Here is a 61,075-nt window from a genome sequence, read left to right as displayed (position 1 = left end):
GGCGACACCCATGGGTGCAGCTGGAGTGAGTGCTTGGGAAAGTGAAGAACCACTCGGGGCATACTGAGTGGCTGTCTGGCGCTCTCTCTCTCTCTATCTCTCTCTCTCTCTCTCTCTCTCTCTCTCTCTCTCTCTCTCTCTCTCTCTCGCTTTCCAATCTCCAAAGCCCAGGGAGTGCTTGACTCTACCATGTATGTCTCTTACCCAAACTGGTAGCATTTTTATCAGTGAAAGGCATGGGGTGCAGAGTGAGGGGCACTGGGAGAGCTAGGAAGGAAGTCACCCATGGTGAGTTACCTGTTGGCTTCAACCAGACTGGTTCCAACCTGACAACATTGCTGTCAACCCCTGTGAAGTCACAGGATTGCTGTTTTTCAATCTGCCAGCTTTCCAGTTGTTCTTGAATGAGTTATAAAGACAGAAATGACTTTTGTAATGAGGACTATTTTTTTAAGAAAAAAAAAATCCCTATTAAAAATGTTCAGCGCTCTATGATCATACAAAAAGAACCAAGGAAACCCTTAAAACACTTACAAAATCTGCTGCCTGGGGAAAAGTGAAGGAGACATATGACGTCACTTCCTAAAAGGTGCCCACGGCTGGGCCATGTTGCCACTTGACTGACGAAGACGATTTTATCTACTCCTTTACTTGATCATTAAAAAAAACACAACCCCAAAGTTCAAGGAATGTGTCCGTGTCCCAGAGTTCTTCCTGGTAGCCACGGGGCCTGTTGCTTCTACTGACAGAAGAGGTGTGGTCACCTTCTTGTTTTCTTTCCTTCCTTGTTTCTGAAAATGTCTCATGGCAGATGGGCGTTGAGTGTGAAATAGCTCTTCACAAAGTTATTATTCTTATAGTTTACAATACTGCAGCTTGTGGGGACATGGCTTGTCCAGAGAGCTCAGGATGCATCAGATAACAGTCAGATTGAGGAGACTGGTGTGGGTGGGCAGGTAGACGTGCTGGACATGCTCCACACGTGATCTGCAGACCGGACAGGACTGCAAAAGAAGCCACCGCTAGTTAGGATATTTGTGGGACCTGGGCGTTCAGCCTTGGTGCCGGTGCCCCGACAGTCAGTTTTCTAGATAGGATGCCATTGTGATCCAGTTCTAAGCTTTCAGGTGCTCTGGAACAGGCATGAATATTTATACTTTATATGGATTAACGATGAGTGTTAGGAAAAGACATCCACTGAAGAAAACTGTATTTTCTGTCAAACTGTGCATGTGTGTGTGTGTGTGTGTGTGCGCATGCATGCATGTGTGTATGTGTGACCAGTGGTTATCCTCATGTGTCAGTTCTCAAAGACTTTATTTGACCTCTTTCTGGAGACAGGGTCTCTTACATGGAGAACACTAGTTAAGCTAGTCTAGCTGGTGAGCCCTGATGTTCCTGTCTCTACCTCCCTAACCAACACTAGGATTAAGAATCCCTGCATCTGTTCCCACCCCTGACCCCCCTCCCACACAGCTTTTTAACTAGACAGGTTCTAGGGACTGACCTCAGGTCTCTGTGCCCTGCGACGCAGAGTTTATTGGTCCAGCCATCTCCCTAACCCTTCTGTTAGTGTCAGCCTTCCTCCTGTCCTGGCTGGAGCCATGCATACAGGAAGAGGTCCTTGCACCTCTGGCCACCAGGTAGGAGATATGTCTGTAGAGAGACCTTGGCTCAACTATCTTGGGGGTCATTATCAGTGGGCAGATGCCCTTGTGGCCAGAGGCAACAAGCTTCTAGTGGCTTTTTGGTTAGCACACGCCCTTTATTGGCTATTAGCAAACAGGCAGCAGGGTCAGAATCCATGCACAGGAAAAGTTAAGCCCAGGACTCTGGAGGGGAACCCCTCATGGAAGCAGCACGGGCCGTGTTCCGAGAAGGCACAGGTGTCTTGAGCTCACTGCTCAATCCCAACGCTAGCTCTGTCACTGTAGCTTGTGAGGTCTAGGTGACATGGAAGCCTAGCTTTACATACACCCACTGTGACATTTAGCAGAAACATTTGAGAGGTGAAACCAAGTGAACATTTTATTGTACGAGGAAACGTAGGGTGCAAGAAGGAGAACTGCTATATGTGAGTTGCTTCCATTTTTCCTATGAAAAGTAGCTTGACTTGCTAATAAGTCACAGACAATAGAAGAGACCTCTGAAAGTACCAACAGTAATAAAAAGAAATTAAGGGGCTGGTGAGATTGCCCAATGGGTAAGGATGCTTGCCATCAAGGCTGGCAACCCAAGTTTGATTTTCAGCACCACATGGTAGAAGGAAAGAATTGACTCCTACAGATTGTCCTCTGACCTCCATGTGTGCACTATGGTGTATGTACACATACACACACACACACACACACACACACACACACACACACACACAAGCATAAATGCAAATGTAGAAAAAAAGAAGATAAATTAATCACAAATATGGTAAATAAGTCACCAATAACAATAATCCAAAAATTAATGCATGAATTTGTCAGTCTGTACCTCATATCCAAAACTAAATGGTGGCGGGAGTGTGCCAGTTCACTTGCCTCTAAAGGGCGCAGTGGTGCAAGCCACTGACCGCAGGGGCCTCTCCAAATGGAGATAGGTGCTTTCCACCTTTTAGACCCTGAATGGGACAGGAGGGTGAGTGACGCCTTACCTGCAGCTGGGCTGCACAGCTCTCGCAGCACACGGTGTGGCCACAGGGGCAAAAGGTGGAGTTGATCTCCTCCTCGCAGCACGCCATACACAGCATGGCTTCCTTCAGCTTGCGCAGCTTCTCTTGCAGCACCCGGGTCTGCTGGCAGCTGAGGCCCTCACAGCTGCCGCAGCTCATGCTGCTGTCGGAGGACTTCAGAGGTGAGCTGGGGGGGCTCTGGTCACTTCGAGAGACAAGGTCCAGAACGCCCGCGTTGTACAGAGCCCTCCTGGCGTGGTCATAGACCTCTTTGGATGTTCTCTTGATGTCGAAGACATATTTCTTACCAAGGTTAATGTTTTCGTTCAGAAATAGAGACGCCAAGTGGCCCTTCAGGTCGCGACTGTACTGCATCATGACGGCGCTGGTAACAGTGTCACACCTGAACAGAAGCCAAGTGTGAACATCAGACTCAGTATTGAAAAGCCTAAGGAGCTCCATAATTCAGACTAGCAGATGCTGCTATCAATAAGAACAGTATATCCACAGACATTGAGTACTCTATCTCTTGATTATCTACATCATCCATCTATCAATCTATCTTCTATTATATACTATCATCCATCTATTCGTCATCTATCTGTCTCTCTACCATCCATCTATCTCCGCACTTATTTGCTTTTTGAGATAACATACCCCAGGCTGGCCTGAAACGTACTGTCCTTCTGCTTGTCGGGATTACAGTTGTATACCACCATGCCTGGCATAAAAGACATTCAATAATATTGTTGTTTCATTGAGACAAGATCTCACTATGTGGGTCCTGAAACTCACCGTGTAGAACAGGATGGCTTTTAACCCATATGGGCCCACCTGCCTCTGTCCCTTGCATGCTGTGACTAAAGACATATGCCACCACACCCAGCTTCCCCCCCCCCCTTTGAGATAAGGTCTCATGTGACACAGGCTGGTCTTGAACTCTGCTGCCAAGGACACCTTGGAGCTTCGTGGTCCTCCTGCTTCTACCTCCTGGGTGCTGCTGGGACTACAGACATGCGCAAGATGCTCACGTCATATGGAGCAAATGCATGCTAGGCAGGCACTCCATGGATGGAGCTGCATCCCTCCCCGAGACAGCTAATATTCTTTTGTGCGTGTCTGAGAGTAACTTTCCACTGTATATGCTCAGCAGCTTGGGGGCTTTACCCCCGTGCTTCTCAGGGGTCTCCAAGTACTTTCAAGGGAGCAGATGTAAATATGGAGATGAGACATCCCCGTCCCCCTGCCTCCGGGGGGCTGTGAGCTGCCACCCAGCAGCTTGTGGAAGCAAAGGGACTTTTGTTCTTTGAAGTCTCGGCTTTTAGGTTAAGCATGTCTACACATTTTCTGTTCTGCTCTGCAGTCTGTTTTAACACGAAACATTTGAAGGCCTCCTACCAACTACATTTTTGGCTTTAATTTTTCTCAAAGTATGAGCCTAATCACAACTCAGCTTGAAAAAGTATCTCTGGAGTCTACAGTGTTATTTAAAACTCTCCACCGTGGCCAGGTGCAGTGTCCCATGCAGGCAATCCCAGCAGTCGGGAAGCCAAGACTAGAGGATTGTAGTTGAGCTTGAAGCCAGCCTGAGGTGTACAGCGAATCCCAGGGGAGCTTTGGACACACAGTGAGATTTGGTCTCACAAAACACCAAGTAAAATTAAATTCAGTTTAAAAAGTATCTGGAGTGTGTAAGGCGTAAGAGCTCAGAATGGAGTCTTTCTTAGCAGGGAGAGACGTGTGCCACAGCTCTGGGAAAGGATACAGCATTGGCAGAACAGGTCTGACCCTTGGGGTCATGCAGGGAGGTGGCTTGGAAGGAAATGCCGTAAGAGATTAGCAGGAGACTCTAAGGGAAGCGAGGCACGTGCAATCCTGTGCTGATCAGGGCTCCACGAGCTCCGCAAATGGAGTTATTCAGAGTAGCCATTCTCTCCTATTCTGTACAAGACTTGTGGGCTCAAGGCTAGGGGGAATCACAGAAACCTGCCAGCCAACCTAGCACGCTAAGCTGTGGCCTAAGCTTAGGAGACACACGGTGGTACGCGCCTGTAGAACGCATGCGTCTCGGTGATGGCTCGGTAGAGGCCACTGGCTGCTCTGGTGCTGATCATCTTAAACAGGAGCACGATGCTGTTGCCAGACTCCTTGGTGACGGTCAAGTAGACATTCTTTCCTGACTGGGTGGCCATCTGCACCACAGGATAAGCTATCCTGAAAGGCAGGAGGAGAAAAGTGAGCAGGTTCAGAAGGGACAGCTCAGCATGGTGCGGCTTAGTAGGCAGCCCATGACCCGCCAGGGGACCAGACACTCAGCCTGGGGACTTCTGTGATGACGCTAACTACTGATCCTGAGCAGGAAGAGCAGTTGTGGTGTGGGGACAGTGCTGGAGTAACCTCATGTATGCATGTGTGTATGTGTGTGTGCGTGTATGCAGAAGCAGACATGGGTATTTATAGCCCGAGTTCCTTATGAAAAACAATAATTCTGAATGCAATTGATGGATCAACTAAAAAATGAATCACTTTACTCATAGAGGTTGTCTGGTGAATTTCTGTCCATTTTCTATTTTCAGAAAAAGCAACAGGTGGCTATACATGCTTAGGATTGTATGAATGTACGTATGCACGTATGCATGCATATATGAACGTGATTGAAGACTTGGGTTACCTGTTAATAGGGCTAAAGTCGTCTTTACAGATTGAGATGCCTTCAGGTCCGACCCCAATGAGGAGTTTCTGTCCTTCGCTGTCCCTCACGGCGTGCCACTCTATGCCATAATTCTCCATCGCTGACACGATCTGCAGAACCTGGTACTCCGCAGAGGCCTGGCTGATGCCCTCCAGCTCCTTATGCTTCGCAACAATGCTGTGGGGCACCCAACGGCACGCGATCAGACAGATCAATGTATGCATTCCTTAAAGCTTTGGAGATGGTCATTTATAGACCACAAAAGCACCAAAACGACATTTTCCTATTTCATTTACTAATCAAATTTACTGTAAAATACTTCTGAGACACGGCTCGGGATCTCAGCTGTGGGGCCAGTGAGATTGCTCAACAGGTACGGGTCTTTGCTCCAAGCTTGAATTTGATCTCTGGGACACACAAGGTAGAAGGAAAGAGCTCACTCACACTAGCTGTCTTACACACACACACACACACACACACACACACACACACACACTTTTAAAAAGATCTCAACACATATCGAGAACCCATCATTTGGGAATACTGAAAGAATTATGGAAAATCTCTAAACATACACATAAGACAAACATGTAGGCTAGACCCCCTCATGTTTATCTCCATGGACTTCACAAGCTCCCTGACAGGCAAACACCACAGGGGACTGATTACATTATCTGCAACTGAAGAAAACACAGCTCTGCATTCTCTGCTGTGGCAAGGCTGTCTATCCTGTGGTCTTTGGTGACCTGGCCTCCCAGTGAGTGCATTCTGGATTAATGGACTGGCATCTGATGAACAGAAAATGGTGGGAGACCTGGCGTGAAACCCACTTCTGAGATCGAGTCTGATTTCTTTCCTGGCTCTTCTCTCTCGCTCTTGGATGGCACCCGCTGGGTGAACCAGCTACCACACCATGAAAGAGCCCTGAGGTCAGGTGGCACAAGAAGGAGGCTGGCCAAGAAGCTACAAGAGTCATGTGGGCCCGGAAGCCTCCCTCAGTTAGGCTTTTAGGTGAGACGGCTCTCCGGGGCTTGGTCTGCCCCCAAGCCACAGCTGTGTCCCTGTCTAGGCATCGTGAGATAATGTCTGCTGTTTGCGGTTAGCTTGGTACACAGGAATAGGTAACTAAGGCAGTCGCCTCCGTTAGGCCGCTTGCTCTAAGTCTTGCCTGGATGAAGCAAACTCCAATAAACATGCTAGACTTTTATTGGAGGAGATTTGCATATTTAAAAGGTCAGGCACTTTTGAGATCCTTGTTATTTATGGCATTTCATATAAGGGCATTCATCTGTGTGAGCAGTTTTGCGTTGGGAAGTTTCTCATCAAGTAAAAGGCACATGAACCTTCTGAAAATGACTGGATAAACCTGGCAATGGCAGCGCTCTGCCTTCCAAACTCCATTAGGACACCTTGGGCCGGTTTCCTGATTCTTATCAAGCTCTTATCAGCGCTGGGTGTGAACAAAACTTTCGAGCCTCCGGCAGCCTCACCTGTTCAAAGTGGAGCTGGAGAGCTCTTTCTCACACAGGTCCTCATAGCTGTATTGGGCGGTGTTCTGGTTGTAGTCTCCGAATTTGGTCTGGGCCAGGAGGGCGCTCAGTTCCACAGCCTGCTCCGGGGAACACTGGAGGTGGCCTGCCAAGAGGGACTCTTTAATGTGCAAGAAAAAGATATGCCTGCAAGAGAAGGAGGGAAAGACTGAGACTTGGGATAACAGTATCTGAGGCGGCCTGCTGGGCTGGGGTGTGGCTCGAGGATGGAGCAATCATACAGTACAGCGTGTGCAAGGCCCTGGGTTTTATCCCCAATGCTGCAGCAAACAACCAGGCGAGCTCAACCAGCTTTGCAATTTCACAATCGAGCACTTTCTATTTTTAAGCAATGAGTGGGGGTATACAGAGGGATAGCTCCGTGCAGCCAGGGCTGAAGACCTCGGTTCCACTCCCTGGGCCCTTACAGTGACCGCAAGGGGACTCCCCACGGGTTGTCTTCTAACTTCTAAGTGTGTAGCACGACATGCTCCCTCTTCAAATCAGTAAATAAAATATCATAAAAATTTAAGTAGTAGAAACAGCAAGTTAGCATTATAAAGTTTTAAAAGAAATTTAAAAAACCAAATTTTGGGGTTGTTTTTGTTTTTGTTTTGAGACAGGCTGGCCTCGAACTTGCAGTGCAGCTGAGGCTGGTATTCAACTCTAGATCCCCTTGCCTCTGCAGATTATACGCATACACAACTACTATTCTCAGCCGGAAAACCTGTCCTTGTAGTAGATTCTGATCTTCAGGGACAGTTAAAAAAAAAAAAGAATGTCTCCTGAGTTCTCCACTCCAATGTCCATCCACTGGAGACTTCACCAGCCAGATGTGGTCCAGCATGTTGAAGAGTGTGACAGAGATGACCTCAGGTGTCATCCTCAGAAATACCACCCACCTCCCGTGACAGGCTATCTCATGGCCTAGATGTACTCTGTTAGTTAGGCTAGTCTGGTTGGCAAATGTATGCTTTGCTTTTTGTTTTTTTTAATGGGTGGGGGGGATTGAACTCGGGTCCTTATGCTCACCAGACAAGCAGTTCTCGCTAAACCTTCTCTCTGGCCCACTTCTCAGAGCTCTCCCGACCTAGTCTATTCTTGCCATCTTGGCCACCTTGGTTCTACTTACAGCTTAGAAGTGGCGAGAGTTTTTGCGCCCCCAGGGCCCCTCTCCCCTCCAGAGTCTGCCAGCCCACCTTCCAAGCCGCTTGCTGTCAATGCTTCCTGTGAAAACACGCTATCTTTCTGCTCAAAGTCCTTTCCAGGGATGCCTGCCGGTGGGTGAAAGCCAGGCTTCCCCAGTGGCTGACTCTGGCCACACCTCCTGTGGCTGTGCTCTGGATGGGAACCATCCCTCTTCTGGGAAGATCCAGCCTTGCTGCAACCTGCCCTGAAGGCCTTCTCTCCTCTCCTGTCCTTCCACTTAGTCACCTTTTGATCTGCCTCACATACAGCCCATCTATTTCCTAGTTACCTTATATAACAAGTTACAACATCTAGTTTCTTTCCCTAGCTGCACCTGGGCTGGCTTAATTGCCTCTAACATCAGAGAACTCCATAAAGCCAAGTAAAGCACCGTGCATTTGTTGTTTATTTCATAGCCCACCCCCAGGTTTGCTCTGTTTAAGCCTACCCTTGGTACACGCAACATTCCATTCTATATTCACTACAAGGTATGCGTGCCACGGAAATTCCTGGGAAAACTCAGATATTGTTTTTATTGTCCAAAATCCTGAAGAGGTTATCGGAGTCGCCACAGAGGCTAGATGACAAACTGTCTCTTTGATGATTCCTGGCAGCCTCTCCCATGTGCTTAAAGGCACAATAATGAATTCCAGCCCTTGGTGAGGCTCTGAACCCCGAGTAAGCTTGGCTCCTCACTGTCCTGGTTGTCAACTCTGCTTTTGCTTTTGCTGCCCGCCTGAGTTTGTCACTCAAGGGGCTAGCATGAGAAAGGTAAAGAGAGAGAGAGGACTTAGGACAAGAGAGGTGTCGAACACAAAGGACTGTTGAGAGTCTCAAACTGCCAGTCTGACAAGAGCCATTTGTCTTTCTAAACTAAGAAATAGTCAGCTAAATCTCTTTGCATCTTCAGTAATGATAAAGGTTTCAAATGATGAAACACTCTTAAAGGTTTCAAGTTTTTCCGTACTCCAAGCCCCCCAAAAGAAACCACTGTAAGATGCACCAAAGCATTCAAAGAGAACAGACGCAGTTTTTATTAATGCAGACATCTGGTAGTCTTTAGGGTACCTTCTTCCATACTGCAACACTGAGAAAGGGGCCCTGCTGGGGCAAAGGAATTGCCACGGGGTGGGGGGGGGGAGAAAGCCCCTGCTTTTAAAATAGCTACATAGATAGCCCATGTGGTAGTCTACGCCCTTAACTCTGAAAGCAGAAGCAGGTAGAATTCTGAGTTCCAGGCTAGCCTCGTCTACATAGTGAGGCACTGTCTTTAAAAGGGGGGGGGGGGAAGAAGAGAAAGAAAAAGGAGGAGAAAGAAGAGGAGAAGGAGGAAGAGGAGGAAGATGCAGGTCTAAAATTCTCAAACATGCTGGTGCTGCTCACAGGGAAAATGGAATCTTAACAGACATCTGCCCATTCAACCAGGGATGTGTTTTCTGGGTTCTAAAGCCGGAATCTATGCTTATATTCAAGGAGGAACCTTGTGCCAAAAGATTTTAAGATTAGCACCACAAACTGAGCCTTCTCGATTTAAATGACTGTGAAACGTAAAGGTCTCTTTCGACTTATTTTCCTAGCATAAAGTTTGAAACTGCTTCCTGCTTTATTAAACAGTCAGAGAGCTGCCAAAGACGACTTTTCAAATTTATTCAATTTCTTTTTCCAAATTCTCTACGCCTACTTCTGGAGGGACAGCTGCCAAAAGCAAAGCAAAGAAATGGTAACCCAACATAGTAAATAGGTGGCTAAGAGCCTAGAGCAATGCCCACCCTTCCCAGGATTGGCTGAGAACTGAAACGAAGCGGGTGGGGCACACTGGTGGTCTCCAGCAAGTTAAGGCTGAACTGTGCTCAGTATCATCCAGTAGGCACAGGCACTTCTCCCCCCCCCTCCTCCTCCTCACTGAAGGCCTTTTTCTGCATGATGTAGTTTCCATGGCTTTATGGTCACCTTTCAAGAGAATAAAGAGTGATCTGTGCCCCACCCCACACTGGGGTTATGGGATGGACATGTCTGATAAATTGTTGGGGTTTTGTTCTTGTTTTGATGGAATGCAGAGTCTTTGGAGGAAAGGAACATATCTTATCAAAGACTCCAGCCACAGGTGGGTTTCTGGGTGACAAGGGTCCAGGCACCAGTGTAATGGAGCAGGGGTAGCCGATGTCACCAGCTCTGAGGAGCTATCAAGAAGAACTACCAGTGTGCTCTTTCCAAGAGGGAGGATGGCAGTGCTCAAAGACATGTTTCCAACAGGGAATTCAGGGAGGGCGCAGGATTTGTGAGTGGCTTTGAGTTTAGGACTCATTCTTATTAGCTTCCTCCCTTAACTTATAACTATCTTCCCTCCTGATTTCAGCCCCTTACTCTTTCTTTTCTTCTTGTCTTTTCTTTTCTTAATGAAAGTGGCCAAAGGTTACCAATAATGTCAAAACAAGCAGATGTAGTCAAAGAAGTCAGGCCTGTAGAGATTTTTTTTTTTCTTTTAAAAAAAGCACATCTCATAAGTGGATAATCTGTCTAGTTCCATATCATTTACAACACAAAAGAAAGGCTTTGAAAAAATACCTACTTTGTCTTAAGCAAATGTTTATGAACATAAGCCAATACTACATTTTTCTATGCATTCCTACGGTAACACTTAGAAATTATCTTTTAAAATTTTACCCAGTTTCTAAGAAAATGGGTCTTTTTCCAGTATATGGACTATACTGTGGGGCCCAGAGTGCGCCATTCTAGCTAAGTCAAGTGTTGGCATCATAGGATCAAATGAATTCACACATGCTATAAAAAGGATGAGGGGCTGGAGACATGCCTCAGTGCTTAAGAGCTCTTTCAGAGGACCCAGGTTCAATTCCCAGCAACCACATGGTGGCTAACAACCACCTATAGCAGACCTAGGGGATCTGACACCATCTTATAGCATCCATGGGCAATGGCACTCATGTGGTGCCCAGCTACATACACGTAGGCAAAGCACCCACACGCAAAGTAAAATGAAATTTAAAAGTAGGGTGAAATTTGAAACATCAAATTTTAATTTTGAACAAGAAGCAAAGTCTTTTAAAATTACGATTACTTCTTCACTTATGTATATCTGTGGGCGAGTGCCGCAGTGCACTTTTTGGAGGTCAAAGGGCAACCTATGGGAGGCAGTTTTCTCCTTCTACCATGCTGGCCTCAGAGACTGAACTCGGGCTAGGTTGGTAGCAAGCACCTTTACCTACTAAGCCCTTTGAATGGTCACAGACCACCCTACTCTTAATACGGTTTTGCTTCAAAATTCTCCATCAATTTCTCTTTTAAAAATCCATGCCCTTACAGGGGTTGGAGAGATGGCTCAGCAGTTAGGAGTTCTTGCTGCTCTTGCAGGGGACCGGGGATTAGATCTGTGGGCACTAAGCCTATAGTGTGTGTGTATATATATATATATATATATATATATATATATATATATATATACCTATAAACATACATGCAGGCAAACAATCATACACATAAGGTCAGAAACATTTAAAACATATATATATATATATANTATATATATATATATATACCTATAAACATACATGCAGGCAAACAATCATACACATAAGGTCAGAAACATTTAAAACATATATATATATATATATATATATATATATATATATATATATGCCACACCTTCTCATGGTGTTAAGGAATATCAAGAACCATTTATCTGGAAAGTCTGTGATTGGAAGACTCTGGTTTGAAGGCTAACAGTCCCACAAAAAAATCCTCTAGCATCCACAACAGAGCTTTCCAGAGGCCAAGTGGAAGCCCCTGTATAGATCGCTGGGATGCTTTAAATGAGAATGGCCCCCACAGGCTCCTAAGTGTGAAGGCTTGGTCCTCAGCTGGAGGAACTGTTTGAGAAAGATTAGGAGGAGATGCCTCACTGAGAATAGGATTTGAGGTTTCAAAAGCCTGTGCCATCCCCAGTTAGTGCGCACCCCCAGCCCTGCCTCTCTCTTGTCTCTCTCCCCTCTCTTTCTCTTTCTCTGTCTCTCTCTGTCTCTGTGTCTCTCTGTCTCTCACTCGCTCTCGATCTCACCTCTCTCCTCTTTCTCACTCTCTCTTCTCTCTCTGCCTCCTGCATCAGTATGTTAAGTTATTAGTTACTGCTCCAGCGCCATAGCTGTCTGCCTACTGCCATGCTCCCTGCTGTGAAGGTCATGGAATGTGGCACTGTGAGCACCCAAACTAAACATTTTCTTTACTAAGTCGCCTTGCTCATAGCAACAGAAAGGTAAGGAGAAAGGCCACTGTTGGCCACAGCCTCCCAGTTGTCTTGCCTGTTACACCATCTTGGAGAGCCTTTGGGAACAAATGTAAAATAACTAGATTGAGCCTCATGTTCAAAATGTAAGCAGTAAGTCTAGCACGACTTTAGAATGGCTAAGTAGCTATTTTCAAAACCATGGTTGCCAATAACTGAACCCTAATTCCCCCTGAAGCACATGGACGGGAAGTAGTGTCCGGGCGGCCACTCATCTCCGGCAGACCCCATGACAATCAAGCATCCCATCTCTGTCCAGTGAGTCACTTCACCGCATCGGTTTATTTTAAACCAAACTCTGCCTGCCAAGTTATATTTAAAAACGACCAAATGGAAACAGGAATTGCTACAAGAGGTTTTTTTTTGTCTTAAATCTCATAACATTCTTGTAAAACAAAATTAGTTCAGGATAGAGCACAGTCCTGCACATAAATGTTAAAACCATACTGGCTTGAGAATTAAACCTAAGAGTACCTTTATGGCTAGGGGTGGACAAGGCTTTTCAGAACATACTGAATAAACTCCAGACCAGGGGGAAGGGAGAATAAACTAGATCTCACCAAAATGAAAAATTCCTACTCACCAATAGGCATGAGCATAGCAGGCAGGGCACAGGGGAAACATATATTTATAAAACTCAGATTTCACAATGAACTGTATCTAGGATACATAAGGAATGCGGGCAGCTCAAGAGCAAAGGCAAGTGATCAAAATGGGGGACTCAGACATTTCACCAAAGGAGATGCAGGAAAGGCCAAGGAGGCCTATGAAAATCTGACAGACATCATTAATCATCAGAGAGATGCAAATTAAAACCACAACGCTCTACCACCATGTATCTATCCAGCAGAAGGCTGGCAGGGCCGTGAGACGCCCGGCTTTCTTACGTTCTTTGTGGGAGTGGGAGAAGGGAACAGTACAGATGCTGTGGGGGAAAGGCCTGGCAGGAACTTAAACAACTAAACAATCATGGGACCCAGCCATTGTATCCTTGGGTATTTGCTTAAGGAAAATGGAAACACATGTGTCTACGAGAATAAAAAACAAAGCTTGTATTACAATGTCCATAGCAGCTTTATTCATGGACAACCGGTGCTCACCAGCTCAACAAACAGTACGGACTACTACCCAGTAGTCGAGAGAAAGAAAGCAGGCTGTATTTAGCTTGGAGTACTCACCTAGACCGGTCTAGGCCACACTCAGACCCCAGCACATATCAAAGCAACGCGAACGGAGAGCAGAAGTAACAACTAACGAAAACCCCAACACATACAAACAAGAGCATGAAATCTGTGATCGATAAAAAAAGACAGACACGAAGCAGAACTTACTGGAAGACTCCCTGTGCATCAAGCTAAACAGGCACAGCAGAGCTAAAGTGGAAAGCCATAATGCTGACAGCAGTCAGTGGTTAGAGTGGGCAGTGTGTGCCGGCGGGCTGCAGAAAGATGAGGGACTTCCTAAGATGGTGGGTGCTGCCTACTGTCCCCAATAGCAGCCAAGGTGTTAAGCATGCACCCATCGAGTCTCATTAAGAGATATAATTAGGGTTTATACGTTTTACCACATGTAAATGTTAACTCAGAAGGAAAAAGAAGCATATGTAAGCAGTTTCTACTTAATGATAAGCACGCCGACGTATTTAGGAGGAAGGGGGTTTATACGTGACTGGTTAAAAAATGAATCAAAAAACCAGTTGATGGATGGTTGGAACAACCAATAAATGATATACCAAAGTAGGCATATTAAACTTAATAATAGGTTTGGTGGGCGCTATGGGGAAGTTCATGATAAAGCCCCTCAACTTTCCTCGAAGTTTGAAATGTCTCACAAGGCTGAGAAAATAAGCCCGGGGCTCAGGTTCGGACTGCCCGTGGAGAAAGACCACCGGGCCTACTTCATGGAGGGCTTACAACTGAAAACCCTGTCAGAGGCAGATGGCTGTCTGAGAGTTACTCAGTCAGGTGTCTACCTGGGCTTACAGGCATCCTCTTCAAGCCCCGAATACAACCACTCTTGAAGATGTTCCTCCTTGGGCCCTGCAGCTATTATGATATGAGGATCACCACAGGGAGGCTTCCAGCCCCAAGAGAGATGGCAGCCTGTGCCAGGAGAATACTGTAACTTGAAGGCACAAAAGGCTGGACTCCTAAAGAATGTTCTTACCCATGGCAACAGGCGTCTGTGTGAGCAAGCTGTCAATCTCTGGCCTCTGTGTGTGCACGTGTGTGGACACGTGCACCTGCACACTCACACACATGCACACATCACAAGCATCTAACAGACTTGCACACTCAAAATGAATATGTGAAGTACCATTTTTAAAGAGATGCTCTTCGTATGGGCCGAAGGTGCTCAGACTCTCAAAATAAAACACCATGCAGCAATGCGAACACTTAGATTCGGCAAAGAGAACAACTTTAGGTAAGATTCAGAAATCCAATTTATAAGTTCTTTGGGAATAGTATATATGTATGCTTTTACTTTGTTTGCTTGTTTTACTTTCCTGGGTCCTATTTTATATTTTGGCAAATGAAACCAGAGTGGAGGGGAGAGAGGAGGAGACAGGGGAGAGTGGGGGATGGGAGAGGGAGGCTGAATCTGCTGTACTCCACATACAGTGTAGAGGTGGAAATGGACCTCTGTAACAGACGCACACTGTCTACAATGCAATTTCATGCAGAATGCACTCATCCTTAATCACACCGAGGTAGATTACATAAGCCACCTTCACCCAAACTGATGCTAAGCAGGACTTTGAACATGACCTCTAGACCCTGTCTAGGACCAGTCTGACTGGTCCAGCGTTGGTTTGAAATGACCAAATCCCATTTGCCTTGAGTTTGTCTGTGATTTTGGTTTCGTGAGCTTTCTTTGATTTTGTTTTGAGATTGTATTTTATTTTATGTGCACATCTGGTGCCCTCAGAGGCAAAAAAAAAAAAAAAAAAAAAAAAAAGGGAGTCGGATCCCTGGAAATTGAGCTATAGGTGGTTGTGAGTTACCACCTGGTTGCTGGGAATCAAATCTGGGTTCTCTGCAAAAGCAATGGTGTTCTAAACCATTGACCCATCTCTAGAGCCAGACTTGTAAATTCTTAATTTACTGATTAACAAGGTATTTGCACAGTGCACGATTTTGCTAGATTCTGAAGATATGGTGCTGATCAATTCGGTTGGGATTTACCTTATTGGAGTGACTGGCAGTGAACCTAAGTAGCTATAATGTTAGAAGCATATTCGTGCTCTAAAAGAAAGCCAGGTGATGTCTGAGGAGAGTGCAGCCTCCTGGGCAGAGCTAGAGAAGGCATTCCAGAGAGAAAGGGGTTAGAATTAGAAAGCTGGGGTTAGGAATTGGGGAGCTTAGAGCCTTGCTGCCCCAACACACAGAAATCTTGAGGAGATGCTATGCCCCAGATAACGCCATTTCTCTGAACGTTCAGTTCAATACTCATGGAGTTTCATACTCATGGAGTTTCAAGTACTGGGGCTGCTTTCTGGGGGTTGGGGGTGGGAATCCAGGTTAACTTTAAGTAAACTGAACTGCCCCTAACAGACACCAGGGAGCTCTGGAAATGTGGCCAAGCCGGGAGAAGCACAAAGCCCCTGCCAGCAGGAGATGGTATATAGTCTCCACTGTGGGGGTGAAATGCACACTTCTCTAATCTCTGGTTTTGAAAACGTCAGCACAATTCATCATGGAGGACCAGAAAGCCCCCGAAAGACACAAGAGTCTCTACGAAGATGATTTACTATTTCAGTTACTTCCAGAACGTATTCATTTGTTTCGCTTTCCACTTCAATCCGCAGCATGGCAAACATCTGCTGAAAATACCTGCTGTCTCCATCTCTAATCTATGCCAGCAGGCTGAGCAGGACTTTCCTATCCCGGCCCTCCATTCAAGAGCAAATGGAATATCCAGGTAGGGGCTCCAAGTGGGAGATTAAGTCCCAAACCAGATTAGCCTGATCTACCAATCTATGATAACATTTGAACCAAGCCAGTGCACATCTTTCTGGATCCCAGGGCACCCCCTATGCTCCCCAGGCCTTCTTGCCTACACCCCTCTTGGCAGCCTGCCTGGTCTCATACTAACTAGTATATTAACCACCCCTGCACATTAAGCCTGCTTTGCTCTGAGCTCGCTGCTTAGTGGTCTGCAGAGGGCAACTGTACCAGCTATCTCCTTTTAATGAAATGCCTAGATACTCAGTTCACTAACTGCATCCTCCTGGCTTCAGTAAAGCCACCTCTTAAAACTGAATTGTCAAAGCTGTGTTCCCTCACTGCACAAACAGACGTAGTGTGGAACCACAGGATTTAACATAAATATTTTATTGCAAACAATGGAACATCAAAAAGTTTGTCAACAGGCTTGGCTGTGTGTGTGTGTGTGTGTGTGTGTGTGTGTGTGTGTGTGTGTATGTGTGTGTGTGTTTCTCTTTTCTTTTCTTCTTTGCTCATATAACATTAAAGGAAAGTAGTTTTGTTCTTTAGTACCACGCAGGCAAAACATCCACACTCTTAAAACAAATAATTAAAAATATATGAAATTGGACCTAGTACAACTTTTGATGTCCAATTAAAGGGTACAAACACAAAGTAGATATTACGTTATGATGACTATATTAAAGCAGACTGACTGGTCACCAACCTTAGGCATTTTCTTAAAAGTTTTATATTTTGGATAACTCCACAAAACTGCAAAACTTACCAACATAGTAAATGTAACTCGAAATCTTCTCCTGTCCCCTCTCCCCTATCTCCCTTGGTTCTTTATTCAGAAGAGGAGCTCTGGGCAAGTCAGGCATGCATCACTATGACCTCAACTCTCAGATTATGTTTTATTTTGACCCAGAATTTCAGTAAGTCCTTAGACTAGACTTGAACCCACACTATAACCCAAGGCCTCGGAGTCTTTGTTCCTCTCCCTCCCAAGCTGCTGGGGTTACAAACCTCCTGCCCAGCCCAGCTTTACACTCACCATCCTATGGGACCTCTGAAAACAAAGGAAAATCAACTGAAATGACGGAGCTGAGCCAGGAAGGCACATACTTCGAATGCCATCAGATATAACTCCCAAGAGTCACAGGCAACCGAGTCAGTAACAGAAAAACCAGTGTAGAAAATCTGATTCTAGTACTAATTCACAAATGTCACTTTCTTACAGGAATAAAATAGATTTGATTACAGGTATTGACCTAGTTACAGGAGGGCACATCGCAGTAGAAACCACCTCACAGTCAGTCATAAAGCATGAACGCATTCCCGATACAATTTATTTGCTATTATCCTTCCACTACTTAAATGAAATTATTTGCTTCCTCACCTTTTGGCTGATTTCAAAAATAAATTTGTGTGACTAGAATTGGGTTGCACCTGGAAGCCCTGAAATCACCGCAGCATCACAATGTGACTGCTACACACACACACACACACACACACACACACACACACACACTACATCATGTATTTTTCTCATTGACTGAACTGAGGAAGCTTTCACAAACCAGTTCGGTCGGTCTGTCCATCTGTCTATCTGTCTGTCTATGGGCCAGTTCAGTTGGTCAGATGTTTGCTGCTGAGCCTGACAGACATAGTTCAGTCTCCAGATCCAACACAGTAGAAGGAGAAAACAGGCTTCTGGAAGTTGTCCTCTTACCTCCACACGTACACAAGAACACAGAGACACAGGGACACAGAGTAAATGTTTTTTTAAAAAAGGGATAATAGAGCCTCTTGTGGCTAATAGAGACAGTTCAGCATCTGTAAGTATGCCATTACATGAATATTTGTAAGGTATTTTCAGAAACAGTAAAAATTTATTATGCCAGTTTCCTTCATAAACAAAATCTCTGTCAACCTTTAAAAGGCCACAGCGAGGCAAAGTGGACATTCCAAATCCAAATGGATGGTAGTTTTTAATGTTTCCATTGCTTGTTTAGTAAATAAACAAAAACTGGTATGTTAAAATCTCCCAGAAGAGCCTGTTCCCCATTAGGAGTCGAAATCTGCAGGATCACATTTTTCCCATGCGTGGCACATTTCCAAGCCACAGGAGTATGGAAAATATCAGCGCTGGGATCCAAAGTTTGCTGTGGTTTTCAAAGCAATCATTTTCCTTTTTTTGACACGCCACTGTAGTCTCTTGCATTTTGGTAATAAATATTAAACATCACCTTCCTATTTTGGTTCATCTTTGAGAAAAGTATTATATAGTCAGCTCAGAGGGAAATGTATGTGTGTGTGTGTGTGTGTGTGTGTGTGTGTGTGTGTGTGTATGTGTATTTTGTTTGTTTGAAAAGGAGACCACACCCACAGGCTTCGGTTGTCTACCATGGCTAGTGGCTCTTAGTTTAACAAGGAGGAAAAAAACAACCACACATGTCCAACAATCGTTTTTTAATAAATCTGTAGGCTGAAATTTACTTTACAGTGGCCCTCAAAGAGTTCTTTTATGAAGATTTTGTGAAACTTAAAAAAGTTTTAAAATCTGTAGGAGGCCAGACAGAGCACTCCTGCTACACACTGTAATCTGACACTTGGGCTGAAGACAACCAAGTTTAAGTAACCCAAGAGGAGCTGTTTCCTGCTTTCTGTTAGAACAGTCTACAGTGACCTGTAGTAACACTGCCGAGGCGGGGTTACTAGCGGGCATTAGATGAAGCTGTCAGGAAGTTGGTTTTCTTTTTGTTTATAAGAAGTCAACCCTGCTCTCCCACCAATATTCTACAGAACAGGAAAAACAAAAACAAAACCAAAAACCAACAAGCGTTGAAAAATCCACCCAGGCCAACTGTGCTTCGGAAAACTTGAGTTTTTCCTGAACTTCCTTTGCACCAAGTCAAATGTGCCAGGGAACATCTCCCGGAGGGCACCATTGCTACCTCTAAATGGAATCAGAGGTGTACTTGACATTGGTTTGTTTTGGCCTCGCTTTACCTTGTCTGCTCCTGTAAGATGAGATGCGGCTCCACAAAGAACTTGACCCTCAGTTTAAGCCGGTAAGGTGCCAGCCCATCCATCTGCTGGGAGATCCGGTTTCTCAGATTCAGCCATAAGCTCTCACCTTTGCTCCCCGTGAACTGCAGCCCAAAATAATCAACCTCTATGATCCCCAGATGCCTGCACACCTAAAAACAAAACCAAAGGTATGGGGTATGAGTAGTGCAAACCCAAGGGAAGGACTGGCCCTTGCTTTCCCAAAGTTCTACCTTCTTGCAGTGCCAGTTGGTAGACCGGAAAAACAAGATTTTAAGGAAACAGCGAAGTCAAAAAACGCAGCCCTCCAGTGGGGGCTTGGCCTCGCCTGACTATTTCTAGGGTCTGACCAATGGCACAAGGAAAGGGGTCCCTCCAAAACAGACTTCCCAAAAGGCTGAGGAAGAAGAACACACAGGGTGTTTTATTTCTTATTCTAATCGCTGGAATTCCCCCCGCAGTCCCCCCCCCTCGCCCCGCAGCACCATCTGCACAGCTGATTTGGCAGCGTATTATCTGGACAGTTTTAACCATCTGGATTCCAAAAACACAAACGCGTTGAGGAAGCATGCCACAAGTGTCAGCTAAGCTTTACAAGCGCCTTTCCAAACAGCTCAGGTCCACAGGTCTGGAAGGCACAGTGTTTCAAGGGGTCAAATGGGCCTGCCAATATCCATTAGGCACACCCCGTTAGGAGCCTTAGTCACCCTTAAGAAAACACACGGGTAAAGAGCCCCAAGGAGGAGGCTGCCTGCAGAACCGTCCCCCGCAAATTACTCAATATACTCTGGATCCCTAGCAAGCCTAGAGTGTCAGGTGAACAGTTCTTCTGAGAAGCGGTTTGAGATTCGGGCCCACCTGGTCAGCTAGGGAGCCCCGGGATCCAGCGGCCGCTTGCAGCCACCTCATCCCGGGACGCGGGTGGCGCTGCCGGGCTTTGCAAGGACTCCACGGGTGGCATCACACACACACACACACCTGCGGCAGGTGTGATGGGCCACCTTCTTTAGAGAAAAGTGTCAGGCTAACGGACAGGATGGAGGTTCCCGGCAGTGTCCTGGTCTCCAGGCCCCGCATCCCCCACCGTAAGCGTCCGCTATGCTCCCTCCCGCACCCCACGCTCGCGGGGAGGAGGAGGAGGCTGGAGCCTGGCGTCCCGGGAGCGCTCCACGGGCCGCTGCTGCAACGTCGCCCGGCTCCCGGGGAGCATCCCCGAGCCCCGAGGCTTCCCGGGGACAAGCAGGGATCCCCTTTCCGATCGCCGCCCTCACCTGGTTGAGACAGTCCTCGCCGTTGGCTTTTGCCTCCACCTCCACCTCCATCAGCACCGCGTCCGGCCTCGTCACATAGCACAGCATGGCTGGGGCCGCCGCCACCGCCGCCACCGCCGCTTCTTCTCGGGTGTGCGCCGAGGCTGTCGCCTTACCGCAATTGCTCCAAGTCGACTCCGGGCTCTGCGAGGAAGGTGCAGCCGTGCGGCCACCCGCCCTGCACCCCACGCAGCCGCCACTCGCGTCCCCGCCACCCCCACGACAGCCAGTTCCCGGGAGCTACAGGGCCGCGCCGCTCCGACAGCCCCACTGCCAGCGCCGCGACTTGCACGGGTCTTTTATAGAGGCCCCGCCCCTCCGGCGCCGAACTCCGCCAATCACGGAGTGCTTGCCCCTCCTCCCCAGCTCCGGCAGCCAATACTCAGTCCCGGTAGGCTGAAGCCCCGCCTCCCGGCACCGCCTGTGGAGTTGCGGGAGGTGGGAGCCCATCCTCTCCTCTATCCTCAGCACAGTCGTGGACTCTGCCACTGGGCGACGCTCCTCCCAGCCCGCTGTTGCCTGCAGCTCCAGAGGACGCCTTTCTGTCCCGGTTTGAGAGAACTGTGATCAAAGCTCCTGTGATGTTCTGGTGCTGAGGTTCTCAGGACTCCTGCGTGGGGTTACTCTAATGACCAGGTGGTTTGTGACAGACAAGAGAGAAGCCAGCAAGCCACAGAGCCTAAAGTTAAGGCTTTTCCGCTGGCGTTTGCCACTGTGGGTTGTCAAAAGAACAATCTGAGTAGAAAAGTTTTTGCAGCTGACCCAATATAAGCCAGTAATTTGATCCAAGCACCATTCTTACATTAACGCGTGCCAAGGGTTTCTATGCGTGGGTTCTGCTACATTGAAACACCTTACCAAGTTATGCTACCCAGCCTATCTCTCATTGAATTCGTTCACTGTACACCTGATACACTTTCTGCCCTTTCTCTCAGACACCCAGATGTTACCCCATCTTAAAGTTAACAGGCTCATCTCAGGACCTAGTAGGATGGGAATCTCAATACAAGAGAGATTAGTAGTTAAAGGTGTACAATATTCATATTTTTTACTACCTGTTTCTCTTGGCCTATACTGTCTTTTTTGGTTTCTAAGATAAGCCGGGAGATGTGGGTTTCAGCCTTGGATCTTCGGAAAACTCCATCTCTCTGAAGCTGTGTCCTCGCAGTAGAATGGAGACTATTTTTTGGACCGCCCCCCACCCCTCATTCCCCCTCCACATCGCTGTGAAGTAATCTAGTCATCCCTGCCTGCCAATGACCATATCTCTGTCCCGTTTGTTTGCTGCGCGTTTAAGACGAAGTCTTGCTGTTTAACTCAAGCTGGCAGTGTACCTCGTACTTGGGCTCAGTGATATTTATTTCTGACGATGGGGAAAACATCGGAGGACTGGAATCTTAGCAGAGCCCTCGCGGAAAGAACTGTGCACTCTTACGGCGTCGTGCTTCAGGAACACACTAAACAGTTCCCACACTGCAGCACCAGTGTAAGCTTGCATTCATCTGCGGGGCTATTCTCATTTCTTTCCTTCCGGCAGCAGGTCTGGCATGTGTATCTAGGAGATAACATTTAGATTATTGCTATCTAATCTGTGGCCCATCGCTGGAAATTTCAGCATAAGGAGAGGAGGCAAAGTGGAAATTGGTTGTATTGCTTAATATTTTTGAAAGGCCAAAACCAGCTTAAACAAGGGGGAACTTAAGGGACAGATTTGGGGGAATTCCTAGAAACTGGGAGTAGAAAGGAGTTGATGAAGAAGAACAAAAATAAACAAACAGAATAAACAAAGACAAGACAAGAAACTAAAACAGAAACATTTCTATTTAACTATCTTTAAAACTATCTTACTTTGGGGTTTGGCAGGGATTTTTTAAAAGTGGCTTTTTTTCACAGAAATGAATCTATATTTATATTTTAATATGAACAGCTAAATAATTTGTAGAAGCAAAGGAAATGTCAGGTTTAAAATTTTAATTAAGAAAAATTTAACAACCATCCGTTACTTACAAACCAGTTGCATGGCTAAGATTGACATGGGCATTTCTTTAACCCACATCCATTGAATTCCTTCTGTGAGATCCTCACTCAGTAAAGAGCTAATCATTTTAAAACCAAATATCTCCAGATAAGAGCCAGTGAATGTGGGGCTGGTGAGATGGCTCAGTGGGTAAGAGCACCCGACTGCTCTTCCGAAGGTCCAGAGTTCAAATCCCAGCAACCACATGGTGGCTCACAACCACCCATAACAAGATCTGACGTCCTCTTCTGGAGTGTCTGAAGATAGCTACAGTGTACTTACATATAATAAATAAATAAAATCTTTAAAGAGCCAGTGAACGGGCTCTGTGGGTAAAGGCACCTGCCACCAAGCCTGATGACCTGAATTTGACCCCATGACCCACATAGTGGAAGGAAAGAAGCAACACCCACAAATTGTCCTCTGGTCGCTGCGTGTTACATACATGAACACCAAGATATAAAACTATAATCTAAGGCATTGCCAGTTACTACTGAAGAAAAGAAGTGGTTTTAATAAAAGAGATCAAGGGCTGGGATTAAAACTCAGTTGATAAAGGGCTCACCTAGTATAGCCTTACCCCTGAGTACCACCAGCTGGCCCTGGTGGCAACAGTGTGTCACTACTGTGTGTAATGGCAACAGTGTGCCACCACTGTGTGTATTGGCAACAGTGTGACATCAGGCCAGCAATCCCAGCAGCACTTGCAGGGTAGAGGTAGAAACATCAGAAACTTGAGGTCATTGTAGGTTAAGTAGGGAGTTTGAGGACAGCCTTAGCTAAAGACTAGACCTCAAATTAATTAAATAAAAAATTAAATAAATAAAAATGAATGAATGAATGAACTGAGTGATTAAAACTCTGAGCCAAGTGTTGTGGCACACATGCACACAGGCCTGGAATGCACTTGGGAGGCCTCTGAGGTAAGTAGATCATGAGTTTGAGGCCAGCCTGGGCTACACAGTGGGACTCTGTCTAAAAAGTGTATAAAGAGCTTGCTGTGGAAACTTGAGGACCCGAGCACTGACATACAGAGCAAGGCTTGGTGGTGTGTGCTCTTAATCCCTGGGTCAGGAGGAGAAAGGAGGAGCCCTGGAGGCTCATTGGCCACATAGTCTAGCCAATCCGCAAGCTCCAGGTTTAGTATGAGACTCTGCTTTTCAAAAAAATAAAACTGAAATATTCACAAAGTGGAAGAGTATTATTGGCGTCTAATGTCAACCCTTGGACTCCACGTGGCATGTGAACAAACAGACATAAAACACGCAGAAGCATAAATAAGCAAACAAAACCCTCCAAAAGAGTTAAAAACAGAAGGCAAGGGGAAGGGAAAGAACTGATGCCTGGGGAGAAAAGGATCCAGGTTTCTCCTGGTGAGCATGGAGGAGGAGGCTGCGGGTGGAGAAGGAGGCTATGCGTGGAGGAGGAGGCTGTGTGGCCTGTCTCTTCCTTCCTGTCATTTCTTCCCCGAGATAAGACAGAGACTGCTTAAGAGCTGGGAAGGCTGTGTGAGAAAGCACGTTATGTTTAAAAGACTCTGTTAGGGAATAGAAACCCCACCACCAAATTGCTTCCACCATCTGCTAAAGCTACAGAGCGTCTGGAGCCAGTTTCAAGCCCCAGCTGAGTCTAGCTCCAAAATAAGAGACTGGGAATATCCAGGTCTGGAGGTTGAGAAGTGGGATGGATTGAGTCGTCTTTGAAGCCAGGGAAGACACTCTTGCTGTCTGACCCAAACGTAGGCTTTTCTTCTGTTGTGTATGCCAGGTTGCAAGAGTAATACATGAAATGCATGTAATGTAAAGCAATGGTTATGCCCATACAGATGCTCCTGGCTGTGGTGAGCATGTGGTCTGCTCAACATGGCTGGGGACCTACTTTTGCTCATTATATCCTTGTCATTGCACGCAGGGCTGCAGAAGCCCTGCACTAGGTCCCAGGTGAGGCCCTTGGGAGAAGTGGCCGTATCACCTGCCACACCCACCTCTTTCTCTCCCCATTTATTTGTAAGAGCACCTCTGGAGGACAGTTATCTACTGCCTGAAAAGCTGCCCTTTTGCCTTCACACATTATTCGAGCTAATTATTCACGTAAGTAACACTTCATCAGGCATAAGTGTGTTAGAACAAGTTGAGTGAGCTGAAATCTCTAATTTGAAATATTATCCTCACAAAACTCAGTAGTTTAATTTGATCCGTGCCTACCGTCAAAGCACGGCATCTCATTTCTGGAACCGGCTGGTTATAAGGGGAAAGGGGACAGAGAAAGAATTCCTGTATTAAGTAAAAACTGGGAGATCTGAAGTGGCATTGTCTTGATTGGATAGCCATTCAAAGGATTTCCCCCCCCTTCATTCTAGTTACTAGGAGAGTTACCTCAAGTGACAAATTACTTGAAAGAGAACAGTGCACAGAGGAAAATGAAGTGGATGTTATTTTATCAGGACTCCGCTTAGAATCAATGGAATGATGTTTCTATCTGCATACACTGTGCTCTAAATAGTCACTGTAGGGCCAATGTGATGGCTCAGTGTAGGTAAGAGGCTTGCTGCCAGGCCTGATAACTGGAGTTCAATCCCTGGGACCTACATGGCAGAAGGAGAAAACTGACTGCTGAAAGTTGTCCTCTGACCTCCACCTATGTGACCTGGCACTTGTAACAACACACACACACCCAGAGAGGGGGGGGGAGAGAGAGAGACAGAGACAAAGACAGAGACAGAGAGACAGAGAAAATAGAAAGTTAATATTCATTGTAGCATAAGCAAGTGATTCATAGCAATTTGTAAAATGCAAACATATCAAGACATTGAGAAGAACTTGAGATGTTCAATTCCAAATCTAAATGTAATCTTATGAATATTAGAAAAATCAAAACCAAAAAGAACACACACACACACACACACACACAGACACACACACCAGTTATTGCAGTTTCTCAATTCTTTATTTTTTTAATACTTAATTCTTTTTTACATGTGTGTGTGTGTGTGTGTGTGTGTGTGTGTAAGCACATGGTTGTAAATGCTCTCAGAGGCCAGAAGAGGGCGCCAGATGCTCTGGATCTGCAGTTACATGTGGTTGTAAGCTGGGACCTGAACTGGGGTCCTCTGCAAAAGTAATACATGCTTTTTATGGCTAAGCCATCCCTCTAGCCCCTCTTTAAAAAAAAAAAAATCAAATACTTCTCTTCTATTTGTCCCCTGACAATTAAAATGCCCTGAAAGGTCACATTGGTGATCTTCATGTTTAAAATGTGTCATTCAGCTGAGTGATGTGTATAGTTTCAAGATACTGTTCGATTCACCACATTTTGTTGGGCAACAATATTTCCATGCATTTTGTGAGGCTATCACAGACTATTTGAGGCTGGATAACTTATAAAGCATAGGGAATTATTCGGCTAGAGATTCTGGTGGTTGGAGGGTCTAAAGTACATCTTGTCAGTCTCCTGATGAGGGCTCTCTGGCTGCACAGTGTGGTAGAGAAACAGAAGGAGAAATAAAAATGTGGCATTTGTGTTTAAAAAAAATTAATAATTCCAAGTTTTCCTTTCCCAGCTCCTAAAATGACAACTTTGAGACTCAGTTATCATTAAATGACTAGATCATAAGCTTTGGGTCATTCCCTGACTAGCTCTTAACCTATTTAACCATTTAAACTATTCCATGTCTACCATTTGGCTAGTGACCTCTCCTCGTCCCAGACAGCTTCTTCCTTCTCGTCTCCTCAGAGACTCTCCAAAATCATCTACATGAGGGTTTACTCTATCTCACTTCCCAGGAATCTCTCCGGGGCTCTCTTTTATCTCTCACTACTTTCCAGAATCCTCTCTCTCCCTGCCGGATGTCCCGCCTCCTACTTCCTGACTCAGCTCATTGGCCATCAGCTTTTTTATTGACGGGTGATGGTTGTAAGAGATTCTCTCTGCACGCTTGTACGAGAGAATGGTGTATAATAGCTGAACTCAGTTTATAATAACCCATTCTTAAGGGAATGAATCCAATCCTACAAGACCTGCGTCATCCCTCTGAAGATGGTGCCTCCAAAACAAGACCACCTTCCAATAGACTCTGCTGCTAAAGGTTCTACAAATTCAAACCACCATGGAGAACAAGCTTCAGTCAAACAACAGCAGATAAGTGCCTTGTGACATTGTCTTTGGTTAAAAACAACCAAATTTCTGGGCAGGGGTGGCGCACGCCTTTAATCGCAGCACTTGGGAGGCAGAGGCAGGCAGATTTCTGAGTTCGAGGCCAGCCTGGTTTACAGAGTAAGTTCCAGGACAGCCAGGGCTACACAGAGAAACCCTGTCTCGAAACGCCAAACCAAACCAAACCAAACCAAACCAAACCAAAAAAAAAAATCCCAGCCAAATAGTTAATTGGTCTTTTATGCGCATAGAGTAAGTGAAAACTGGCTTCAGGGCCCTGATGAGTTTTAAAGTAAGTAGAAATCCAAAGGTTCAGGCTAGAACATAGAAGTAACTCCAGGAGAGTCTGTCTCCCACTCCCTTCCTTCCTCTCCCCTCCCCCCTTCTCTCCTTTCTGTTTTTTGTTGCTGACAGTCTCCTGTGGTTCCAGGCTGCCTTGGACTTGCTATGTAGCTGAACATGACCTCCAAATTCCTGATCTTTCTTCCTCCACCTCTCAAGTGCTGGAATTACAAGTGTGGTCTGCTCTGCCCAGCAACCTACAGCATAATTCTAGAGCAAGATGAGAAGCCCAACTAAGAGACTCGGGAGTGTTTACCTTTTCCTTCTCCTCTTGAATGATCTGGTTTAAAATTCTGTTCTCACGTAAGGTAGCAAATTTGTACACGTGTCTACTCAGTTTTTTATCTTACTGCGTTTCCTATCTAGTGGCAAGTTCAAATATATATTACTGTCTTTGGGGGGAAAGACTATTAATAACTCATCAGCTGGATTAGATATATGCAAGGAAGACAAATAGAAATCTGTTTATCTTGGAGCCTGAATTAGATGGAAGGTCTTGTAATACGAAGCTATAATTAGCTGAACTATAAAAGATTAGGGCAAATACACACTCATGCAAACAAGATGACAGTTGGATCGCTATCAGTCTTCTTGTCACAAGGAAAAGATACTTAGATTTACCACTGACAGATTGCTTGGGGCAGTTTTTAGATTCGAGGATCATGGTCTATATAAATTAAGCAAATCAACATTTCTGGTTTACTTTGAAGAATAATAAAATCCTTCTCCCAGTTTTTAGCTCCACTTTAAACAACAAGAAGTCTTTTTCAGATTGTAGTTCTTTTTAACCAGCTTCAAATTTTTTTTTTTTTTTTTTAAAGATCTCATCAAGCTGCGAATGTTTCCTTGAAAAACTGAGAGTCTAAAATGGTGCATACAGGCAAAATAATAGAAAGAAAACTCAGGCAAGATACTGAGGAATCGGACTGTGCTAAGGGACTGTAGTTTCCCTCTAAACTGCTTGCATGTGTTGTGGGCCCTGATTGTCAGCTCTCTTAAGGGACATTCAGTTCTCTTCCGGGACAAATCTTAGTGGAGGATGACTGACAGGATTTGCCATTCCAAGTGACATATTATGAGATTAATTAGATCACCCCCATATAAATGTAAAATTATATTTTCCCATTAGAGATTTTGTATATGTCATTAAAATTAAAACATACATCATCAATACTTAAAAAGGGATGCTAAGTATTTGCTTATATCTCTATTTGATGTTACCAAAATAACCTTAAATAGTAAAACTAAAAAAGCTGTCTTTGAATGTTTACTTTTATTTTTTGGCTTTTAAATTTTGTGTAAGTTTATGCATACCTGTGTGTACATATACCTGAGAGTGTGTGTGTGTATGTGTGTGTCTATGTGAGTATATGTGTGTAAGTGTATGTGTGAGTGTCTGTGTGTTTGTGTATGTGTGAGTGTGTGCATGTGTGTGTATGAGTGTGTATTAGTATGTGTGTGCGTGTCTGTGTGAATGTATGTTTGTGTGTGTGTGAGTGTGTGTGAGAGTGTGTGTGTATGTGTGTGTGAGTGTGTGTTTGCATATGGAGGCCAGAGATCTCCCTCAGGTGTCATTCCTCAGACACAGTCCACCTTGTGTTTTCTCTCTTAACTGGAGCTTGCCAAGTTGACTGGGCTGGCTGGCTACAGAGCCCCAGGAATCCACCTGTCTCTGTTTCCTAGTGCCGAAGCTCGAAGGGTCTGATATCATATTTGGACTTTTTAAAATAAGGATGTTGAGGCTCAAGCGCAGGTCTTCACGTTTGAGCAGCAAGCACTTTCTTCACAAGCCATTCCCAGAGCCTTAAGTTTTGCATACTTGAGACAGAGTTTCACTACGTAGCTCTGGCCAGGCCTAGAACTCACTATGTATATCAGGTTGGCCTTGAACTCATGGCAACTTTCCAGCTTCTGCAGCAAAGTGCTGGGATTCAAGGCACACTCGCCACTACAACTGTGTGTGCTGCCTAGTGTTATGTCAACTTGACACAAGCCTATAGGGTATTTTCTTTATTAGTGATTGGTGGGTGTACTGGTTAATTTTGTATCAACTTGACACTGCTGGAGTTATCACAGAGAAAGGAGCTTCAGATGGGGAAATGCCTCCACCAGATCCAGCTGTGGGGCATTTCCTCAATTAGTGATCAAGGGGGAGAGGCCCCTTGTGGGTGGGACCATCTCTGAGCTGGTAGTCTTGGATTCTATAAGAAAGCAGGCTGGGCAAGCCAGGAGAAGCAAGCCAGTAAAGAACATCCCTCCATGGCTTCTCCATCAGCTCCTGCTTTCTGACCTGCTTGAGTTCCAGTCCTGCATCCTTTGGTGATCAACAGCAGTATGGAAATGTAAGCCGAATAAACACTTTCCTCCCCAACTTGCTTCTTGGTCATGATGTTTGTGCAGGAATAGAAACCCTGACTAAGACACTAGTCTGCTTGTGGACGTTGTACATCGTGGTGCGCACTAGGCTCCGCACCACGATGTACAACGTCCACAAGCAGAGTTCCAGTCCTGACTTCCTTTAGTGATGAACAGTAGTATGGAAGTGTAAGCTGAATAAACCCTTTCCTCCCCAACTGCTTCTTGGTCATGATGTTTGTGCAGGAATAGAAACCCTGGCTAAGACAGTGGGGGAGGACACAGTCCATTGTAAGTGGTGTGCCACCCCTGAGCATGCTGAGCAAGCCATTGGGAGCAAGCCCATTTGCAGCATCCCCCTCCCCGCACCATGACTTCTTCATCAGCTCCTGCCTCCAGGTTCCTGCCCTGTTTGAGTTCCTGTCCTGACTTCCCTCAGTAATGAACAGTGCTTGGAAGTGTAAGCCAAATAAACCCTTTCCTCTCCAAGTTGCTTTTGGTCCTGGTATTCCATCGCAGCAATAACAACCCTGGCTAAGACACTGGATCTAATGATTTCTGTGTTTTGCGGTGCTTTAGGCCTGAACCCAGGGCATCACATGTTTTCAAGAGTTCTAGCCAGGCGGTGGTGACCCACGCCTTTAACCTCAGCACTTGGGAGGCAGAAGGAGGCGGATTTCTGAGTTCAAGACCAGCCTGGTCTACAGAGTGAGTTCCAGGACAGCCAGGGCTACACAGAGAAACCCTGTCTTGAAAAAACAAAACAAAACAAAACAAAACAAACAAAAAGAGTTCTATCACTGAAATAAATGCCAAACTTCCATTATTAATTTTTATAATAATAATAATAATAATAATAATAATAATAATAATAAATAATTATTTAATAAATAATAATAACAGCATTATTAACATTCTAAAGAATTATGTAGTTTCACACTGGTGATCTCAATCACAAACATTTTATCATGTTGATTTTCCTTTTTTTTTTTTTTCTGAAATGATTAGATTTTAGGCATGAAGCCACCTTTGACCCTAAATGTTTCAAGGGTAGTATTAATCTATATATTTAAAAGTAAAGGTGTTTTCTATAGAATCCTAAATAATTAACACAATCAGGAAATTAACATTGATATAATATTTATTTATATTTTAGTTATTCATTTTCCCCCAATAGGTCCATTAATGTCTTCTATTGCAAAAGAAAAAAACAGAAAACAAAACAAAACAAAAACCCACCACTCGTATTGAATATTGTGTTCAGGTTTCTTTATCATCCCTTAACCTGGGACAGTTCATCTGGTCTTTGTTTTTAGTGGCTTTGGCCTTTGAAGAGTTCATTTCTGTGGCCTCTCTGAATTATAGCGTTATTATCTCAAGCAAAGGCAGACACAACCATGTAACATGTTCATTCAAACAAACCAAATAAACAAAGCAAACAGGCTAATTAAACGGGAGGCAACATCCTCCCGGAGGAGTAACCTACTTGTAATGCCTTCCTAAGTAGACACTGTATCAGAACCTCTTCTGAATACCCATGTCCATACCCCTGCACTGGTCGGAGAAGCTCCCATTTGCCGTGAGCAGTGGTTAATGTGGGGATTTCTAAATGGTCAAAAGCACGGAGCATAAGTAACTGGCCAGGCTCAGCCCTGGATGGGACATCTTGCTCACCCCCTCTGGGGCTCAGAGGACATTGTAAAGGAGGGCGAAGAAAGAATTTAAGAGTTGGAGGGTGTAGGAAGAGCTGTGACTGTCTTCTGAATAGGACACTGCAGTGACGCTGCGGTCACACAGCAGCAGTGGCTACCTGCGCAAGACTGAACCCATCAACCTCCCAGCACAGATAAGGGCCCAGGGGACCCCGTGCCTTCTTGAGAAGCCACAGGCAGTTAATGGTTATTGGGAGAGGAGAAGCCATCTTCCTCAGTGGTGTAGCCACTGGAAAATTACCCTTGTTGAAGTAAATAATCTCCTCTCGAACTCCTGCTAATGCAAGCAATGCTAATTAAATACAGTTACAGCGGGATAGGGGTGGGGAGGAAGGCATTAAAGTAGGAGGGAGATTGATGCAAAGAAGGCCTTTAATAGAAAGGGGAGGGGACAGATAATTCAGGACAATGGGGAAAGCATCAAAGTATATTGTGTGTCTGTACGAGATTGTAAAAGAAGAAATAAAAATGTTAAAAAGAGGCCTTTTTGGGGACTCCTCATAAGTCTTTCGCTGTTTGGGGGTTGGGGTGTGTGTGTGAGTAAATCGATGGTCATATATTTGCCTTTTCTAACTGGAACTGTATTCGGAAGTCATTCAGACGAGAGCACTGGTGCCTTTAGTTGCTGTACCATCTTCCCCTTTCCATGACATCCCAGTGATCCGGATAGAAAGTCGCTTTGCTGGGGCTGGCCGTTCCCCTCTGGCTGAGCCTTCATTCGTGTTGCAAGTTTTTCAAAGCTACATGTCCTTGGTGTATGCTGACACGAGATGAATCAAACCGGGGAATCTACTCTTGGCCATTCCCTTCCTTGTTCCCTAGACCCCATCAATGCCTCTAGCCTGCTTCTCTATTTCCTATTATCCTCACAGCTCCCCCCGCCCCCACCCCGCCCCCCACAGTCTTTTAAACTATGGGTTTTGTCCCCACAAAAGGTCTCATAACTGAGTATGGGAGCTGTGAAAATATTTGGCAAGAGTAAAAGTTTATGAATGTACAGCAACCAAAAAAAAAAAAAAAAAATAACGCAAGCTCCAATGCACAGAGAATCCAAGGGGTTTCCGGAAGTGCGGTCCTGGGTTCTTGTATTATTTACTTCTCTGTTGCTGTGACAAAAATGACCGAAGAGAGTCATGGAAGAAAGAGTTTACTTGGGATCTCAGCTCCAGGAGGGATGGGTCGGTCTCTCATGACCACAGAGGTGTGGCAGGAGCCAGTGGCTGGAGCGGGAAGCTGAGAGCTCACATCTTTAAATGCAAGTTTGAAGCAGTGAGAGCAAGGATAGGTCGACACCTAAGTCGGTCCCCAGGGACCGCACCTCTCAAACATCCTCAAAGGGCCCCAATGGGGGACAGTTTTCACCTCACCGAGATAACTGTGGTTGCCTCACAAGACTTCACTGCAACTAGTTCTGAACATACAACATGTGCACTTTGCGTTCCTCGTGCGGACATGCCACAGAGGGTCAGTATACCTGGACATCCGGGTTCAGACTCCAGACTGTTATTTGTTATCAATTGCAGTACTTTTACTGTCCATGGAATTCCCCCTGCTCTCATAGAAACATAATGGTTTTGTTATGGAAAGCAAAGAATTCTCATATTCTCTCTCTCTCTCTCTCTCTCTCTCTCTCTCTCTCTCTCTCTCGTAAATATCAAATTAGCAGCTTCCTGGATCGAATTGTGTTACCACGTTTGATTTTCAAAATTTCTGTTTGAGTGAATGCCTCGACTTTCATAAGAAAGAAGTGAGCAAATGAATTTTGGTTTGGTATTAGGAACAGAATTCCGACAAGTTCTGAAACCGTCTTACACTATTGCCTTTTTTACAATGTTTTTACGTGAAGTGGTGCTTTCAGCATTAATGATAATAAAACCAAAATACCCACCAGCTCCCTAGCACTGAATATGCTTTACGTCTTGTAGCATCAAATATCCAGCCAAGATTTAGTTCTTTATTTAAAAATAAACAGGCATAACCACTCATTAGCATGCGGCTTTGTACACGTTGTAAATAAATGATAAAATTACATGTATAGCACAGAATTATTCTAAGAAGAATTTATTTATGATTTATTATCAGTAAATGTTTTATCTGTATAGCTAGACACAAGTCATGTAAAATTTTCTTGGGCAGCAAGGGACCTTGAAGTGACTCAGACCTGATGATGTGAGTTTAGTCCCTTGAACCCACACCTGGAAGGAGAAAGGTAACACCTCCACATGTGTCACGTGACATGTGTACATGCTTTTTCTCTCTCCCTCTCCCCGCCTCAAATAAATAAATTTTAAAATAATAATTTAAAAAGGGGAGATGGGGGAGGTGGCTGAGTGGCTAATGGCACTTACTCTGTAATCATGGCGACCTGAGTTCAAATTCCCCAACAGCCAAGTCAAAGGCCAGGTGTGACCATGCAAGCTTCCAGGGCCAGCACTGGAGGGCAGAGATGGGAGGCCTTCCAGAAGCTTCCTGGCCAATCACCGTTGCCATAATGGTGCACTCCCAGCTCAGTGAGAGAGAATCTCAAGGTGACAAGGGAGGATGGATGACAAGCATATGACATCCTGCTCTGGCTGCCTCATGTGCACACACAGGCAGGTGCACCTGCACATTCATGTGCCCGAAACCCACACCCCAGTCTGTCTGTCTGTCTGTCTGTCTGTCTGTCTGTCTGTCTGTCTCTCTCTCTCTCTCTCTCTCTCTCTTACACACACACAGAGAGAGAGAGAGAGAGAGACAGACAGACAGACAGACAGACAGACAGACAGACACATCTCCCCTCCCTCAATCACATAGAAGAAGGGAACAGCTTAAGAAGTCCCAGTTAAACACACAGCCCTCCTGCCCTCTCTAGCGTAGGGGTTTGGTCAGCGGATGCCACCCCGAGCTGTTGTTCAGCGTCCTTGTTTGAACTCCTGTCCCAGTCCCGTTGCCCTTTGTGGCAATGGAAAACGGAGCAAGTATCCTTTTAGCTAAGTGGCTCGGAGAACCGGTGTCATTAAGGAGACAAGCCTTGTGTGTGGATGCCTTCAAACTCCTTCAGCGTCCCAGCTAGTCTGATGTCAACTTGACACAAGCTAGTGTCATCAGAGAGGAGGGAGCTTCAGCCGAGAAACTGCCTTCATAAGATCTGGCTGTAAGGCATTTTTAAAAAATTAGTGACCAAGCGGGGAGGGCCCAGACCACTGTGGGTGATGTCTGGTGGTGCCGCATTCTATCAGAAAGCAGGCTGAGCAAACCATGGAGAGCAAGCCAGTAAGCAGCACCCCTTCCCAATGACCAGGGTCTCAGCTCCTGCCTCCAGACTCCTGCCCTGTTTGAGTTCCTCCCCTCAGCACGTTTGATGATGAACCATTATATGGAACTGTGAGTTAAATAAACTCTTCCGCCTCAAGTTGCTTTTGGTCATGATGTTTCATCACAGCAGCAGTGTCTGACCAAGCACACTTTCTGGTGCTTCCTGCAAACTACACAGCCTTTGCTCCCACGTGTCACTCAAGAGCTAGGTTCTCCTGCAGATCTCTTGGGTGAGCATCAGTGTGGGCTCAGCTTCCTCCAGGTTTACCCAAAATCACAGGAGAGAGAACAGCAAGCTGAGAGAATCTTCGAGGTACCCCGGGAGCAATAGTGCCATTTGTCCTCTCTCTGCTCTCAGATTCAAATTTAAGGGCCACTGGAGTGTTAGTAAGGAAACGTAAAACACACACACCAGAATTGTGCATGAGAATAACCCTGGAGGGAATGGTCCAAAATGTTGGCTGAGATTGTTTGGAGCCATAGACATTTATGAAAGCAATTAAAAACAAAAAATATGGAGGCACTGGAGGTGTGTAGTTTGCTTGGGCTCCCGGAGAGACAGGGTCAGGGTAGAGAATCACTTGATTTGCTTCTTAAATATCACAAATTTATTTTAATGAATGGGCCATAAAAATAATTCTGGGGGAAAAAGTATCAAGGACGTTATTTCTTGAGCGTTATTTGAAATACTAATGAGCTATTTTAAACTAACCAACGGAATTAAGCTTTGATATGGCAATCCAGGGTGAGTGGAAGCCAGCTCCATCAGCTCCACTTCAAAAGATGAGGAGGGACACTATTCCTCCCACTCTGGCAAGTTAAGGTACTAATTAAGTATTCAGGTGATTTCCCTAAATCTCAGTAGAGCAGGAAGTTTTAGTTGGGCAAGCAGATTACTGGAAGCAGATATAGGAACTCTAGTTGTCTTTAAATTTCACTAAGTGCTTCTTTCTTGTTTTTCCAAATGCTGTACATTCTAATTACCTGAATATCCTTTGATCACGGCTAATTAAAATAACGCCATCAAACTGCCCCAGGCAAACAGTAAGGTGAAGCTTTCCTTAACATCCCCCATCTCGCCAGTGTGCGGTTTTAGGTGGCCAGACAGGAATAAATTTAACCAGGACAAGTTCTATCCTGCCAAAGAAACTTTTCCCCCTTTAACCAGAAGAATGTGTCTTTCTACATATGCAAATGGGGCATACCCTTTAATGTCACAATGTTTGAGATGCTTCCAGAGAGAAATGGAACAATGCTCTCTCTAAACACTGAGGTACAGGATTTAACTGGAGGTCATTTCTTTACAGCCTCAAGGGTTCCTGCTCTGATCCTAAGGCCAATGGAGATTTGATCACTGTAAGTTCCCAAACTTAATAAGCTCAAGGGGTCCAAAAAGTGCCTTCATGGATCTATAGGTGCTCTTCCGAGGGCTGTGGCTCAGTGGTAGAGCATTTGTCTAACTTGCATCAAGTTGTGGGTTCAAAACCCCAGCATAACCACGAGGCAAAAAACCTAAACAGGAAAAGCCAGTGCTGGCTTGGCAAGTTGTCAGCGACAAGTTTCAACAAGCTCAACTTTATCACGTGTAAAGTGGAAAACTGTCTATCTTTTGTATATCCTGGGCTATTCAAAGACAGAACTAACATGGGTAACAAACACATCTGTAATAGATTTTGCTTAGCATGCAGTGGAGGATATGATTTTTCTATTAAGGTTTAGAGGATTAAAGTATATAACATAGGAAAAGGATATAACTTAAAATTACTCACTATGCAACAGCATCAAAATAATTGTTCTTTTAAAAGTCATATAATTTGTTATCCATAGTGCTGTAGAGTATCCTGCCTCTTAAAATGGCACTATTTTTAGTACTATTTGTCCATGCATTTTGAATATGGTTATAGGTTTAATGACCAGTATGGGGCTGTATTCAATTTTTGTATTATCTGATTTCCATATATATTATTAATTCTTCATGGGTTTATATTTAAAATTATCCATTGGATTAAGTACTATTAAGTATTTCTAGTGCTATTTTCTGTCTAAATGAACCTGGGTGATTAGCTTAAGAGTGTTTTTGACATCTTAGTTGTAAGTTAAAGTCTCTTGTAATTAAACATGTTTATGTGATATTTTATATGGATTAGAGTTCGGGGTTATTCTTTTGACATGCTAATGTAAATGCTTGTTATTGTATTTTATCTTTTTATAAATATCATAAACAGTCATTAATATTCATCCAGTTGTTACTAGAGTGATAAGGTCTTCATAAGATCTTGTTTCACTTGCAAGAGTGAAATATGTATATTCATGTGTACATGTGTATGTATATGAGTGTATGTCTGTGTATATATATATATATATATCTGTGTATGTGCATGTGTATACATTCATGTATGTGTGTACATGTGCATGTGTATACATTCATGTATGTGTGTATATCTTTATGGCTATGTATGTATATGTGTGTGTATGTATGCATATGTGTATGTCTGTGTATATATATGTATATATATATGAATGTGTGTGTATGATATGTGCTTGTATGAGTGTGTCTGTGTATTTATGCCTATGTGTGTATATGTGAATACATATGTGTGAATATGTGACTATATGTGTATATATGTATATGTTTGTGTATGTGTGTGTGTGTGTGTGTGTGTGTGTGTGTGTGTGTATGTTAAAGGTAGGCTCCTATCCTATGGTGTGGCCCAGATTGGTCCCTAGCTATAACCTTCTTAGTGCTGGGATTACAGGCATGTGCCACGGTGCCCAGCTGGAAGGAATAATTCATAAAGAGCAAATTATAATGAGATAAGCCTTAAAGTATAAATCTTATGGTTTTCCAAACCTCTTTAGTCTATAAATATATGTTACAATGTCTCTGATGTGAATCTATACTGGATGCGCAAATTAAAAGCAGTCTTTTCTGGTCACAAAGAGTTGTGTGGAGAATGCAAGGACCTTCCTGCCAGCTCTGCTCAGCTGCACAGCAACACAGAAGACCAGGATGGGAAGAGACTGCCTCTCTTTTGCCACTAGCTCAAAGCCAATGGGGAGGGGCTGACACTGTAGAAGACATGAAAAGGTGTTTCATCGCTCTTGCTTTTGTTTGCTTGTGACTTTTTCCCCCAAGACTGGATCATGTAGCTCAGTGTAGCTTTGAACTTGCAATTCCTCTCCACCTCACCTGGAGTTATAGATATGAATCAATGTGACTGGAAAAAAAAAAAAACCTGTTCAGATGATGTAAAGGGGGGAGTGAGTATCAAAAACAACAAAAAAGAATATTCAAAACAAATATAAACAGACTTATACATGTAGATAAAGCCAAGTGAAAATCGGCTTTTCTGACATTCTTACCGGTTTGGGTAATACTGGTTTCGGAATGAGCCAGGAAGCAAGCTCTTTTTTTTTTTTTTTTTTTTTTTTGGTATTTCCTAGAAGAGGTTGTATGCGGTTGGTGCGGACCTCTTCCTCCTGGTGAAGTCTTAATTCCTTTTATACCTAAGCTTGACTCCCATCTTCTTACCATGGCAGCAGCATCCTGCCTGTTCTCAGAGAAGGGCCTAGAACATCAACTTCTGCTTCAGAACACCGCTGCCTCTGAGTGCCGCACTCCGCCAGACACGCCTCCTCTCTCTGTTCTGAGCTGCTAACCCACACTTCCCCATCTGAGGCTTTACCCTTCCTCTAACTCCAAGTTGGAGAGAGCTAAATTTGGAATTCATAAGATTTGGGATTATAAATTTGTATCAGGCAAATTGACTAAAATGTACAGTACTATAGAAAATAGCTCATGCTCCTAGGTCCTGAATTCATCATCACCCTGAAGTTTCCATCACCTCTAAAAAAAACTGTGCCCAAGGCTGGTGATCAGTTATTGAACACATGAGCGTCTCGGGTAGCTCCTATTTGGAACTCGGTAGGGTCTAGCAGAAGAACGCATGCAGATATGAACAGAATGCATAACTCAATCTCGACGCCTGGAAATGAGCAAGGAAGATGGCAGCCCTAACAAGGGGGTCTTTCTAATGGCATTAGGTTTTACTATCTAAGTACTAACACCAAGCTGTCAGGTTAGCCTTTTCAGACCCTGGGATTTAGGTAGCCTTTTATCTTAAAAAAAACAAACAAGCAAAAGAAAAAAGAAAAAGGCCCCAACCCCCACACACATTAGCATACAGTGCCAAATGAATCCCTCGGGCACACAGAACTGATTTTAAGGTAAAGTGAAGTTTTATAGTATATACTTACATATTTCATCTTTTTATCTTATGAAAGGCTGGTGGTTCCTGTGTAGGCCTCCACCCTTCCGACAGAGACTTTGATTATGCTTTGTCTGGGCTTTCTACAGGATGTACTGACATCTAAAGTCACAAGAGGAAACACAGCATTTGATCATCATGATGGTCACATGGTGTTAAAAGAGCTGCCCTGATTACTACCAACTTTGTGAATAGAAGCTAATAGCCAGTAGCTGGGCCTTCCCTTCTTAGTCACACACTGTTTTGTTTTGTTTTGTTTTGTTTTGTTTTGTTTTGTTTTGTTTTGTTTTTACAGGTCATCCATTCAATATCATGATAGTCAATATTCTCCAGAACTTGGGTTTTGAATGGAAGAATCAATGAACATGATTTTGTATCTATAGGTTTGTTATCTATACTTTCAGCCATAGTTTTCAATTTTTTTCTTTCCATTGTATGCATATGTGTATGCACATGTGTGTATGTATGTATATATGTATGTGCATATGTGTCTGTCTGTGTGTGTTTGTAGTACCAGGAATTGAAATTAGATCCTCTGCCCCGGGCAAGCACTATCACTGAGCTGTACTTATTCTGTAACTCAGGCAGGCCTTGAGGTTGCCATTGAGTTTGCAGTCCTAGAAGATGTCACCAGAAAATGGAAAAAGCTCTCACACTTATTGATGGCAGAATTGGTATCATGAAAATGGGTTATTACCAAAAATAACCTGCAGATTCAATGGGATTGCCCAATGAATTCTAATGACATTCTAATGACAGAACTAGGGGGAAAAACAATCCTTAAATTTATATTGTAATAAAAAAGACCCAAATGACCAAAACAGTTGAAAGTAGAAAGGACCATGTTGGAGAGCCTACATGTTAGACCACAGAACCATGGTGACAAAGCCAGATGGCACTGCCACAAAAACAGGTATGTAGACCAATTGAATAGAGTATAGATCCCAGAAAGAAGCTCACATAACTACAGCCACCTCATTTTTGACAAAGTTGTCTAAATATACATTGGGAAAAAAGACAGCACATTCAACAAATTGTGTTGGGAAAACTGGGTATTCATATACAGAAAATGAAATTAGTTACATACCTCTTAGTCTGAACACAAATCAATGAAAAACATTTCAAAGACAATCATATAAGACTTGGGATACTGGAATGAGTTAGGGGGAAACACTTCATGATATGGGTATAGGTACAAACTTTTTGGAAAAGACTCTAATACCTCAGGAAATAACCTAGAAGGTCTTTGCACAGAGTGAAGAAGCAGCCTACAGAATGGACGAGCAAAAAAAAAAAAAAAAAAAAAAAAAAAAAAAAAAAAAAAAAAAAAAAAAAATCAGAAATGCAGTTACTACCTAGCACATATAAAAACTGCAAAAAATCAAATACCAAAAGTATAAATCTCCAATCAATGAACTAAAGAAATGAGTAGATGGTTCTCAAAAGAAACACAAATAGACAATGATGTTTTTAAAACTTGCCCAGTGTTCTCAGCCGTGACTTGATCCTACTTCACTCTAGTCAGGACGGCTGATGTTAAGAAAACAAATGTTAATACATGCTGGAGAGGATGCAGGCAAAGAAGAACCTGAATCCACTGCTGGGGAGATTGTAAATGGGGACAACCATGATGGACATCAGAAAGGAGACTCTTCAACAAAACTAAGCATTGAGCTACATGTCACCCATCATACTGCTCCTGGTCATGTGCCCAAAGGACTTGTAAGTCCACGTTTATTGCTGTGGTCAGTATTCACAGAAGCTAATAAGTGGAACTAAGTTAGATGTCCATCAACACATATGTGATGGTTTGTATATGCTCATCCCAGGGGTGGCACTATTAGGTGTGGCCTTGTTGGAGTAGGTGTGGCCTTGTTAGAGTAGGTGTGTCACTGTGGGCATGGGCTTTAATACCCTCATCCTAACTGCCTGGAAGTCAGTATTCTGCTAGCAGCCTTTAGATGAAGATGTAGAACTCTCAGCTCCTCCTGCACCATGCCTGCCTGGATGCTGCCATGTTCTCACCTTGATGGTAATGGACTGAACCTCTGAACTGTAAGCCAACCCTAATTAAATGTTTTCCTTATAAGAGTTGCCTTGGTCACGGTGTCTGTTCACAGCAGTAAACCCTAACTAAGACAGCATGGTTGGATGAAGAAAGCATGGTACACAGACACAAAGGAATTGTATTCAGCCACAAAGAAAAATAATGTCATGGTATATGTAGAAACAACCCTGGAGGTGGAGACAGGTGGACCCCGAGAGCTGGCTGGCAGCCAGTCTAGCTCAAAGAGCGAGATTCTCAAGCTTCAGGCTTAATGAGAGACCTTGACTCTAAGGAATGGGGTGGAGAGTGATAGAAATGTCCTTCCAACTGGTGGGTCTACCTATATGCTCACATACAACCCGCAAACACACATACACACCCCAAAAGAGAAAAGTAGTAGGCCTCACCTCCATCAGGTCTTTAAGTAAATCAAACTTAAAGACATAGGAAGTAGACTGTGGCCAGAAGCTAGGCTGGGTTTAAGTAAAGAGTACTCATTTAATGAATATATACTTTCAGTCTTGTAAGATGAAAATATTCAAGAGATCAATCACATGACAAAGTGAATGTATTTGCCACTGTCTGGCTTCATTCTGAAAGATAATTAATGTGGTTGATTTTATGTTTTTTTTCTTTTTCATGGTGAATTTTATGTTTATTTTTTTGTGTTTTTTTTCCCCCTACAATAAACATAGGTTGTTTCTGTAGCACTTTGAGAAAATTCGGATATGTAGCAAGCTATAAGAATAATACAAAAAGCAGGTTGGACAGAAGTTTTCCCGTGTGTCTCGAATTTAAATGCTTCAATCATTAACATTTTATCACAATTATGCTCCCACCATGTGATATTTTTCTATATCTCTTGGGATTACATTGTAGATTATTTGCCTCATCCCTAAGTATTTCAGGGTGCATTTTCAGCAACAGGGCACTGTTTTAAAATAGCAACACAATAATCTATTGAAATATAAATGAGTACTGATAAAATACTATTATCTAATCTACAGACCTTATTCAAACTTGGCCAGTTTCCTCAATAACGTCCTTTATGACAAAAATGAGATAAAATAGAGGAAGAAATCAATTTGGTCCAGGGTCCATTCCAGGATCACACATGGCCAAATCTCTTTAGCATCTTATAATGTGGAATACACACAAACACACACCCTTGATGTTTTTGACAAGTCTAGATGACTTGTTTATTTTATAGAATATCTCTTAATTGATGACTAACGTGTATTCATATTTAATTACACAGGGATACAATGTATTCTCAGTGTATTGAATCAGAGGAGATAGTGTTAGTTTATGCCACTGTAGGTGATGGTAATTCAAGTTAATTGATAGCGTCTAGCTGTTTTCTCCACTGTAAATCTATTTTCACTCCTTGTCACTACTAAGTACTTTGTGGGGAGAGACTTTGAGACTGTATAGAAGTTGGGGCAAGTGGACCATGCCACCAACAGAAGAACCGGCAAGGTTGAGTAAGCCCAAACCCCGGGAAACTCAGAGCACAGATCTGTAGGAGTGGGACCAACTCCTGCCTAACTCTACCTGCTATGGACACAACACTCCACTGAGAGGACCATGGCAACCAGTCACATAGGGAAAACACCTAAAGTCCTTCCCCATGAAAATAGAACATCACTAACATGTCTAACTGTCCCAACGGGGAGCAGCTACCCCTGGAGCCCACCCTACTCTTCCATGTTTATGAAGTCCCTATCCACATGGAATAAAGTGCACAAGTTACTTCTCCAAAAATTGTCTGAGAGTAGCTATTTTACTGAGTTGTAACAGTTTGGGGAAAGAGTTTCCTCTCCTGAAGCGTTCATTGCTGTTCCTTGAACCGGGCTGGCAAGCCCAGCTCTTGCCCCAGCTGCCCACTGTCATAGCCACTACCGAAGCCCACCGTTGCTACTGCTCCTGTTGATAGCATTGGTGCTGCCACCGTATCGGGAGAGACATGGGACTCGGGCTACCTGCCCTGAGTGGGCTTCCCTTCTGAGAGTTGTAACACTTCGGCCATTTCCGGCAGGACCAGAGACCCATGGAGTTGTTCCAGTTCTGCTGAAGACAACATAGAAACAAAGTCTCATCCATTAGTTTCAGTGTTGATTGCTAATCCTTGCTCAATGAGTCACAACTGTGCTATTTGTCAAGCACTGACTTCTTAACTCTACCGTTTCTTCCCCACTTATCTATTGATGTTCTACTTTAGGGAAAAGCATTTCCTCTTCCATGTTTTTTTTTTTTTTTAAATATTAAATAAATTGTATGTGGGAGTAATTTCCTTCATGTATCATATGTTCTCATCATTCTATTCTTCCTTCTTTCCCCTTCTTACTTTCTTGACTCTCCCACTTCTTCTCAAAGGTAGGACCTCTTCTTTAATTATTATTGTCACATATATGTATGTATATGTATATACACAGCCTGCGTGAGCCCCTTTAGTGTTGCTCACATGTAGATGTGTTAGGACTGACCACTTGGGTTAAGATAACTGTCAGGGGGTTCATCCCTGGAGGAGACTGATTCTCCCTCTCTCAGCAAATGTGGTGGTTTGAATACGCTTGGTCCATGGGAAATGGCACTAGTAGGAGGTGTGGTCTAGTTGGAGGCTGTGCATCACTCTATAGGTGGGCTTTGAGGACTCATATGCTCAGGATCTGCCCATTATGGAATGAGCCCCTCCTCCTGGCTGCCTTTGGATGACAGTCTCTCTCTTCCTGGATGCCTTCAGATCAAGGTGTAGAACTCTTGGCTCCTCCAGCACCAGGTCTGCCTGGATGAGGTCATGCTTACTACCATGATGATAATGGATTGAGTTTCTTAAACTATTAGCCAGCCCCAATTAAATGTTTGCCTTTATAAGAGTTACCTTGGTCATGGTGTCTCTTCATAGCAATAAAACCCTAACGAAGACAGCAATCAACAGCTGCCTGTGGTTCTCCATCTAGGGGAAAGGCCCTGCAATGTGTTCCCCATCTGAGCTGGTATGTCAACTGGTGTTATCATTATGTAGGTCTTGTAGGCATCTATATATTATGTAGGCATCTATACTATTGAGATTTCTTGGGTGAAGTTTCCCTGTCATATGTAGAAGAATCCATCATGTGGCAGGCATCCTGGTTTTCATACAATCTTTCCATCACTTCTGAGATGTTACCTGTGCCTTAGATGAAGGACTTGCATTCTAGATGCTCAACTGGGTTTGAGCATCCCACAATCTGTTGTTCTCTGAATTTTTACTTGATGTGGGTTTTAGTCATTGTCTCCACCTGTTGCAAAGGGAAGATTCTTTGATGATAGATGGGAGTTACACTTGGCATTATATTTTCTAATTCCATTCCTTCACCTGGAATTTTATGATGCCATCTCTCTTTTTAAAAGTATTTTGTATGTCTGGACGATTTTCCTGCATGTATTCCTGTGTACCATGTGCATGCCTGGTGCCCATAGAGGCCAGAAGATTGCATCAGCTTCCTTGGAACAAGCTACCATGTGGGTGTTGGGGTCCTCTGGAAGGGCAGCAGATGCTCTTAACCACAGAGACATCTTCCCAGTGATATAGTTTCATTTTTTTTTTAAATAGCTGAATAGGATTCCATGGTGTACGCACTTCATGATTTCATTACTAATTCACCAGCTGAAGGACATTTCCATTGTTTGTTTCCCAGCCTTGGTGAACAGAGTGGTACTTCCGCCACAGACTTCTTTTCCGAGTCAAACACCGCCAGAAGCACTCTCGTAGGTACACATCCAAGACGTGTCTCCTAGGTAATCCTTAGTCCAGGAAGCTGGCGAGGATTAAGCATGAAAGATACTGTGAGGGTTAGGGCTAACTGGTACCTTGGCAGGATCTAGACTCACCTAGGAGATGGGCTTCCGGGCATACAAGCAGATGAATTTGATTGCATTAATGCCATTGTGTCAGTATTGTTTCTGAGCTGTGGACCTGGTCCGTGTAAATGACAGACAGAAAGTAGAGCTGTACCACGCATCAAGTGCATTGCAAACATCTTTCAGTTTCCTGACTCTGGATGTGATGTGACAGCTGCTTCAGCCATCCGTTCAGTCTGCCTTCCTCACCAAGATGGACTGAACTTTAAGTTGCTGTAGTGAGAGTATTTTTATCACAGCAACATGAAAGGAAACCATTGCGTAAAATGTTGAGCCCCCAACCCGAGCCCCCAACACAGCCCTCCATACGTCCTTGTCTGATTAATTTTCTCCAAAGTCCTTCTCAGCATCAAGGCACGCTGTATAACTGACTTGTTTGTATTACCTGGTTCCTTCCTGCCCTCCGGAGAATACTGGCCCATGTGTCAGGAACTGGGTTTTGCTCGACAATATATGCAAAACTCCTAGGGAAGGTGCTTGGCACATGGGAGATCCTGAATCATGATAAGCACATCTGGGACTTCTAGGGCCACCTTTGGTCCAGGGACCTTTGCTCTTGCAGGAGGGCATGGAGCAGAACCCATATTGAATGAAAAAACCAGGGATCCAGACCAGAGCAACCATGCTGGGCTCCCACACAGCCTTTCCTGCTGGAATCACACAGGACACATTTGGTTCCTCCAGCAATGAGGATGGCCACGATTTTAGTGTTGCTCTCCAGTGAAGCTCATTAAGGACATGGAATGACCCAAAGTTTATACAGAAGTCTGGTCACACAGGCACCGCTGCCTGGCACATACCAAACTTCCAGAGCTCTGGAAGGAAGGCAGGTGTTTGGCATCAACCATATTGTTTGCACTAACAGCTGAGGCACAGGGAACTGTTCTTGTCGCCACATCCAAATTCCCAGCATCCCAAAGGCCAGCCTTACAAGTAGGACTGTCTAAAGATAGAAATCTCGGGCCCATGGCGTTAAGTCGTTTCTGCAAGAGGCGCTAAACGGATCTGTCAATTTTCAGTTGACAAAAATAAATCATTTTCAGAGCTCAAGAGAAGACCAATTAAAAAAAAATGTTTCCACTTTTTTTAAATACATGTTGGAATCACAGTTTTACATTCTGACCTTAGCCACCCACATCAACACAGTTTACATGTTTAACGCAACCCAGCCTGGTGAGAAGACATGGAGAGAGCCTCGCATGGTCCTTGGATGCTGGACATGTTAGGATGGGCTTCTGAGGGAAATGGGAAATGTCACATCTACACAGAGTGAGTGCCTATTAGAGAGCTCCCTAGAGAAAACTTTTAGCTGTCTCTATGTCTCCTCTCCTTTACTTCCTTCCCCCTTCTCTCCCCTTCTCCTCTCTTTCTCTCCTCCATCTCCCCTCCCCACTGCCTCCCCCTTGTCTTTCCTCTCCTCTTTTTTGTTCTCCTCTATGACCTAACAAAGTGCTCCAAATATACAAGGGACTATATAAACATTTCTATAACAGGTAAGTAATGCAATTGTCAGGATTTAAAATAATTTTACCTCAAAAGTCTCATGGTTAATTTTCACTGTCAACTTGACTGGGTTTAGAATGACCTAAGAGACATATGTCTCGGTGTGTCTGAGATGGTGCTTCCAGACAGGTTTGACTGAGACAGGAAGATTCACCCTAAATGTGAATGGTACACCACAGGCACGTTACTAAGTCCCATTTACATGGAAAACAAATGTGACTTGTGACAGATGCTCAATACAACTTGAAGGCTGATATAACAGATACTGTGACAAACACACACATTAAATATTTTCACTGTGCCGTATTTAGGTACGCTGGGGTTGGAAATAAATAGTTGTCATCAGTGATTTTGTTTGCTTAAGATCAAAAGAAAGGAAGAAACCATAGCATGCACCTAGAAGCTTCCTGGAGCTGTGTGAGGCTGAATGACGGGAATCCCTAGGCCCACAAACCCAGACTTGGCTAAAGCAGACATCTTCAACGTGATACTGAATTCACAGGACCAAGACTTCAGGGAGACTTCTCAGGACAGAATTACCTGGGAAGTGAATCTCAAGTAATAGGACCAGTGAATGGAAGGCTGGCTTACTGGAGTCTAATATCAAACAGTAAGAATTAGAAAAGGTTTTAAGTTCTTTCCCTCTTTTTAAAAAAAATTTATAAATATAAAAATATTTATTTTTATTTTATGCATGAGTGTTTTGATGGTGTATGTCTGTGTACCACGTGCTTGCCTGGTACCATCAAAGGTCAAATAGGGTACCAGATTCACTGGAACAGGAGTTACAGGTAGTTGTGAGCCAATGTGTGTGTGTGTGTGTGTGTGTGTGTGTGTGTGTGTGTGTGTGCTGGGAACTACATCCAGTTCCTAAGAGCAGCTAGTGTTCCTAACCACTGAATCACCTCTTCAGTTCTACCTCCTTGTTTAACCTGTGCTCTTGTAAGTAACCTTGATAAGCTTGATAAGCTTACCGAGTTTCACCAAACCAGACCTAAGGGGAATCGCCTCCTTGCCCTGTTCTTGGAGTCCTTTCTGGGGTAAATTTTTCCTTGTTTCCACAGTAAAAGTTACACAAAAGAGCGGTGACATCCAACTTGTCTGGTGCACTCATGTCATTTGTGCATATGAGTCTGACCACAGCAGCTTAGCAGAGGGCCCTCTGCTCCCAGCTCTACCGACAGGATGTAAGTTAGTCTTTAGCGAGCATGGTCTAAGTGGTTCATGAGGGAAGCTATGGTTTCAAGTTGGAATCAAGGCCACACCCAGTCTTCCCACGGTGGACAAATCAAGCTGGTACCTTTCTGCCAATAACTGTCCTCAACCACTACTTCATTAGCCTGTGTTTACCTAGAGGACAACTGGACCCAACAGGAAGAGCCTTGGTCCTTGTCACAGGGGGTTCCTCAATCCTATCAGGTTTCTGGCATTATGTCTGTGTCTTCCCACTGGATTCCCTTTACTGGGACTTAAAGGATTCATCAGGATTCTATCCTTGTTTCAATCCATATGGTTTTTATTTAATTAAAGAAACTAGCACCTATGGATACTTAAATGAACTGACCAGAATGAAGGAGAGAATCTCTTGACAATCTAGTATTGTTTTCAAATGGCCAGCAATAAAATGAAGCCTTTTGTTGTTTATTGAGAAGAACTGCAAGGCTCACTAGATGATAAGGCAAGTCATAAAATGCTGCTGAGGAACCCCGCCAGCATCTGCTGTCAAAACTGCATCCCACTGGGACCAGACTCTTTGACCAACCGGTCTACAGAGCCGAGGCCAAACACACAGAGAGACACCGGAAGTCAGACCATGCTTCCCAAGCAACCAGTATAAATTCATTCTTTATACTCAACCAATAGCTTGTCCCTTGCTATTCCAGATACCTAATGAGTATCTGTGAATGGAGGTCAGAGGGGGATGTTTGGCCATCAAGGCTGCTACTTCCCACCCACAGTACAGAAAAGAGAAACAGAAATAAGTAAAGCACACTTCTAGCATCTGGATACTTGTACCACAAGCTCCAACCGACAGTAGTTGTTAGGCGAGTAATTGTTATAATTAGTAATTTTCCTGGGCAGACATGAACTCCACTTAGGGCACCAAGGATAGACCAGTGATCCCATCCAAGTCCAGCTTAGTGGACCAAAGAGCTTGTTGAGGTCACTTAGGATTATGGATATGCTCAAAACAGTTGAATCACCAAACCATCGAAGCCAGCATGAAGGATGACTTCCCTAGGCTGCGTCGGTGGAGTCCTGTCCCGTTCACTTAACCTCCCGCCCTCCGTAGACTACATCAGCTCCTGAGACCACATGCAGCTGAGGCAGAACTATATTCAGCTTAGGGGTGGGGCACAGAAGGAGATTCCGGCATCTCAGGTGAGGCTCTGATGGCCGACTGCATCCTCTTCTGTCCTGAGAGAGTGTCCTCAGGCCCCACCTTAGGCTTTCTAGTAGGTAATCTGCCTAGAATGGTGATTAACTAATGGCACTCAGAAGGCAGCGTCCTACAGAGGAACTATTTGACATTTTGTGACCAATGAAGACTAAAGGAAGATTTTCTTCTGCCTCTCCCAGCACTGACATGGAAGGTATTGTGATGGTCAATAAAATAAGTGCTGTGATTTTGTTTTCGCTGAAACTCATGATGAATTATGTTTGCCAATATAACACTGCTAGTTGGTGGTGAACCTTCAGAAAGGATGAATGTCTTTCTCTGGAGACTGGATTATGTCTCCGGAAAATGAATTTATACTCAAAGGAACAGGTTGCCGTGCTGTAGGTCAGCTCCTTTGTCCCTTCTTGCTCTTCTGCACATACCCACTCCCACCCTCACCGATGACTCATCCATGAATCCATCCTTCATGTGATAACACAACCTAGGTGGCTTGCCAGGTACAACTTGAACAGCCCATCCCCAGAACTATAAGTCAAAATAAACCTCTTCTCTTTGTAAATTCTTCTGTCTCAAGTGTTTTATTGCAGCATCAGAAAATGTTAAGACACTTATATACAGTTCATTCACCAAGTCAGCAATAAATTAAAGGTATCTAATGCTCAAGTAAGAATGTATACTTCGTTAAATAGCACTGATCTATCTGTCTATCGCTACATATAGGTTTGTGTCAGAGATACATTGTAATGAATTCGTTATCAGGCAATTTTGATATTACAAAGACACCAGGAAGAGAACTTATACAAGCTAATACAGATACAATGTTATCTTCATTGACTGCTTATCACCATGTGCTACATTACTATATATTTGTTTCAGGAAACACAAACACCCAGGAAAACTTGGTGACTACATTTTAAAAGCTTATCTTGAACGCTTAAACTTTACCCACGCTTTAAATGCTTATCTAATATTTGGGGGGGAAGTTGGGGGAATGGCTCATTGGACAAAGTGATTGCCGTCAAAACACGAAAGGATCTGAGTTCAGATCCTTATCACCCACCCAAAGCCAAGCATGGCGGTGTGTGTTTGTAACTCTAGTGAAGGGGCAGAGACAGATGGATCTCTGGGGCTTGTGGGACAGTTAGTCTACCCAAATGAGCAAGTTTGAAACTCAATGAGAGACTGTGCTTCAAAAAGAAGGTGGAGGACCGTAGAGAAAGACCCCTGACTTTGATCTCTGGCCTTCAAATACGTGTACCTGGCATGTGCACTTGAGCACACACCACATTACATGAAAAGGCCTCATACTTTATTGCATGCTAGTTTTTTAGCCTGCTCCACCTTAAATTTCACCAATGATATGTTAGACTGAAAAAAGGAAGCAATTCGGTTTTATTTTTGGTTGTAAGCCTAGCTTTTAACAGCTGAGCCATCATCTCTCCAGTCTCCAGTTTTAAGAAAACAGTCCAGTGTTCTAATTTAATATAAAAAAAAAGTTTGAAGGGAAGAGGTGTTGATGATTTTAAATGTTTCTTATAAACCTTATGGTTTCTAACTAGATGCTAAGACCCAATTGCTAAAGATATCATACATTTTGGTTGTGGGACATGGAGAAATCAAACTAGAACTGAGCAAAAAATAAATAAATAAATAAAAACAAAAACAAACAACCCCCCCAAAAAAACAAAAAACATCCTTCCAGCTGGCTAGTTTCATACTGATGGAAGGTACAATGTAGACCATCAGGAAAGAAAAGACATCAGTGATTTTCCCTAGGCTGAACCTTGCATGCTGTAATACAAACTTGCCAGGAGAGATGTGCCCACAGGTGTGGTAGTGGCATGGTTGTCATAGGGGTAACCAAACACTTTATGATTGAATGTGAGGCCTGCCCCAAAGAGGAGACTTCATGTCTGACTCTGTAAACCTTGTCAAAACCCCATGGCTAGACAGACAGTAGGACCTAGCGCATAGCTCACTACTGTGGTTTTGCTAAATAAACATTCTGTGAAGTTGCCTTCTAAATATTTAAGCTTATACCCATAGATTAGTGATGCTTGTCATCCTTAGCCAGAGATGCTTCTTTTGGCAGTGGGCCATGGCTATTAAAGTGACTTAGAAGTAGTCAAAGTGTTAAGAATAAATATGAATAAACATGAATGCTTATCCCTAAATGCAACATTTAGATTAATCCCTGCCCTCCCATACTCAGGCAGGATTGAGGATGAAGGAGAAGAAAGAATGTAAGAGCCAGAGGTTGGGGAGGAGTGCCGAGTTCTGGAAACAACATGGCTGCTAGCTACACTTCCGAACTCACAAGAGCTGCAGTTGCATGCATAAGGTCAAGACAGTCAACATGCCAGTGTGGCTAGAGAAAGGGTTCATGGGGAGGTCTCGCCCTGCACCGAGAAGCTATTGGCAACTGACAGCAGCTGGGGTGTGGCCACTGGTAGGATGCCTATTGTCACAGGATGGTCTCATAGTCATATACATGTAAGAAGTCTTGATTTTTTTTCTTTTTTCTTTAAGAAGACATGAAGTTAGGAAGCAGAGGCAGAGAGGAGCTGAGGGCTGGGGAGCTGGAGAGTAGAAAGAGGGGAGTGGATATGACCAAAACACACAGAACGTGTGTATGAAGTTCTCAGATATGTTGAAATGGAGAGAAGCAGCTGAACACGGGTGTGCACGAGTCAATCCCTGGTTCTCTGCTCCTGACTGTGGAAGTGATGTTCCAAATATTTCAGGCTCATGCTGTCTTGGCTTCCCCACTATGATAGACTGCTGAAATGGGAACCAGAAGAAACCACTTGTTCCTTTAGAGACAGCCATTATTTTACATCCTCCAAAGATCTTACAAAACAATAGTCTAGCCTCCTCTGTACCAAATAGAACTTGATTTAAGGTCTTCCCGACACCATTCCATATTGGCATAGAAAAGCAGTGATACCTGTATTAGTCTTATCTTTCTTCTTAAGGGAGAGTCTCACTTGGTAGCCCAGGCTTACCTGGAACACATCATGCATGTATGAGGTAGCCTGAGAGGAAACCTTAAACTTATGGTAGACATCTTGCCTCAACCTCCAAAGTGTCAGGATTACAGGCATGAGACACCAAACTCGGCTTAGTATTATATGTAAAAATCTCTGAGGGTTAAAATGGACTTCAGAGACCTCTCCCAAGAAGCTTCCAATAGCAATGTGGAAACTCAACTTTTAGATCTTATTGTTGCGGTTATCAAAGATGGGGGAACCTGAGCAGAGACAAGCCTTACACAGCAAAGGTTCCTGTGGTTGGAGAGATGACTAAGCAGTGACTAATACTTGCTTTTACGAGGACCTGAGTTCCCTTCCCAAGATCCACATCAGGTGACTCACAACTGCCTCTAACTTTGCCAGCTCCAGGGAATTGGACCCACCCTGTTCTGGCCATCATGGTCACCCACCACACGAAAGTGTTCACATGCGCAGACACACGGAGACACATAGATGAAGTATAAAAATATATATGTAAATATTTTGTCACCGTATATATCTCAAGACCTTCAACTTGTCTGATTAGGCTTGTTAACCTTTCAGCCTGACCTTGGAAGCAGCTGTGCTCCTGGAGGCTCTAATCAAGCACAGGCTGACTCCATTCTTGTCAAAGGGAACTCAACAAGTAGGGAGCCTTAGGCCTTGATTTGGTCAGAAGGTTGGGACATGAATATGGTCCCTCTTCAGAGTTTTGAGCAATTTAGAATAATCCAATAATCCAGAACAGTACAGTACTCATGGGAAACACACAAGCATCACTGCTTCCCAAAACCTTGTGCCCTGGACTTTTGCTTCAAAATTATAAAGGAAGGGTAAGCAAATAATAATACCTTTGGGCAAGCCAGGAAGGCAGACATCAGGGTTCTCCTTTCCATTGGCTATCTGGAATACACGGAACCACGTCAAAAACCCATTTAAATGGTGCCCTCCGTGAACGTGTGCGAGTGTCCCCTCTTACTTTCTTATCCTCTCAGACAGCTCGCAGGGAGCGTGGTGGTCTTAGGCTTCTGAGCTGCGGCTGCTGTTGGCAGAAGGGGAACAGCTGGAGCCAGCACCTGCTTTCCATCCCAGGGTCTTGTAATATGCTCACAATTTTGGAATTGAAAACATTCCTCGACGCAACTCATGCATGCAAATAACCTTATCTTTTAATGCTCTGTATATCTTTGCTTCCAAATGTTTATTTCTCACGATAAACACAGAAGAGCCTAACAGACCACGAGGAAGATATAAGAACTGAGGTAGGGCAGTGTAACTGAACCGTAGGGATTTTGTTTTGTTTTCCTTCGGAGACAGGGTCTCATCTGTAGTCTAGGCTTTCCCATAACTTGATGTGTAACTCAGTTTGCTCTCAGATTATCAATCCTCCTGCCTCCTGCTCTCAATATTGAGATTATATGCATAAATCGCATGTGATGTTATTAAGTGTAACCAAGAAATCTTATCTCTTCTGACCTAAAGTTTTAGCTTGGGTAGTTGAACAAGCGTCTACAGCTATACCGTGTTACTAAAGCCCTTGACCGCCTCCCTAGATGCCACAGGCAGACTTGAAAGAAGCTAGCTACTTTTGTAGAGACAGTTTTCTGCGTGTTCTTGTCACATTCCAATGGGATAGAGACCAGACGGAACATTGAGAGAAGATGTGGAGATAGTCCATGGACGACACTGGGTTCCTCCTCAGAGTTTCTCAAGGCAAAAAGAGAACAAGCTCTTATCTAAGATGCAGCCAGGGGCAGCTGTGTGTTTCCAGGGGAAACGGCCCTAGTGACGTTGTCTGTGGGTTAAGGGTGAGGAAGTGACCACAGGTTCCCTGGAAATGCTCACTTAATGTTATCCTTCTCCCCTAGCCCAAGTTGGCCTTGAACTCAACTATGTAGCTGAGGATGACTTTGAATTCCTGGTACTGCTGCCTCTACCTTACGGGTGTTGAAGCTACAGTCATGGGCTACCATGTCCAATTTACAGGGTTGTCTTCGTTAAGATTTCTATCACTGTGAGAGAATATCCCTGAGGTGAATCAAATGGAGGTCTTCGTAACTTAAGACAGGACTTGGAGGTGAAAAGGAAAACAGACCACCAGAGGTGGTCTTGCTCCCCAAGGCTTGCTTTCTGCCAGGGGGTGGCAACCCTCTACTTACACCCAGAACTTGGGCTGGGTCCTTGCACATCAACCATTAATCAAGAAAATGCCTTGCAGACTTGCCTATAAGCAATCTCATGAAGGCGTTTTTCTTAATTGTGGGTGCTGGGAATCGAACCCAGGGCTTGATGAATGCTAGGCAAATAACTCCACCAACTGAGTGATACCCTCAGCCTCACACCCCATGTTCTCTGCTGTCACGCCCTGATCAAGGCAAAACGAAGAAGCAATGCCAGGCATTAAGGGAAGTCAGTCATGGCCACTCCTTTGCCATCTCTGTGTTTGGGTTTTGAAAAGAAGCTATGCAGAGCCCATGACTGTGACTTTGGCCTCCATCCTGTGACTGTGACTTTGGCTCTCACCCTATGACTGTTGGTCTTTGTTTTTTATTATTATTAGATATTTTCTTTATTTACATTTCAAATGTTATCCCCTTTCCTGGTTTCTCCTCTGAAAATCTCCTATCCCCACCACTTCCCCCTGCTCACCAACCCACTCACTTCCACTTCCTGGCCCTGGCATTCCCCTACTCTGGGGCATAGAGCCTTCACAGGACCAAGGGCCCCTCCTTCTATTGATGACCTAATAGGTCATCCTCTGCTACATATGCAGCTGGAGCCATGGGTCCCTCCATGCGTACTCTTTGATTGGTGGTTTAGTCCCTGGGAGCTCTGGGGGTACTGGCTAGTTCATATTGTTGTTCCTCCTATGTGGTTGCAAACCCCTTCAGTTCCTTGGGTCCTTTCTGTATTTCCTTCATTGGGAACCCTATGCTCAGTCCAATGGATGACTGTGAGCATCCACTTGTGTTCTAAGGCAGGACCAGCCAGGAGTGCACAGGCAGCAGAGCAGCTGAGACAGGGTCCTTCCTGCCTCCATCTGCACCCAGGGCGTGGGGCTGTTCCACAGTCCTCTGTGCACCGTTCCTGCCATAGGAGAGCCTTGTCTCCAGGCAGTGCTCTGACCCTGGAACTCAGATGACTGTTGGTCTTAAAGGAAGAGAAAATGCAGACACACATGAGGGAGAATGCCACAGGAAGATGGAGACACAAACTAAGATGGTGTAGTGACCAGCCGGAAGATGCTAACCCCTGGCAGCAGCTACCGGGAGACAATTCTGAAACAAATTTCCTTTCCGAGATTCCAGTAGAATCAAGCCCTTCGATCTGGCCTTCCAGCCTCCAGGTCTGGGAGAGAAGACTTCTGTCCGTCTGTCTGTCAAGTCATGTAGCCTTTGCTGCTTTGTGAATCCACCCTGCCCTGTGTCCAGGCCAAGGCCAGGTACTGTTGCTTCCCTCTTCCCATGGAACAGCAGTTGGTCACAAGGAAGAGGACAGTGACGGTTCTCTCTGATGCTTAAAGATCAAAGAGTGGAATGAAGACACGAAAGTCTGTCCATAGTCACAAGTCTCGGTGACGTTGGGACATTATTTTGAGCGTGTGCTTTGGGCCTGGTCATGAAGTTGCCCAGATCTCCTGGAAGAGTCGATTAGGGCTTGGATTAAGTAACAAGCCCTGGGATCTCAACAGGTATAACTTGGGTAGAGACTCCAACTCTGTACTTCCACAGACTACCATTCTCTCCTCTTCACTTCTTTTGAGGGCTGTGCATGCGTGCGTACGTGCGTGCGTATGTGCGTGCGTACGTGCATGCGTGTGTGCAAGCCATAGCATGACTATTTTTTTAGGGACTTTCAGAGAAAACAGAAAAACAGTTAAGGAGATCTGGGATCAAATCTGGAACGAGGAAGACTCAGAGAGCTACGGTGACGTTTTTTTCATATCTGTTAGAACAACATCTTAAATCACAGCCAATACATGTTCTGTGAGACGTGGATGATTTCACTGTAACACTTGAAATGAATGACTCAAAAGGCTATCTGGACAGTAAACATGTGTAGGGCAAAATATCTGACATGTTGATGCTCAGTCTATATTATAGGTGGTCTTTAGACTCTCATTAAGCCCCTAACATATTTCAAAGGAACAAACAACTTGATATTCCCTGAAAGGCGTTTCTAACTCTGAGTGCATTTGCTTGCCGAATGAAACCAAAAACCAAAACCATATGTGTGTAAATAGAGCTTGTAAGGTTTGGGTCTAAAGAACATTCCTTCTATTGCAGTAAAAACCAGTCATATTTTGCCTCTGGATGGCCGGGCATATGCACACAGCAACCTCTGTGAATTTAATTAGCCTGTATTTAATGTCCTGTGCACCAATTGTAGGTGTGTCTTTGCTGTATCTGAACTATTTGTAAGCTAAACAGAGCAGTGAAGTTTGCTGGAAATTAAGACAAGCTGAAACCTTGAGCTTCCCTGAGTGGTATCTTTGGCTGCATTGCAATCCCAGGCTGAACACATTCTCTGGAAGAAATTATGCAGTTTGCTGTCTGAGTATCACCTGGAGCAGTTATGTGATATAATCGGTGGGATGTTTCCCCCATATCTGTGCCCCTTCATTCTCATTATAATTGCTGGACTACATTTCCCAGGCTCCTCTTCAGTCTCATATCACTGGACTACATTTCCCAGGCTCCTCTGCAACTTGGTAATGTTATGTCACTGAGTTCTAGCAGAGGGTCCAGTTTTTTTGTTTGTTTGTTTTTTGTTTTTTGTTTTTGTTTTTTTTGTTTTTAAAGAAGCTTTTCCCTTCATTTTATTTTCATTTTTCTAGAGGTTCTAGCAGGCTTGTTAGCCTGTGGCTGGTGGGCTGCATATAGCAAGGACAGCTATGAATATGGCCAAACACAGAATTGTAAACTAGGGCCTGAAAGATGGATGCATTAGTTAAAGAGTTTGTGGTACAACCTTAAAGACCTGAGTTCAACATCCGGAACTCACAGTGAAAGGAGAAAGGCAACTCTGGCATGCACCCCAGAACCCACACACTTGCTCACTAAATTAAATAGTAAAATGTAAAATCCCGCCAATGTTACATATATATATGTATATATATATGTATATATATGTAAAATGTTTTTAAGTGTGTGTGTGTGTGTGTGTGCGTGCACGCACGCGATCTTGCAGATCAGATGTAAGTTCTCAGCTACTGACCTATGCCATACCTGCCTGTGTGCCACCACCATGCCCCCTACTATGATGATAATAGATTATGCCTCTGAAACTGTAAGCATGCCCCAGTTAAATGCTTTCCTTTATCAGTCAGCCTGGTCACAGAGTCTCTTCACAGCAGTAGAACAGTAACTAAAACCGAAGTCTGTGTGAGGGGAGGATTTATGTCATCCAACAGAGAATAACCAACCTGGGTTGATTTATCTCATCTGGCAGGGAATAAACAATCTAAATACGGATGCGCCCCTGATGAGCTGTCTAGGTTGTAAGGGACATACTTGTCACATGGGGGAGGGAGGTTGTCCCACATTGTTTTTTCTCATAGTGAAAAATTAGAAAACATACCGCTTTGTGCTAGGCTAGTCTACCATATTAGATAAAAGACGGAGGCTGGAGCTGCTTCAGGTCACCCCAATCTTTACCACTCTAACCACTTCAGCCACGTCCTATGAGAAAATGGCTGGTCCATACTCAATTGAGTTACTGATGCCTGATTTCTCCTTTGCCACAGTCCTAGCTGTTAGCTGAAAATGGCCTACTCCTGGACAGATCACACCAAGCCAGGACAGTTCCCATGAGAGAGCACCTTTATTGAAAGAAGGGAAGAAGCAAAGAAGAGAAAGGAGAAAGAGGGAGATGGGTCGCGATCCCTGTCTTTTATCTAGGCTGTGACGTAGGTGACACAGGTGGTGACATGCACAGGTGATGCAGGTGAGGCATGCACAGGGAGTGTGAGGCAGTCGCTATGGCAACAGACTAGTGAGGGTCTTCCTTGCCCAGGGATGACATCATCGGTGGATGCAGAGGCTGGCCATAAACAGTTCAGTTTCTGATGCTAACGTTAGCAAAGCTTTTAAATCCAGGTTCTCCCATATGGACTTTGGTGATTATTCTGAACCTTCTCCTTTTAGTCTGCCCTCATTCCCCTGAATTGTCACCTAGCTGATCACTCTGAAGGAAACCTTACCTGTTCATGCTTTTCTTGAAGAACAGTCCACAGATTCCATTTCTCCTAAGTAGCTTTGACATATGATAGGAGAGTAACTTATAAAGTGGTGAAGCTGAGGAGGTAAGACTGTGAGGAGAGCGCGTGCTGAACAAGAATGAGGACCCAAGCACTGGATACCCAACACCCATATGAAAAGCCGGGCATGGCGGCCTATGTCATTGGACAGAAGACAGATGCATGCGGGTATGAGTACTCTTTCACAGGCTAGCCAGTCTAGCTGACATGGCAAGCTCCGGGTTTTGTGAGAGAGCTTGTCTAAACTGACGGTCAGGCCCTGATACTGAAGACAGCATCTACATAATTCTCCGAACATGGAGAAGTGGAGCTAGTGTCGACCTAGAACCTTCACCCCTAATGACTAGTGTCCGTGGCATGGGTGGGTACTCTGGACACTAGCAGAGGAAGAAACTAAACACAAATGTAGTGATGAAACCTGAAATCTACGATGATGATCTGCCTACAAGATGTATGCTCGTGCAACTGTGGCACTAAAGTTGTGGAAGAAACCAACTGATATCCAAATGCAATTGAGGCCCACTCCTGTGACACTGAATGCTTCCCTGACACTGGTTGGATGGGTAAGACCTGAGACTAGATAGGCCATGGACCTAGGAGAAAACGAAATACTGATGTTATGCTAAAGGAATGTGGCCATAACTCCTAACGACATTCAGCTATGCTCACGGACCAGTGTTTCGTCCAGCCATCATCAGAGACGCTTCCAACAGCAGATGGAAACAAAGAGACCCACAATTAGAAAATACACAGAGAGGGAAAGGCCTCAAAACATTCAATTCTAAGTGAGATGTCTTCATAAAAACCCCCTCCCCTCAGGGCTGTGGGAACTGCAGAAAGAGAAGCAGAAAGAATGTAAGAGCCAGTGAGGAGGGAACACACCAAGAGAAACAAGGCCTTGTAAACCAATCAGGCTGACCTACATACCATCTCACAGAGACCGCAGCATGCACAGGGCCTGCACAGGTCTAAGCCAAACGGGGTCCCCGTGCTGAGAGGGGAAGAAGACACAAGTCCCTGTCCATCACCCTGAAACTACCTCAAACCGACAACTGCTTACCAAGGGAAAAAAAATTAGATTTTGTCAATGGAGTCTGACTGGGTGTACAAATCACACTTAAGGGTAGGTCCACGCCTATCAATACACCAACACAAAATGAACTCAATGATGTTTTAATATTTGGGAAGGGCTTCTTGTTGTTGTTGCTCTTTGCTTTTTTTTTTTTTTTTTTTAACCTTAAAGATCTTTTGCTTGGGTATTATGGTTTCTGATTGTGGTTTTGGTTTTATGGGTGTTCTGTGTGTACAAATGTGTGTCTCAGCATCTACTTGTCTGCTTGTCTGCTTTTTCATTTTTTTTTTTTTGCTTGTTGTTGTTTCTTTTGTCCTGTTGTCATTTGGTTGCTTTTATTTTGATCTTATTTTATTATTACTTTTAGATGTCTGTTTTACTCTAATGAGAAAGAGTGAGAAAGGTGGGTGGATAGGGAGTTGGGGAGAATCTCAGAGGAGCTGGGGGAAGGGAAAACCATCATCAGAATATACCATATGAAAACATTTTTCATTAAAAAGTGGTGGAGGAACACTTCTGACCTCTGCAGGTTTGTGTGTCCCTCCTGCACATGGCCTCACAAACACACGAACAATGCGCGCACACACACACACACACACACACACACACAGTGTTAGCCTCATCTTCTGCTGAACATTCTGCTTCAGTGACATATGAGATTACATTAGTGTGCACCCCCTGAATCAAAGCCCCTGTGTATCTGGGTGCGTTCTGCTTTGAATCCCTTCCTTTCTCTCTAAAACTCACTTATTTAAATAAATTCTTCTTTATCTTCTTTATAACTGTATGGTGGCCATGGGGCCATGGAGTCTGGTCTTCAGAAGGCAATCTATGTAAGCTAGCAGGTGAAGAGAAACCAAGGACTATGATTAGCAACTTAGTGGCTTTGCCCCTGTCTTCCTCTTGCTGTTTAGGAACCATCACATCCTGATACTAGCTGTCTTACAGCCCCAAGGAAATGTAACAACAAGGATAGATGCTGCTAATGGAAGAGAAACAATAGCAACAGTGAAGGGGGGTGAAAGAACCTCTCCATCTGACTTTTTCATTTCTTTCCTCTTTCCTCTTTCCCTTCCTCCCTCCCTCCTTCCTTCCCTCCATTCCTCTCTCCCTTCCTTATTTTCATCCTCCCCTTCTTCTTTCCTGCTTCCTTTTCTTCCCTTCTCTTCCTCTCTCCTTCCTTCCTTGCTTCTTTCTCCTTTCTGCAACAGAGTTTTCCCATTTAGCCCAGGCTGGCCTTGAACTCACAATCCTCCCCCCTCAGTCGCCCAGACATTAGGATTCCAGGTGTGTGGTTTCTACATCTCTTTTGTTCACAGCCACACTCTAGAGTCTTGGAGAGACTAATCAAGCATTATAAATATGTTTAAAGTCAGTTACACAATCACTTATGCTACTAATGAGTTAAGGTTTTGTTTAGGTCTTAAGTTTTGTTTTCCCCCTTTCTTATAAAAATTTACATGCAGGAAGAAGTAAAAGGAGCGTTTGCCAGCCCAGTGAATGCCAGGCAGCAGCTCTATTTGAATTTATAATACATCATTTTCACGGGGTTCCATTCTGAGTACAAAACAGACCCCTTCCCCCACACCTTTATGAGAATTGATTGCAGTCCACAAGAGAAGTGATCTGTGATTTCATAAGAAGCACATACTGAGAACTCTAGTTCATAATTTGAAACCATATTCATCATGCATTTTGAAGCAAGGGTGATAAACATGGCAAGTTGCATGTATGGGAATAAAAGACATTAAAAATGGAGCCGTGATATTTGTTAAAGAATACAGAACCATGCCACAATGGAGCAAGCTACCAGGGATATTTATGATCCTGTGTTTATTTAGTTATTATTTCCCATTTTATGTGTATGGGTGTTTTACCTGTATGTCTGTCTGTGTACTGTGTACACACAAGACCTTCAGAGGCCAGAAAAGGTCGTAGATCCCTTGGAACGGGAGGCCTGGAGTCTCAGACAGTTTCAAACCACTGTGTGGGTGCTGGAAATCAAAACTGGGCCTCAGGAAGAGCAGCTTTCACTGCTGAGCCATCTCTAATTCCCTACTTTGAACATAAAAGTCTAT

At 44.2% G+C, this 61,075-nt stretch overlaps 1 protein-coding gene across 1 annotated transcript; it reads right to left on the bottom strand.

Annotated features, from left to right (window-relative positions):
- Positions 1-370: 370 nt before the first annotated feature.
- Mylip (myosin regulatory light chain interacting protein) lies at positions 371-20,930 on the bottom strand. Its single transcript, XM_021215465.1, has 7 exons — positions 20,620-20,930; positions 19,310-19,500; positions 6,845-7,030; positions 5,334-5,531; positions 4,712-4,876; positions 2,645-3,065; positions 371-1,004 (listed from the first exon to the last, which is right to left on the bottom strand). The coding sequence occupies exons 1-7, from the start codon at positions 20,704-20,706 to the stop codon at positions 915-917; spliced, it is 1,338 nt and encodes a 445-aa protein (XP_021071124.1). The 5' UTR covers positions 20,707-20,930; the 3' UTR covers positions 371-914.
- Positions 20,931-61,075: the final 40,145 nt, after the last annotated feature.

This window comes from Mus pahari, chromosome 16 (genome assembly GCF_900095145.1).
Source record: "Mus pahari chromosome 16, PAHARI_EIJ_v1.1, whole genome shotgun sequence".
NCBI classification, from domain to species: Eukaryota; Metazoa; Chordata; class Mammalia; order Rodentia; family Muridae; genus Mus; species Mus pahari.
Note: the sequence above shows the minus strand (reverse complement) of the source record. Positions and strands in the feature narration are given on the sequence as shown.

Bases quoted from the DNA above. Each gene is read 5' to 3' on its own strand.
- Mylip (XM_021215465.1), bottom strand. From the start codon at position 20,706: ATGCTGTGCTATGTGACGAGGCCGGACGCGGTGCTGATGGAGGTGGAG. The intron at 5,532-6,844 runs GTGAGGCTGCCG...GGTGCCCCACAG, and splicing joins TCCAGCTCCACTTTGAACAG to CATTGTTGCGAAGCATAAGG. The intron at 4,877-5,333 runs GTAACCCAAGTC...CCTGCCTTTCAG, and splicing joins GACTTTAGCCCTATTAACAG to GATAGCTTATCCTGTGGTGC.